Source organism: Pteropus alecto, unplaced genomic scaffold (genome assembly GCF_000325575.1).
Source record: "Pteropus alecto unplaced genomic scaffold, ASM32557v1 scaffold20, whole genome shotgun sequence".
Taxonomy (NCBI): Eukaryota; Metazoa; Chordata; class Mammalia; order Chiroptera; family Pteropodidae; genus Pteropus; species Pteropus alecto.
In genome coordinates this window covers 44,986,582-45,058,670 of record NW_006436298.1, presented here as the reverse complement: position 1 = coordinate 45,058,670, position 72,089 = coordinate 44,986,582, and the positions used below count along the sequence as shown (strand labels likewise).

At 36.3% G+C, this 72,089-nt stretch overlaps 1 protein-coding gene and 1 pseudogene across 2 annotated transcripts in view; both read left to right on the top strand.

Moving 5' to 3' along the window:
• CEP120 (centrosomal protein 120) overlaps nt 1-3,383 on the top strand; it is a 66,819-nt gene extending 63,436 nt beyond the window's left edge. For both annotated transcript variants that reach the window (XM_006913321.3, XM_006913320.3), the window contains exon 21: nt 1,512-3,383. In XM_006913321.3, coding sequence (XP_006913383.1) covers nt 1,512-1,746 — 235 coding nt within the window. In that variant the 3' untranslated portion in view covers nt 1,747-3,383. The remainder of the gene's footprint in view (nt 1-1,511) is intronic.
• A 19,745-nt stretch (nt 3,384-23,128) lies between these two features.
• On the top strand, nt 23,129-23,247 carry LOC112480933 (annotated as a pseudogene).
• Nucleotides 23,248-72,089: the final 48,842 nt, after the last annotated feature.

Genomic DNA, 72,089 nt, shown 5'->3' with positions numbered 1-72,089 from the left:
AATTTTCTGGTGCATCCTTTGGTTCCTATGTGTCATTAATTTGCCTGGAGGACGTCTTCCTCCAAGAGAACTAGAAAAATTAGGGTAGAGGAAACAGCTATTCAGAAATGTTCCCTGACGCATCCAAATGAATTGCTCAAATTGGTACCAGTATCCCAATAACCACATGATTTCTGCCCAGTCCCAAAAAATGGTGCCTGCACTACTTAGGATTCTTTTCTAAAAACAGATGGAGATATTTGATGTCCTTGGACTGCATATTTCCATTTTCATTTCTTTTGTGGGGGATCTTAAGAATCCGTTTGAGTTTCAGAGGGTCACCCAAACAAATGAACTGGGGCCCACTTCTCCTTGTCTGTCAGAGCAGGACTTAATCCTCACTGGCTCTTCCTCCCTCTTGCCTACTGCAAGTGTAAATTCAGAAGTGGATTTTGTTCTCAATGGCTTGGTTCCTCTGAAGACCATCTAGAATCAGGGGCTTAGACTCAACTGCTTTATCTTATTTAAAATAGACAAAATTTAGAAGTAGTTGCAAATTAAAACATTTTTGTAGCCAGTTACATAGAAGAATATAAAGTTATGTCTTAATTGTATGTTCTAAATTAAATTAAAACATACTCCATGCCCAAACTTGCCATACTATCCTTAAATATACTCTCCATTTTCAAGGCAATATGTATGATTAACAGTATTCCATTAGAAATACCCAAATCCTAGGCTGCCACCTGCTTTCCTTTCTTCCTTTTTTAGATGAGATTATCACAAACATCACTCGAAGATATCTATACAGTCTTAAAATGTACCTGCCCTTTGACCCAGGCATTCACATTTATAGCATTTCACTTTCTATGAGTAATTACTGAAATATGCTCCATACAGTAGGGACTTTTCTTCTTGTTTCACTGCAGTATTCCCCAAACCTAACACTGTTTGGTACAAATAAATGTTGAATGAATTTAGAAGAAAGTTTATGTTCAAAACAGCAAACACAACAAAGGTTTAACAACTTAAAGATCAGCAATAAAGGATGATTAAATAATGGCTCATCTAAATGATGGAATGTTATAAAGCCATTTAGAAGAACATTTAATGATGTTGGAAAACATTTGTTATATTAATAAGTGAAAAAATAGTATATAGCATTGCATATAATTTTTTAGAAAAATATATTTAAAATATGTGCACTAATTGAAAAATACAAAAAATTATTACTCAGATTGGTTATCTCTGAATAAGATTATGGTGATTTTACTTTTCTTTTTATATATTTCTAAAATTTCTACATTTTTCATGTATTTTATAAGAAAAACAAGTATTGCTTTTAAAACCGTTTTTCTTAAGTGTGCTAAACTCTGACCTGCCAAATGTAACACTAGTTTTTGTTTTCTTCCTGAAAATATTACTACAAATGTATTTTACCATTAAATCATTTTGTTTTTAAACAGCGTCGTTAAGAAAACCAAAACAATATTTGTTGCCTGCTAGAGTGGTTTTTGTTCTTGACTTCTCAGGTTAAGGCAACAAGAACAAAAACAGTACCAAGATTCCAGAGAGATTGCAAGTGGAAAAGTGGATAGCCCACATGGCAATGCATTGGAAGAAGGTTTGGATGATTATTTGACTCGCCTAATAGAAGAAAGGGATACTTTGATGAGGACGGGTGTGTATAATCACGAGGATCGAATAATAAGTGAACTTGACCGACAGATCAGAGAGGTTTTGGCAAAAAACAATACTGGTAATTAATAACATTTGGAAAATCTTTACAGATTCCAGGTCTAAATTTTCGTTTCATTGTAGAACCCTCAGAGGAAGGGAACATGGATGTTTTAAGATGCCATTTTCAATTTTTTATAAGCACAATTTTATATACTATTGTATAGTATTTATTTGATTTTATTTACTTTATGCTACCTCTCCCATTCTGATTTTATTTGTAATTGCATTTTATATACTCATTTTAAATGACCTTTCAGTGTTTCTCATAATTTTTAATTTCATGGCTAACTTTCGAAAACATCTTTTCACTAAATTTGTTCTAGGAGAAATGACTGTAGTGGTTTCCAGTTATATAACTTTGCATGTTGAGCCAAAAGAGTATATGTTGCACTTTAAAAATGTTGTGTCCTATTCATTTGAATATAGATATCCTAAAAGTGTAGACTAATTATAAATGTAACCAGTTTTTTAACTCATTTTAGATGTCCTGTTCTTTTAATTTATAACATTTGCAAGTGACAGGTTTGAAAACCGAAAGCAGGATCAATGCAGAGAAGCCATATGATAATATTGAATGACAAATCAGTCATTTATTTAAATAAAGTTAATACTATTAAACTTGTTTCGAGAACTATTGAATTTTCAAATTTTCAGCATACTTTTTAACTTTTAAGAATATGAACTCATAGCTTAAGGTCTTCCTTGTCCATCTCTGCTCAAGATTGCATTGTTTTCTTTTATTGAAAATAGAGATTTCTTTTTATTTTCTGGTAATAGTACGACTAGTTGTGAACTCTGTAATATAACATGGAAACAGACACTTAAAGGCTTTAGGTGAGAAAGTAGAGTGAAAATCTATTTTTTCTCTTCCTAATTTTAATCAGTCGTTTTTAAAAAGCACATGAGATTAAGTCGTTGGATTTATGTAGTGCCATGTCTCTATAAACTTTTAAGAATTCCTTTACATCATACTCTTCAGAGCCAACATTTGCCCTCAAAGCAATACTTCCTATGTCCTTTTATAGAATACTGAAAAGGTTTATTAGCAAATTTACAGATTAGGTGAGTCTTAAAATATGTAGTTTAAAATTTCTGATTCCTAAATATAATAAATTTAAGTATACACTTTGGGTAGTATATATACTACTTACTGATAACGTCCATAAAAGCACAATAGGCTCTTTGGTAACATTAAATTAATGTTCTGTTGTTTTCCAAAGAGGTATATTTCTTGCTCGGGAAATTAAAAGTCCCTACATGCATTATACTTTTATTTTTTTTTCCTTATTAACGAAGTATTAAAAACAACCCGGGAGTAAATAACAGAGAAAGAAATTACTGAATGAGAGAATAATGAATATGTGAATCATAGCAGGAATTTGAAATATTAATTATGGTTAGACATTTTCTCTCATTGATTTTTGTGCCACATGAATGGAACAGAAGTATTTTTGCTTCGAAAGGTCTCGGGTAAAATATGGTGACTGTGCCTTCAGTTGCACCGTGTGCTGCGTGTGACTGTTTTCAAACACTAGAGGGGGCCTTAGATTTAAAGAAACAAAAAAGACTTTTCTAAAATGGATGTGTGGTTTATTTTGCCTTCTGTAAAGTGATCTTTTGGCTGTGTATTTTAACAAATAAAATCACAATTGTATGTATCTTTGCATTTCTAAGCAGTTTTTTTATTCTAAATTGGGCACGTAGTTGGCACTTCCTGTATCCAGTCACTTTGTATTTTTGTTTTTTAAGCGCTTACATTGCATATACTTTTTTCTATGTCTTAAAGTCAGAAGTCTGGAATGTTAACACCTTTTTGTAGTCCTTCAGCAACAGCCATTTCATTCGTATGTGGCATTTAACATATTTACGCTGATCACCTTACTGAATTATTGTCAGTCCCTGGGAGTTGACTATGACCACAGTAAGTGAAAAAGAAGGAGCAAGTGAGTGAATACGTTTCTTCATTACTACATATAACAGCTAACCTTTTATCAACTGTTTTAATGTGGAATAAAATTCACCTTTAAAATGTTTGTGATTCGTTTTCATGGAGAAAGTCTAATTTCTCCTTCTAAGGTTGGCAAGTACTTCCTGGGAGGGATATGTGGTACCTTGTCTGTATAAACTTGAAGAGTTCCTTTATAGGTATAGCCCGGTAATTTCTATGTAGACTTGGGTTCCTGTTGCGTCCAGCAGATGTCGGAGTTTGAATATTATTTAAGGATGTTTTGGGGCACTGCACAAACATCTTAAGAGTAGAACACTCCAGTATGACCAGATGACTTTCCTGTGCACGTACTGCTCTGTCTAGATACTGCCCCAACTGAATCTGAGTTCTCAGAGCCCCCGGTACATATTGCTTGTCCTCAGCCACCTCAGAATGGACGGACCTGGTTCTTGAGGTCTATAAGAAGGGTCCCCTGGTAGCACGCATGGACTTTTAAAATTTGGCCTCTCCCTACCATTATGTCAGCTTGACTAAATACCTAACTTGATTTTTTTTATTGATATAAATCACATAACATAAAATTCACCATTTTAAAGTATACAGTTCAGTGGTTTTTAGTATATTCATACAGTTCTACAACCATCATTACTCTCTAATTCTGGAACATTGTCATCATCCCCCAAAGGTACCCCACACTCAGCATTCACTCCCCATTCTCCCCTTCCTCCCTCTCCTAGCAACCACTAAGCTACTTTCTGTCACTGTTGGATTTGCCTATTTTGGACATTTCACATAAATGAAAGCCCAGATTAATATTTAAAACTGGAAATATTAGAAAACCTGAAGTAGTTTTCTATGACCAGTTTCTATGTTATATGACATTTTATCAGATGTTGAATTAAATAATACAGAGATGCAGAAGGCCAACATAAGGGTATAACATTTGTCCATCAGTTAAGACTGTAGCTCAACTGTTCTACTGTCTATTACCTATTAAAGCAGTGACCAAAAACAGTTAAAGGTAGATAATGTTCTGCTGTAACAACTCTGAGCAATCCTGTGGTATTGCAACTGGATTACTAATAGAAGGCATGTGTCATGCCATTGGTATTTAATCAAAATGGTACACATTTCCATATGTTTTATAGAGTTTGGTGATAATGAGAAACATAGTTAACCAGAGCATAATGATCATGAGGAGAGAAATCAGGTCTATCTTACTTTCTCCTATATGCCAGGACTAAAATAGTGCCTGCTACATGTGGGCATTCAGTATTTGCTGCATTCATAAAGAAATAGATGAACAAAAGATTGTTCATTGTCTGGAAAATGGATAGTGGAAATAGTTGCATAGCACGGTGAATGTATTTAAGGCCACTCAATTGTACACTTCAAATGATTAAAATTTTATGTATATTTTACAATTAAAAACAAATATTTGCTTCAAACTCTGCCTCAAATCTGTCTACCCAGTGTTTCATGCTGAAAGTTTTCTGCACACGAGTCGCCTGTCTCCATCTTTGAAGTTACTATATTCTCAGTCCTTGATATAGGGATGGATCATACTTCATTGTTTGTATCCTCATTGTTAACAAAATCTGAAACTAGTAAAAATTAATAGCTACTTTTTCATCCTGTCTCCTAAAAATAAATATGAGGATCCTTGAAAATGTGGAATTGTAATGCCTTCAGGTTTGTAAACTTAATGTATTGTTATTCTTTAAAAAACACAACAATAAGAAAAAACACTGGTTGTTTAATTTAGCAGCTAGTCCACATCATGGCTATAAATTAGAACTTTTCACAATGAATTACTAGTTCTCTAAATTAGGCTTAAAAGCTTTTTGTTGGCTAAAGTTTTATTGTTGGCTAGTGGTCTTATTAACTGATAAAGTGATTTGTGTGGGAATGCTGAATAAAGTCTGGTTGAATAATTTTTATATGTTACGACTTGAAAATTTAAATCCGTCTTTGATATCTGTGTTTTTGGCAACTGTAGTGTAGACCAGATTTTCAGCATGCGCTTTTTCTGCCGCTACCTGCTCTAAAGCACAAATTACACTTATTCCTACCCCGTGACTCAGACAAAGAAGTAACTTTACTATCTTGGTATAAATGGGGAAATATAGAATTGTTTAAGCATCAACATTTTTCACTGAAAACAAAAAGAACTAGAGCACTCACTGATTTTGTTATATAACCTCTGTTTGGCAGCAAATTAGTATCCACTATTGTTAGGAATGTAACTGTAGAAAGGCTGCTATATACTTAAATCTCATTTTATTTGCTTCTCTAGGGGTTGTCTTTGTGTTTTCATTAGAAATGTTTTTACAGATGTAGACTCTTCAGATATAAAGTTGCTGAAGTAGAGACTCAGAAGGTTAGCTTTCGAATTGAAGGGGGATGGAAAACTGTTTAGAAAGATTAATTTATAGATAATTTACTGACTCTGATACATTAATGTACAGTAATCCCTGGAGGCTTTTAAAGATGTAGTCATATTCTGAAGGTTTCTAAGAATGTTAAGCCTGTCATTCATAATAGGAGAGAACTAAAATAGGGCCCATTTATAATTTCTTGGAAACATTTTATCTACAAATTCATAGACAAATATTTTTTCTTTTCCAAATAACATATCTAATAGTTGGACATAATAGGAGAGAACTAAAATAGGGCCCATTTATAATTTCTTGGAAACATTTTTATTACAAATTCATAGACAAATATTTTTTTCTTTTCCAAATAACATATCTAATAGTTGGACAACACAGCCCTTTTCTTGATCAACATGTTAACTAGTCAAAAGCATATAGATACACTGGATGAATGCTAGATTTTCTTCTATTTTAGAGTAAAAATTGGCTAGAACAAAAGAAATATTAAAGCAAAATCCTACTGTGACATTATTGTAAATTTTAGTGAATGCCAATCCAATACTGAGAGATTATGCCTGCTAGGTTTGCAATGCATTCATTGCTCAATTCTTTAGTAAATTCTCGTATTAGTGAATAGATTGAGCAGGATTAAGCATTAAAAAACGTTTCATTTCTACAATTTCTGTAATCTGAAAATTTGAGAAAGATTTGTTTACTAAAATTTCCACTTTTTTTGAGAGAAATTCTGAATTTCAAGCAGACTGCTATTGCATTACTTGAGTTCAGTTCAGATTGTATGCAAAATGTGATGCCCTGAAGGTGGTACGTCAAATTCCGAATTTGAGGCAGTAACATCCAGAGCATACCCTTAGTCATCCTGTTTAGATTGGATGAGAGAGTATATCAGACTGGTTATTCACCTGATTGTTGCCTTGAGGAAGGAAATTTCAATTCCTGACTTAGTTTCATTGCTGGCAGGTGAGATTAATGGTCTCATCAGTTTCTGACAGAAGTTTATTTAGCTAACTAATTGAAATTTGTAAAATTTGCACAAAGAAAAAAAAATACCAAATAGGTAATAATTTTATAGTCTTCAGAAGTAATTTAGTCTAGTCTTTTTTCACCAGTGAAAATTGTATTTCCCAGCCCACATTTGGCCTACCATCTCTTCCTCTATTATCAATGCATACTTCTTTTTCGCTTATCTCTCTGTGAATGTGTTTGCTAGAAACACATGACACCAAAAATTTGTTTTTAAAAGATCCTCTAGAAAACCCTTTTAAAAAGAAAGAAAAAATAAAAAAGAATGGACAGAAGAGCTCACATCCCAATTTTCCTTTGGTCTACCTTATCTTTTTCTTATCTGTGAAACTGTCAGGTGGTTTCACTGGTTCTGCTATTATTCTTTGCCTCTTCTATTATCACTTAAGCCTCAGTGTCATTGTCCAGATCTATCCAAACACATCTGTGACTCCAAAGTATATGTACACAAGAGAAGTAATTGTCAACCTGGTATGTTCTGGCATGAATCCAAACTTGAAATGTACCTATTTAGCAATTCCCAGTAGGGCATCCTACCAAATGAAGGAGATCAAATAAATTGAGGAATTGATCCTCATATATATATTTTTATATATATATCATATACACTTACTATATATACATATGTGTGTATACACACACACACACACTGTAATGGAGATGACATATTCCTATCACGTACTGATGAAGAGCAATGCGTTACTCTCATGGTTGTGGTGGTGCTGGTGTAAATTACTGTACTGCCAGTCAAAAAAGTATGTACAGTACACAATGCATGATGATAATAAACCTGTTACTGGTTTATATATTTATTATACTATACTTTTATCATTATTTTAGAGTGTACTCTTTCTACTAATAAAAAAATAGTTTGCTGTAAAACAGTGTGCCATCATGTTGCACCAGCGGTAGCCTCATGTCTCCTGTTTACTGCATCTCTTGATTGCATCATTTTCTCTTATATTTGATCTTGCATTGTTTTGCACAGTACCATGCTGGACAGGGTTGTAGCCTAGGAGCAATAGGCTAAACCACATAACATAGGTCTGTAGTGGGCTGTACCATCTAGGTTTGTGTAAGTGCACTCTGATATTTGCACAATGATGAAAACATCTAGCAACACCTTTCTTAGAATGTATACCTGTCATTAAGGGGTGCGTAACTGTATGTACACACACACATCCACTATGTGGAAGTACTTTGTTTAGTATAAAATTCTATGTAGTTAATATATGGTATTAATTTTGTCTTTATTATGATACATTGGAAAGAGACCATACCCTTCTTGGTTATTAGTGAACAGTGTATGTGACAGTGGGTCCCCAATTCGTTTATGTAATCAACAGCAAAGAATAAACAAAACAGCATTTCTCCATTTTCCTTCTCATCCTTTAAAGTTATTGTTCTACCTTTCCTATGATAGCCTCAGCTGCTGTGATGCCGAGTAAACAGAAGTTTCCAACCACAGCATTATGAATAAAAGCTCTAATGATACATGTTAATTATTTTATGTCAAAAAAGGCTTTTTCTCAGGCTCAGTATTTGTATACTTAATTTGATATTAAAAGTATCAAACCTGTTTGAACCAGAGAAACAATTTATGTTATAAACTACATTAGATTAGCTGCTAGTCACTCTGAAACTTTAGAGGTAAGCCTATGAGGAGAATGAAGAAATCAATCCATTTATAAGCATACGCTCCAAAATGTTGACTAGCAAAAGTAGAGTGTGTTTGTGTGTAGGCAAACTCAGTTGGAACGTAAGGTGGCTTTAAAATCCATAGGGTCCAAAGCATTCTATATGATGTGACAATAACCGATTTTGAGTAGAAGTGATAATAGCAGTCAAGTGAGAAAAAGCATTTGTCAAAATCTAACATCCATTCCAAATAAATACTCCCAGCAAACAGAGTAGAAAGGAACTTCTTTAACCTGATAAAGGACATCTACAAAAAACTTGCAGATAACATGCTTACTGATAAAAGAGTGAGTGCTTTTGGTAGCGATCAAGACCAAAATAATATCTGCTCTATTCGATAACATACAGGAGGTTCATAGCCAGTGAAATAAGGCAGAAAAGAACAAGATAGCAGGAGATATCTTTGTCCCCCAACAAAACACAAGCAGACAGCTATCCATGAATGAAAATATCCCTGGAAGGACTCAAGAGTCCAATTAAGAACCTACAGCAACATAGTGAAACAAACAAACAAAAAAAAATGGAGAATAACCGCACAAAAAAGGATCTCTGTGTAGATCGGCATAGCTGAGGCATCTAGAGACAACTAGGAACAAAAATGAAGGGCAGGGGCTACCAGTACCAGCCATGAGGTGAATGCCACCACATTCCCCATGGCCTGCTCTGTGAAGAACCCTGGAAGCCTTTGCCCCTAAAGACCCCACTATGACAGCCATAGACTACAATGTAGTGTTCATTGGTATGGCTGCCAGAGGCCTGCTCTAGGGAGGACACCAGAAGCTTTCACCACTGAGGTAAAAAATGCCCCAGACCCATCAGAGAGGATATGCTGCACCAGCAATGCTCCCTGCCAGGAGGAGCTGTTGTTGCATCACCCTGGGACCAGGACTGCCACCGCTCCCCCAGGAGCCCACACATGCCCCAGACCCCAGAGTCGCAGCTGCTCCACATGCTCCCAAACTTCAGGCCCTGACTATGTAGGGTATGTTCTGCACATACCCATGTCTCAGGCAATACCACTGAGGGCTAAGCAGTGCCCCAGACTCTAGAGCTGCTGTCTCTACAAACATGCCTTTGTTCCAGTCTCCAGCTCCATGGCTGCTTGGCATGACACTGCATCTCAGACACCAGAGCAACCACTGCCGTGAGCAAGCCAGTGCCCCAGATCCCAAAGCCACTGCTGATCTGCAAGCACCCATGCTCTAGAGCTCAACTCCATGTGCACTTGTGCATCAGAAACCAGTGCCACCTCCACCACGAGGGCGCCTGTGAGCCAGACCTGAAGCCAAGAGGGATACCCTCAGCCAGGACACAGACAATGGCAGAAAGAGAGATCAGGAGATCAGGAGATCCTCAGCAGCTTTCACTACCAAAGACGCCAAACGACCTTGCCAATACTTTAGACAACCTTGGCCACTGAGGACCCTAGCAAATCTTTGACAACGCTGACCTCAGTTGACAGTTGCATGGAGACTACACCACTGAGACTCCCTGGAACCATCACACCCCACCCAGCCAGTACCCTTGCACTCAGCCACAATAAAGGCTTTTCCCCCAACTGACCAGTCTGTAAAGTCTGGAAGAGGTGACTGCTCCATCAAATGCACAGAAATCAACATAAGGTGACAAGAAACATGAAAAAAAAAATCAAGGAAACATGATACGATCAAGGAAACAATAATTTTCCAGTAACTGACCTCAAAGAAATAACTATGAAATGACAGAGAACTCAAAATAATTGTTTTAAGGAAGCCCAATGAGCTACAAGAGAACACAGATAAACAACTCAATAAAATCAGAGAAACAATACATGAACAAAATGAGAAGTTCAACAGAGAGACAAAAATTATATTAAAAAAATAACCAAACATATTCTGGAGTTTAAGATTGTAATAATTAAAATGAAAAATAAAATGCAATAGAGAGCATCAATAACAGGTTTGATCATTGCTTCTCGGCCTTTTGACTAAGACCAAGTGTAATAACAAGTTTGATCATACTTAAAAAGGAATTTGTGGAGTTGAAGATAGGTCATTGGAAATTATTTAGTCAGTGGAGAAAAAAGAATGAAAAAGAGTGAAGGAAGCCTATGTAAGTTATGGGACACCGTCAAGTGAAACAATATCTTCATTTTAGGAGTCCAGAAAAAGAAGAGAAAGGGGTAGAAAGCTTATTTAAAGAAATAATGGCTGTAAACTTCCCAAATCCAGAAAGATGAACATCCATGTACACGATGCTCCTAGAGCCCCACACAGATTCAACGCAAAGAGAATTTCACCAAAAAACATTACAATATAACTGTCAAAAATCAAAGAGAGAGAACTTTGAAAATAGCAACAATAACAAAAAAAAATCACCACATACAGTGGAATCCCCATAGGCTATGAGCAAATTTCTCAGCGGAAAATTTGCAGACCAAGAGAAAGTGGTATAATATATTCAAAGTGCTAAAAGAAGAATAACTGCCAACCAGGAATACTTTATCTAGCAAAGTTATTCTTCAGAATGAAGGAGAGGAACTTTCCCAGGAAAATAAAAGCTATTATAACTATATTTGCCTTATAAGAAATGCTAAAGGGAGTTCTTCAAACTGAACTAAGGGGACACTAATTAGTAACATGAAAAAGTATAAAACTCACTGGTAAAGGTAAGTATATAATCAAATTCAAAAAATTCTAATATTGTAATGATGGTGTATAAGTCACTTAACTCTTATATAAAGGTTAAAAGACAAAAGTATTAAAAATAGAGCTACAATAATTGGTTAATGGACACAATATAAAAAGATACAAATCGTGACATTGAAAACAAAATGGCAGGGATAAAAGGGTGGAGTTTTTGTATGTATTCAAGTTAAGTTGTTATTAGCTTAACACAGACTGTTATAACTGTAAATGCTTCATGGTAACCACAAAGCAAAAACCTACAGTAGCTACATAAAAGATAAACTAAAAGGAATCAAGGCATACCACTATAGAAAATCATCAAGTTGCAAAGGAATAAGGGAACTACAAAACATCCAGGAAACAATTAACGAACTGGAAATAGTAAGTCCTTACCTATCGATAATTACGTTAAAAGTAAATGGATTAAATTTTCCAATCAAAAGTCATAAAATGGCTGAATGGATACAAATAAAAAAAGTAAAAAAAATACAAGACCCAACTATATGCTGCCTTCAAAAGACTCACTTCAGCTTTAAGAATACACACAGGCTGAAAATGAAGGGCTAGAAGAAGATATTCCATTCAAATGTAAACCAAAAGAGAGCAGGGGTAGCTATGCATATATCAGACAAAATAGACTTTAAGTCAAATACTGAAATAAGAGACAAAGAAGGTCATTGATCAAGAGGATATAATAGTAGTAAATATATATGCACCCAAAATTAGTACACCTAAATATATTAAGCAAATATTAACAGATATGAAGGCAACTGAATATACATTTTTTTCACAATAAGTGGAACATTATAAGTGGAACATGAAACATTCTCTAAAATAAGTCATATGTTAGGTCACAAAACAAGTCAACAAATTTTTGAAGTCTGAAATCATATCAAGTATCTTTTCTGACCCCAATGATATGAAACTAGAAATTGATATCAGGAGGAAAGCTGGACATTTCAAAAGTATGTAGATATTAACACACTTCTGAACAACCAATGGGTCAAAGAAATAAGGGAAATAAAAAAATATCATTAGGCAAACGAAAATGGAAAGAACATATCAAACTTATGGAATGCAGCAAATGCAGTTATAAAAGGGAAGTCTGCAGTGATAAATACCTAAATTAAGAAAAAAGAAAAATCTAAAATAAACAACCTAATTTACACCTCAAGAAACTAGAAAAAGAACATACTAGTCCAAAGGTAGCAGAAGGATGGAAAAAAGATTAGAGCAGAAATAAATGTAATAGAGGCTAAAAAGACTCTAGAAAAGATCAACGAAACTAAGGGCGGGGTTTTTTGTTTTTGTTTTTTTTGAAAAGATAAAACTGACAAACTCTTAGTCTAAAAAAAAAGAGAAGACACGAATAAATAAGATCAGAAATGAAAAAGAAGACATTATAATTGATACCAGATACAAAGGATCATGAGACTACTATGAACAATTATATGCCAACAAATTAAACAATCTCGAAAAAATGGATAAATTCCAGAAACATTAAATCATTTAATACTGAATCAGGAAGCAATAGAAAATCTGAACAGATGGATTCTCACTAAGGGAGATTGAGTTAGTAATGAAAAACCTCCCAGCAAACAAGGTCCAAGGCCAGATGATTTTATTGGTGAATTCTACCAAACATTTAAAGAGGAATTAACACTAATCTTTCTTTAACTCTTCCAAAAAACTAAGAAGGGAACATTTCCAATCTCATTTTATGAGTCTAGCATTACCCTGATACCAAAGCCAAATAAGGGCACTATAAGAAAAGATAGTAAATACAGGCCAATACCCCTGATGAACACAGACAAAAATAACCTCAACAAAATACCAGAAAACCAAATTAACAGCACATTAAAAGAATCATACACCGCGATCAAGTGGGATTTCTCCCTGGATGCAAGGATGGTTCAACATATGCAAGTCAATCAATGTGATATACCAGAATAACAGAATAAAGGATAAAAATTATATGACCATCTCAATGGACTTTAAAAACAGCTCTACCATATGATTTAGCAATTCCACTTCTGGGTATATATCCAAAGGGAACAAAATCAGTATCCTGAAGAGATATCTGCATTTCCACGTTCATTGCATTATTATTCACAACAGCCCAAGATATGGAAACAACCGAAGTGTCAACAGATGAATAAATTTTTTAAAAAGGGATATATATTACAATGGAATATTATTCAGAAATAGAAAGGACAAACACTGTATATCACTTATATGTGGAATCTTTAAAAAAACTGAACTCAAAGAAACAGTAGAATAGTGGTTGCCAGGGAGTAGGGGACATGGGAAGATGTTAGTCAAAGGGTAGAAAATTGCAGCTGTAAGATGAATAATTTCTGGGAATCTAAGGCACGGCGTGGTGATGATAGTTACTAATACTCTACTGAACACTTGAAATTTGCTAAGAGAGTAGATCCTAAGCATCTGACACCCCCCCGCCCACACACACAGAGTAACTCATGAGGTCATTAACTTGATTGTAGTAATGATTTCACAACGTATGTGTAGATCAAGTCATTGTATTGCACAATTTAAATATATATAATTTTGTCAGCTATATCTCAATAAAACTTGGGGAAAAAGAGAAATAAAACTCGGGGAAAACAAATTAAAGGCATCCAGATTGTAAAGACAGGAGTAAAACTATCTTTGTTCACAGATGATATATCTAAAGAAATCCAATGGAATCTACAAAAATGCTACTAGAACAAATAAGTGCATTTGGCAACATTGCAGAATGTAAGATGTCAGCATGTAAAATATGCAAAAATCAGCTGTATTTCTATATACTAGCAATAAACAATCCCAATAGCATAAAAAATATGCAATATTAGGAATAAATGTGACAAAAATATGAAAGACCTACGCACTTAAAGCTCTAAAACTTTGCTGAGAAAACAAAGTAGACACCATGTTCATAAGTGAGAAGAGTCAATATTTTTAAAGTATCACTTCTCCCCAAACTGATGTATAGATTCAATGTAATCCCTACCAAAATCCCATCCAGCTATTTTTGTAGAAATTGAAAAAGTGATCTAAAATTTACATTAAAATGTGAAGGACCTAGAACAGCCAAAACAACTTTTAAAAAGAACAAATTTGAAAAAGTAACACTATCTGACTTCAAGATTTATGAAGCTACAGTAACAAAGACCACATATAATTATGAACAATTGATTTTCAGCTAGGATTCAAAAGCAATTCAGTGAAGAAAGAGTTGTCTTTTTGACAAATGAATCTGGAAAAATTGGATGTCTGTAAGTAAAAACTAAACTGTGATCCATACTTCACATTATATATAGAAGTTAAAACGGTTCATAGAGCTAAATGTAAAATCTAAAAACTACAAAATAACTAGAAGAAAACATAGGAGAAAAAAATGAGACTTTTTTTGAGATTTGTGTTTAGAGATTTCTTCCATATTACATCAAAAGCACAATCCATAAAAATAATAAATTGATAAATAAAACTATCAAAATTAAAAACACTGCTCTTCAAATCACTAACAAATGAAAAGAAAATAAAAACAAGCTACAACTTGAGAAAATATTTTCAAATCATTTCTGATGTAAGATTTGTTACCAGAATATATTAACAACACTTGCAAGTCAAAATGAAGAAAACAAACCATTAATTTTTAGAAAGGTAAACAATATTTGAGAATAATGCTTCACTAAAAAAGATATATGGTTATCCAATAAATGCATGAAAAGATGCTCAACATCATTAGTCATTAGGAAAAATGCAGTAGTAGGAGATACTACTAAACTTGTGCTCTGTTACCTGTTGTGGGAATGGAAAATGGTAAAGTCATTATAGAAAACAATATGACACTTTCTCAAAAAGATTAGAAATACAATTCCCATATTGTATCAGTCAGAGTCTCCAGAGAAAAAACCAACAGAGTTTTTCAGAGAAACAGAACAAAAAGAGATTTATTGTGAGGAACTGGCTCATGTGATTTTGAAGGCTAAGAAGTCCCATTACCTGCTGCTGTCTGTAAGCTAGAGCCCCATGAAAGCCAGTGATGTCATTCAGTCCAAGTCTGTAGGCCTGAGAACCAGGGGAGTCAATGATAAAAACCCCAATCCGAGGGCAGGAGGAGAAAAAATGAGATGCCCCAGTTCAGTGAGGCAGGAATAAAGAAGCAAATTCCCCCCTTCCTCTGCCTTTTGTTGTATTCAGGCCCTCAAAGGATTAGATGATGACCATCCACACTGGGGAGGAAAATCTACTGAGTCTACCAATTTAAATGCTAATCTCATCTGGAAAAAGAAACTGACATGTCACAACATGGATGAATCTTGAGAACACTATTATGAATGAAATGGGCTGGGCATAAAAGGACACTGTATGATTCTACTTACCTGGGGTAGCTAGAGCAGTCAAATTCATAGAGACAGAAAGTAGAAAGCTAGTTGTCAGGGGCAGGGAGGAAGAGGAATGAGAAGTTAGTATTTAATGAGTAGGGAGTTTCAGTTTTGCAAGATGAAGAGAGTTCTGGAGATGAATGATGATGATGGTGGCACAATGAGGCGAATGTACTTCTTGCCACTTGACTGTACACTTAAAAATGGTTAAGATGGTAAATTTTATGTTGTATATTTGATGACAATTTAAAACATTTTTAAAGCAGAATTTCAGACCCCACCTGGACTTCCCAAATCTGAGTTTGCATTTGAACAAGATCACCTGATGTTTTGTACACATATTCAGATTTGGAGGGCACTAGACTAGAAAGGCATCCCACACTTTGAACAGTGTTTGGTGGCTTATAACAAAGTCAGACATATAGATATCCTATGACTCAGCAGTTCACTAGTAGGCATCTGTTTAAGACAACTGAATGCAGATGTCCACAAAAAGACTTGTACAAGTAGCTTGTGTTAGCTTTATTCATCACAACCAACAATTACAATTAACAACAACTCATCAGCAGGAGAATGGACAAACTGAATATTCACACAACCTAATAGTAATAAATCAAGAACTATTGATATATGTAACAACATAGATGAATTTCAAAACATTACGTGAATTAAAGAAGTCAGACATTACATGGTATGGAGTCCATTTATAAAAGAATGGGCAAAGCTAATCTATGATGATGAAAGTCAGAACAGTGTTTACTTTTTGTTTGGAGGAGGGCAGTGGATATGACCTCAAAAGGTACACAAGGGAACTTTTGGGGAGTGATCATGATGTTTTTTTTAATCTTGATCAAGGTGGTGGTCCCTGGGTGGATACATATGTACAAATGTATTTATACAATATTGTGTATTCTATCGCACAGTGGAATTCTTAATATTCTTAGTATTGTCCTTAATACTTATGGATCTTACTACATATGAATTATATCTTAAAGAGTACCTTAAAAATATGAGTTAAGATTTAAAAAGGGTAAAATTAGAATTTTAAACAGAATTTTTAATAACCTGAAATGACTGGAAAGTTCTGGCATCTGTTCAGGATGTGATGAAGTATAGATTTCACAGAGTAAAAAAAGTGAGTGAAAAAAATGGAAAAGATGCATGTTTATATCTTGAGTAGAGACAGATCAACCAACCAGTTACAATTTCATTATGTAATATTCAGTTTCACATAAAATGGTACTGTAAGTTGCTTTGGGGACATACATATATAATAAAAAATTTAAAAAACAAAACAGGAATGTGAATAGTAATGTTAACATTTAAGAGACTGGTCAGAAAGGGAAAGGAAGGGAGGTGTTAATGGGATTAAAAGGAATACCAAAGGGTCTTCAACTTTATTTTTTCTTAAAAGGCAAAGATTTTTTCAAAGGTTAATACTTATTAAATCTAGGTGGTGTCTTTAAGAGTATTTATCATATTTTTATCCTATAACCATTGTTTAAAGCATTTCATATTAAAAAACAAAATGTATTGATCTTTACATGTTAATAGAAAATTATCTCAAAGATTTATTGCAAAGCATCTTAATTTTAGAGCGTGCTTGCATTGGTATTAATAGCTTAAATATGTGCTTGTAAGTAGAAAAATTCTAGAAGAATACCGAAGAAACTGTTATTAGTCATTGCCCCTGTGATAGGAAAGAACCTTAACTTCATTGTGTAATCTTTAGTAATAATTAAATATTTCCTTTCAGTGTTACTAATAAATAATTAAATGAGTGGTTTAGATATGATCTTTAAGGTATTTACAAGTTCTAAAATGCTATGATATAATGAAATAGCTTTCCAGAAAGGGCTTCATTCTGAGGTTTGAGGCTATAATTTTGAGATCACACATATTTTGAGTTGTAACATTTTATTAAAATTACCTGAAGGGAAAAGCATAAATATCTTACTCCTTTAATCAGCATTATGCCTGTAGTACCAGTAAATTTCAAAGTTACTGAATATAAATGCACATGCATTTTGTTGCCAATGCACTGGATTATGTAGATAAAGTTATTCACCTTGGTATCAGAGAATCTTAAAATAGTAGAAAAGATATATTAATTTACTTACAGAAATTTCATATGTTATAACACATTCCTGTTTCTACCATAACATATATAATATTCTGTTCTTAGTTACATTTAAAAATAGGTAAATTATTCTACTTTAGAACTTTAAGGTAGGCTTGCTTTCTGACTTGGCATGCTCCATTCATTAAATATATATCTATCAAAAGTCCTTAACTTAATGTTTATTCACTATTTAAACTGTGATTACCTCTTATTCAATTTGACATTTTGTACCAGGCAATTGGCTCATACTGTTGAGAGAGAGAAGACTAAGACATGGATGCCACCCTAAAGGGAGTCGTAATGTAAATAGACATGTGCACAGACAGCCGCTGTACAAGGTATACTGTGGGGTTAGTGTGACAATGGGATGTTAAGAACTATTATAATGGAGCTCAGAGGAGAGGAATATTTCTGAATAGAAGGTCACAGAAGAGGTAGCATTTGAGTAGTCCATGAAAGATGAAAAACTTAAGAATGCCCTTATATTAATTATTCCCTATAAAATTACATTTCTTGGAAATGCTCAGAAGTTGTTGTTGTTTCAATGTCGTTCTTGAAATTTTTCTATTTTTCTACATAAAGAAAAGCCATTTTGGGGTAAATATATGCACTACCAAAAAAAATTGAAGGAAGTTATAATGAAGTATAATCAAGTTAAAAAATCATATCTGTAGTGATACATTTATTAACATCATGTAATTTCATCTATGTCTTCTCAAGAGACACATTAAATGGAAAGGTCCAAACTACATAACTCATTCATTAAAAGATGGACTAGATAAAAGAATACCTATAATATTTCATATTTAATATATGTAATAAAGTATCAGATGGCCTAGATCATTGCAGTAATGAGAATATAAAATACGGCGTATTAGTTGCTTAAAAGGTCAGAGATGGTCAAATAAAGCAGTAATAATAATGTCATAATACTCTGAGGTTTGAATCAAATAAATCCCCAAAGAGAAACCCCTAAACTTGTACTGTGGAGATCAGGGGAAGCACTGGTGGCACCATTAGAAGTCACGGTTTTAGATCTCAGCTCTGCTGCCTAACCTCTTAGCACCTCTGTTTTTTTCAGCTGTCCAACTGGTAATAATCTGGACCATGTCTCCTTCAAAGGGTTATGACATAAGCATCAACTCTGTTGGGTGAATATGCTTTATAAAATACAAATCATTATCAAATGTAGTTGTTATCAGTCAGGTCTGACTTAAATAGGCTTGTGTTTTCCAAGCATGTCTTGGAGAAGGAAAGTTGAAGACATCATATGATATATCCAGTTAGGACTTTCCCCTTATTCTTATTTTTTATTATTGCATTGACTAAATTTTGCTGAGAAAAAGTTGAGGAGTCTTCTCTACAGAATCATGTAGCTAAGTAACCATGAAAGTTTTCTTTTATTCCACTATGCTTGCATTTCCTCATCTATAAAGGAGGGATCATAATGATGGCACCCCCTTCTAGAGCATTATGAGGAGTAAATAAAATACCACATGTGAAGTGTTTGTGACAATGCCTTACCCATGGTAAACGCCCAGTTAACTATAACTCTTGTTATAGTTATAGTCCTTTTATTCTCAGAGCAATGAGAGTACTCATTGATACATTATATAAGCCTTGATGGATACCAACTTTCCACAATTTGTTAATCTAGTTTGTTCAACAATTAACTCTGAAACTATGTTTCAAAGTTCAGGGTTTTTTGTTTGTTTGTTTTTAGTTTTCTAGAATTATATATTTAGCTCGTTTTCTAACATAAATTACTAAAATTTTTAAATTATATGTACTTATTTCCTGTCCTTCAAACAACTCTTTTCCTTTCTCAATCTATCAGTTTCCTATGGCCAAGTATGTCGATACTTGGAATGTCAATAGAAGCACCCCTTTGCTCTTACATATGGTTTGAAGAAGTGTTCAAATCAGTCCTGACAGAATAACAAAATAAAGGCATATAAAAGGTTAACCAAACCATAACTATTCCAAAAGAAATAAAGTTGGTTTACTAAATGTCATAACTTAGACTAAAATAATTCCCACTAGGGAAAAAGTTTTTTTAAAAAAACAATTCAGGATGCTAAAAATATTTTAAAACATAAAGGCAAAGGAAGAAACCCTTAAGGAAAGGATTGATAGATTTAATTTCTTTAAGTCAAAAAAAAAAAAACATAAATAAAACTAAAATGAAAGCAACAAACTAGGGAAATATTTGCAACATATATGACAAATTTTTGTCTTTACCATTATAGAAGGAAATAATAAGAGTTGTGTGCAAGGATGTATGTGAAAATTTTACAATATTGATAAATTAGACAATTCAGTTTTCTAAATGGGGATAATTTATGAAATGGCTAAATATGAATAACATCACTTATTACAAAATTAGATTGTAAATACTTTTAAAAATAGCATATTTAAAATATATTTATAAATTAAATACTTAAAAAAATAAATGCTTAGAAAATGTTCCCTTCTAATTAAATGAAAATTATAACAGTATATTTAATGATGCAAACTTTATGTGTATTTTTTAACAAAATATGATTAACTCTGGATGATGTGATTATGGGTATTTTAAATTTTCTTTTGCTTTTCTGTGTTATAAAATTTCAACAATGGCTATGTATATTTTAACCAGAATATTTACCAGAAAGTTAACATTCTTACCATGGTGCTGCCTCATCTTTTCTGAGCTAATTCTTATCTTTGCAATATTTGCAATATTTGAACAGAGATACCACAAATGTTATATTAAGAATATCTATCACAGAAAAAATAAGTAGAATTGATATCCATATCTAACCATAGGGTTAAATAAAGGTATACTCATTCATAAGATAAAATGATATACATCTATTAAATAAGCATGTTTAAAAGAATAATGTTTTGATCAAAGCAGATTGCATAGTATTCAGTTCAAAATGATCCCAATTACATCTTTGTTCAAACATCACCTTTGCAATAAGTTCTCCCCTGACCACTCCATTTAAAATTGCAATCCCATCCCATCTATTTGTTGCCCACAGATGCTCATTTCAGACATAAGGACATACAGAGACTGAAAATGAAGGATAGAAAAAGATATTCCATGCAAATGGAAACCAAAAGAAACCTGGGGTAGCTATAATTATACCAGAAAAAAAATACTTTTTAAAAAAGCCCATAATAAGAGACAAAAAAGGGCATAAACATTTATAAACATTTTTGCACCCAACACAGAGCATCTAAGTGTGTAAAGCAAATAAATGTTAACAAACCTAAAGAAAGAAATAGCATTACAATAGTAGCAGGGGACTTTAATACCTCATTTTCATCAATGGACAGATCATCAGACAGAAACCAATAAGGAAACATAGGCCTTAAACAACATGGTAGAACAGATCAACAGATACATACAGAACATTATATACATTCTCAAGCTCATATAGAAAATTCTCTAGGATACATCATATATTAGGCCACAAAACAAGTCTTAAGAAGATTAAAATCATTACCAAGCATCTTTGCTTATTATAATGGTATGAAACTAAAAAGCAATTACAAGAAGCAAACTGAAAAATTCCTAAGAAAGTGAAGATTAAATGATATGCTACTAAACATGGGTCAAAGAAGAAAGCAAATAAGAAATAAAAAAAATACCTTGAGACAAATTAAAATTGAAATACAAAGAACCAAAACTTATAGAATGCAGCAAAAGCAGTTCTACGAAGAAAGTTCACAGCTCAAGAAACAAAAAATCTCAAATGATCAACCTAACTTTATACCTCAAGGAACTAGAAAAAGAATAAATGAAGGCTAAAGTTAGTAGAAGAAAGGAAGTAAAGATCAGAGCAGAAATAGATGAAACAGACTAAAAAGACAATGATAAAAATCAGTGAAACTAAGAGCTGTTCTTTTAAAAAAGATCATCGAAATTGATACACCTTAAGCTAGATTCACCTAGAAAAAAGAGGATTCAAAATCATAAATGAAAGAAGGGATGTTACAACTGATACCATACAAAAGATAAGAGACTACTCTGAGCAATTATATGCCAACAAATTGGACAACCTAGAAGAAATGGATAAATTCTTAGAAATACCCTACCAAGACTAAATCATGAAGAAAAAAAATCTGAACAGATTAATTACCAGTGAAAAGGTAATCAAAAACCTCCCAACAAACAAAAGTTCAGGACCAAACATCTTCACTGGTGAACCCTACCAAACATTCAAAGAAGAATTAATACCAATCTTTCTGAAACTTTTCCAAAACAAAAAAACAAAAAAAAGAGAATGCTTCCAAACCCATTTTATGAAGCCAGCATGACCCTGATACCAAAATCAGATAAGGATGCCACAAGAAAAGAAAATTACAGGACAAGATCCCTGATGAACACAGATGCAAAAATCCTCAACAAAATATTAGCAAAACAAATTCAACAATACATTAAAAGGATCATATACCACAATCGAGTGAGATTTATTACAGGAATACAAGGATGGTTTAACATCTGTGGATCAATGTGATATACCACAGTAACAAAAATGGATAAAAATCATACGATCATCTCAATAAATGTGGAAAAAGCATATGACAAAATTCAACATTTTTTCATTATAAAAACTCTCAACGAAGTGGATAGAGAGGTAACATACCTGAATATAATAAAGGCTATATATAAGAAGCCCTCTGCTAGCATCACACTTAATGGAAAAAAGTTGAAAGGGATGTCCACTCTCACTACTTTTATTCAACATAGTATTGAAAGTCCTAGCCAGAGCAATTAGGCAAGAAAAAAAGAGGCATCCAAATCAAAAAGAATAAGTAAAACTGTCACTATTTACAGATGACATGATATTATATATAGAAAAATCTAAAGACACCACCAAAAAACTATAAGAACTAATAAACAAATTTGGTAAGTTGCAGGATAGAAAATTAACATACAAAATCTGTTTTGTTTCTATACACTAATAAAGAACTATCAGAAACAGAAATTAAGAAAACAATCTCATTTATACTTACATCAAAAAAAAAAAATATCTAGGAATAAATTTAGCCAAGGAAGTAAAAGACCTGCACACTGAAAACTAAAAGACATCAATGCAAGAAATGGAAGACACAAGTAAATGGATAGTCCATGCTCATGAACTGGATGAATTAATATTGTTTAAATGTCCATACTAGTCTACAGCCATGCCACCCTGAACAAGCCCAATCCCATTTGATCTCAGAAGCTAAGCAGGGTCAGGCCTGGTTAGTATTTGGGTGGGAGACCGCCTAGGAAGACTAGGTGCTATACGCATGAACAAATTCCTTGCAATCTGTGAGGTCAGCTAAGGGTTACGTCTCCTAAAAAAGAAAAATAAATTTAAAAAATTTAAAAAAAATAAAAAATAAAATGTCCATACTACCCAAATCAATTTACAGATTTAATGTAATCCCTATCAAAATCCCAATGGCTTCTCTCACAGAAACAGAACAACCAATCCTAAAATTTAAATGAAACCACAAAAGACCCTAAATAGCCAAAGCGATCTTGAGGAAGAAGAACAAAGGTGGAGAAATCGTGCTCCTTGATTTCAAACTATATTACAAAACTCTGGTAATCAAACCAGTATGGTATTGGCATAAAAACAGACATAGGTCAAAGGAACAGTTTTACAGCCAACAATGCCTGACTGCAACCTGTCTGATCTGTCTTGTACTAAAATCAGTTCTAAATCACTTCCCTGTATTACACCTGTGTCAAGAGTTGGGGAGCCAGGAGGTATGCTACCACCCACTCTTGGCTCAAGCAAAGTCAAGTCCCTGTTTCTCCTAACCTGGCTCACCTGGTGATGACTCTGTTCAGGTAGAGTGGAAAAAGGCAGAAACAGAGGCATATGGAATCTACATTGTGTGAGACAAGGTAAGGACCACAAGCAGCAGTCACAGTATGGACAGCAGACATTGTCCTCAGGCGTCCTGTGCCAGGGTTGTGCCAAGACGTAAGCAGTGGTGAAGAAGTAAAGAAAAGAGAACACTTGTGCACTGTTGGTGACAATATAGATCGGTACAACCACTATTGAAAACAATATGGAGGTTCTGCAAAAATTTAAAATAGAATTACCATATTGTCCAGCAATCTCATTTCCAGGTATTTATCCTAAGAAAATGAACACATTAACTCGAAAAGATATCTGCATACCCATGTTTATTGCAGCATTATTTACAATAGCCAAGATATGCAAACAACCTTAGTGTCCACTGATGGATGAATATATTTTTTTATAATGAAATACTATTCAACCACAAAAAAATGAAATCTTGCCATTTGCAATGACATGAATGGTCCTTGAGGACACTATGCTAAGTTAAATACATCAGAGAAAATCAAATATCATATGATCTCACTTATATGTAAAAACTAAAAAAATAGAAAACCCAAATTTATAGATACAAAGAACAAATTGGTGTTTGCTGGAAGAGTGGGCAAAATAAGTGAAGGGGTCAAAAGTTACAAACTTCCAGTTATAAAAAAATAAGTCATGGGAATATAATGTACAACACATGGTAACTATAGTTAATAATACCGTATTGCATATTTGAAAGTTGCTAAGAAAGTAAATCTTAACCTCCTCATCACAAGACAAAAAAATTTTGTGATTGTGTATGGTGACAGATGTGAACTAGACTTATAGAGGATCATTTCACAATATATACAAATATCAAATATTACATTGTGCACCTGAAATATAATGTTTAATGTCAGTTATACTTCAATAAAATTTTTTAAATAAAATGAAGGATCCCATTGACAAAATAAAACTTTTTCTCTACTCATTTTTTAAAAAATATAATATCCTCTACTCTGTCCCGGAATCTCTGACCACCTTACTCACACTGCATTATTTTTTTCCATACACTTAACACCTACTATACTACATAACTTTCCTTTTATGATGATTATCATCTGTTTCTCCATATAATGTTGGCAGGTACCTAAAGAGAATTTGTGGGTTTTTTTTAATTAAGTATATTAGTGTAACATTGCTTAATACAATCATATAATTTTTAGGTGTACATTATAATTTGTATGTTATATAAGTGTATATTCTATTGTGTGTTTACCATCCAAAGTCCAGTTTCCTTCAGCTACCACGGATTTGATTCCCTTTACCCACTTCACCCTCCCCTTCTCCCCTATATTTGACCCCCTTTACCTCATCTACTTGCCCCCTCGTTCCCTACCCTCTACCCTCTGGTAACCACTAGTCTATAGTCCATGTCCATGAGTCTGTTTGTCCTGTTCATTTGTTGCTTTTAGGTTTATATCCCACATATAAGTGATATCATGTGATTTTCAACTTTTTCTGTCTGGCTTATTTCACTTAGCAAAGAATTTATTGAATGAATGATCACATATGGGTAGATTCATTTAAAAAAATAGAACAAAATACTAACTGTAGCTCTTTTTAAATGGTGTGATTATGGGTGATGATTATTTTCTTTATACTTTCCTATATTGCAAAAATTTTCTGCAAAGAACATGGATAACTTTATAATAAGGAAAAAGTGTGTGTACATATGTATATGTACAAAGAATGTTAAACTATGTATCATAGGTAGATCTTTACACCTGAATCATTCTAGACATCCTATATTTTCAAAGATCTCCCGGGAAAATAATTTCACAATCTTCCACATCAACCCATGTCAGAGTTTAACATCCCTGAGAATGAAGATATATTTCTGACTTAGTTCTGCTTGCACTAGCAAGGTTAAATGGTACCTACGGGTCTACTGTCAGATAGTAAGACATGTTAGAGACAAGAAAAAAGAGAGATATATCTTTTTCAGGGATGGGGTAATGACAATGAAAAGGTAGATAAAAAGAGAAAGAAGAAAGGGAATGATAATTACAAGTGACAAGCATTTATTGACCTCTTTTATGTGCTAACACCTGATACTGGGTACTACAATTTGCATAAAGGTGACTGTAACAGAGTCTCTTCCCTCAAGGAGTTTATAATCTAGTACGGGAGCTCTCAGTCTAATATTTATGCCTCATCTCCTCCCATAACCTCCCATAAGTAGACATTTTCAACTACAGATATCCTGCTCATTAGTAGCCACATTAAGAGGGCAGCTTCTAGGGAGGGCTGGTAAACAGCTAAATGTAATTACACTGGATATTGTCAAACGTGTCCCACTACTTTCAATTATCCTTCTATGGACTGTCCCCTGTATACATTATCTCTAGCTTTATTTTATTGGATGATGCCTTTTTGTCTCATTTTAATCCTTAACTAGCTTTTCCTGAGCACGATCATGACACATGCTTGGAAGATTTTAAAAATAACTTTTAAGATTGGATTAGGTGAAAGATAAACATGTAAATCTGGAATAGGAAAGAGAATCACGTTAGGATTTAGGAGCCAAGCATAAATGATTTATAATTTTGTTGTTTGAAGTATTTGGTCCCAGGGTGTCTCTATTTCTCCCCAGGAAATGGAGAGTAGTTTGCAAGGCTGGTGTAAAATTTTTCTGCTTTCTAGACAATGATAAAAATTAAACTGGCTATTATCCATTATATAATGTTTTTGATAAGCAACCTTTGATAGTTTTCTTCAAAAGAACCCAAAGTCTTTGATTTTACCTCCAATTTTCTGTTCTTTGCACCTTCCTGAAGCATTACGAGCTATGTTTGAGTTCTGTCAGTTTTCATACTATGTCTTGGCTCTGATTTTAAATTGTACTTCATTTTTACATCCAGATAAAATATATTTCTTCAGGCATCAGTGTTACCAGTTACTGTTGATCTACCCAAATCTTTGCCACGTGTGCCTCTCCCTTCTGCCATATTCAGCCATGCCCTCCACATGTAGCTTATTCCTTCTCTGGGCCACCGTGGTTTGTTGAAATGGATGTGGGAATTTCAATCAGGAGACATGGGTTCTGGTCGCAGACTTCCTACTTCCTATCTGTGGCCTTAGTTAAATTGTTTTAAGTCTTTAAACCTACCACAGGTGGATGTGAGCATTAAACACAAGAGCAAACATGAGAATGCTTGCAGACTGGAATCAGAAATATAAAGATACTCTTTCTGTTTCACTTTTTTTTTTTGGTGGTGAGTTTCTTGAATCTCTCCCTTGCTCCTTTCCATGAAGAGGGATTTCTTTCATTTAAAATACATCTCTAGCCCCTTTTCACGTAGTTAATGTCTACTCTGCCTTCAAGATGCCATGCTAACCATCTCTATCCCACTGAGCCTCCCCTGACCTTTTACCTGGGTAATTTCCTCTTAAAATATGCTTAATAGTGCCATGAACCACTCCTCCTTAGCTTCCAGAATAGTTACAATTTTCCTTTGTTCAATAAGATTATTTAATTATTGAAAGTCAGCATTGCTCAGGAAGCAGACAGCCTGGGTTCCGATCCTGGCTGATGCTTACCAGCTGTGTAACACTGTAATGAATCCATCTCTGTGCCCAAGATGATGCACCTATAAAGATATTTGCAGTGCTTACCTCATAGGGCTTTGGTGAGAATTAAATGAGTCAGTACATATACACCACTTCAAACTGTGCCGGGTGCATAGTCAGCACTCAGTGAATGTTGCTTGCCATTATGGAGAACGGCATTACTCTGTCTGCATCCACCACGAGCATGGAAACACCACAAGGAGTTTCTTTCAAGTGCCTGTCTTTCAAGTGCAAGCACAGGGCTTGGCCTAGAATAAGTGCTTCCTAAAGATTTGTTGAATGTAATAACGGATACTAGAGTTGATGGATCTAAATGATAAATGTTCTGATCTTAAAATGCTGGGATTATGATTTCTATTCTATTTTTCCATGTTACATGAAGTCATGTAAATGTTACAAAATAAAAGACTTAAAACCAAACCTTTAGGAAAATGCTTTCCTATAAATTGCAGGTAAATCACTGGTAACTATTTGTATAAACGGTGAACTTCCATCCAGTTGGGTACTGCCTAGTTTTCTGTGGTGTCAAAAATAATAATCATAAACATTTACCAGAACACAAAGAACTCTGCGAGGCATTTTTGATAATAGAATAATGAATGCCTATCTATTGGAGACGCTGGTTGGGAAGTTATAACATGGAAGTTATAACATAGCATCAAACCAAGCTCCTGTGATAAATAGCAAATTAGGAGGAGACAAGTTTTATCTGCTGGTGGCAGATAGTAGAGAACTTCCAGCCACAGATCAGGAAAATGGACAAACTCAAAATTATTCATGTTCGATTCTCCCCCCTCCATCAAGCCCATCATTTTGTTAATACATAAAATGATTGAGTTTATTTTTCTTATCCTGTTCTTCCTTATATTTGCTATTTTTTCCCCCTAATGGCTTGTTCTAAAGTTTTATAGATACAGACAAGTTAACTTAAATTATTTCCACAGTATCAACTTCCTTAGTCTTAAAAAAGAAAATAAAGCTCACATTGAAAAGTAAAAGTTGTGTTTTAATTAGTTCATATAAAATACATTCTCTTTTTGTTTTAAAGTAATTGGAGTCTCTCTTTCAGTGAAGGATTAAAAAGAAATGCATACTCTGCAAAAGGCCGAACTATGGAAACAATAAAACCATCAGTAGGTGCTAGCAATGGGGCTGGGAGATGAATAGGGAGAGCACAGAGGATTCTTAGGGTGGTGGAAATCCTTGATATGACATTATAACGATGGACACATGGACACATGAGTACTTTTATCCAAACCCATAGAGCATACAACACCAAGAGTGAACCCTAAGGTAAACTATGGACTTTGGGTGATTATGCTGTGTCAGTGTAGGTTCATCCCTGGTAAAAATAAATTTAAAAAATGTACTATTCTGGTGTGTGATGTTGATAATGGGGAAGGCTACGCATTTGTGGAGGCAGGGGGCACATGGGAAATCTTCCCATCCCTCAATTTTGTTGTATACCTAAAAGTACTCTAAAAAAAATGAAGTTTTTTATTTTTTCACTAAAAAAAAGAAATGTTTCAAGTTTGTGGTTTAAGTGTGAGCCACTTCATTTGGCCGGTTGTCTCCTAGGTGAGGAGCTATCTTAAAAAGTGCTAATTAGATGATGTTATATCCAATAAACGACTTTCCTTGGTTAAGCAGGTGGTTTTAGAAGATTAAAATTAGCCTAATGTGGTAGTCACTGTGTGGCCTAACCAGTGGCCTTTCAGTCTTCTGTCTTCCTGGTCAGCAGAGCTCACCACCCTCTAGAGGCCCAAATGCCAAAGAGTTAGATCCCCAGCCTTCCTTTATAGTTAGAACATGGACATAAAACCCACGGAGGTCTGAGGAGAAGTCTGCTGAAGGCTCTTCTCCCTAATTACTATATAATAAACATACTTTTTCTGTGTTGATGTTGTATGGGTGAATGTGATGCCTGGAGCTATAGCAGCCCTATTGGGATTTGAGGACAAAAACCAACATACTAAATCTATTATAGCAGAAAGATGCAAAGAAGCTGGGCTTCTGATGACACCCCTAACTGTTGCACTCACATCCAGGTGTACAAGAAAATAAATGTGCTTGTTGCTAATGACTTTTAGTTGACTAATCTGTTACAATCAGTCAAAACTATGTGATATATCAGTGTCCCTTGGCCATTACACTGCAAGACCAAAGAATATCAACTAAGAAACTTTTTTTCAAAATGGGCCCACACGAACCAGTGAAATCTTTAGAACTGGGCAATAGACTGGCCTGTGGGAGTTAGAAATTGTGGGTTCCACCATTTCAGTTCTGGCATCAACTGGTTAAGTGCTTGGTACTGAACAAGTCATATAACCTCTTTTATGTGCAATTTCATTACCATAACATGAGGGATTTGCACTGAAAAAGCACTAAGGTCCCTTTCATCAGCATTCTCTCATTCTATGTTTATAGTAGTGTCAAGAGCTGGGTTCCCCCCCAGGAGGCGGACTCTGAATCAGAGATAAGCTTGGAGGTTTATTAGGAAGTTCTCTTGGGAGCCTCAGACGTGGAGGCAGTGGGACAGATACAGGATTGGCCAGAGGGAGAAAAAGTGCTGCAGTGCAATCTCAACAGAAGCGGAAGCTGGGATATTGGAGTGAGGAGGCTGGGCCTTCTTACCCCACATCTGGCAGTCACCGGAGGAGGCCCCTTAGGAAGAGTGTGCAACCTTGGGTGAAGTCTCTCTCTCTCCTTCCCTCCAGCAAAGACAACCCATGTAAAGGGTTGGTGGCTGAGGACTTTCTGTGGGGAACACTCTTAGCAACAAGAGAATCTGCTATCATTCCTAAAGGGGACCTGAATAGAGCACCACAGCCTCCATCATGGATAGGAATCAAAGTTACTTGTGTTAACAACAAAAGGTTGATCTCTTTCTTTTCATTTTAATTACTGAATAAACAAAAATTCAATATGGGAATTGTCAAGTCTTCATAAAAGTGGAGAATGATATCATGAACTCCCATCTATCCATGCCCCAGCCTCAGTAATGACCCATAGTCTGCCATTTTTGTGTCATGTATTCCCCACATATACATTTTTTGCCCTCTGCTGGAGTATTTTAAAGCAAACGCAAAATATTATACTAATTACTTATGGTTATAAGTGCAACATAAGATAGAGTATCCATATCTGGCTCTAATCTTAGAGGTTTTCGTTTATTAAAATATTATTTTAAATCACAATATTAATAAGATACAGCATTCTCTCTCAGCTCTACACATTCATTTCAAGGGCTTTTCATATAGCCCTGAAGAGACACCTTCATCCTAGGAATTTCACCCTACCCCCTCCTTCACCATGCTTCTTGGTAGGAAACCAAGATGTGTGGACCTGGGTTTTAGGCTAGGAGCAGCTGGTCCCACTACCGGCCAAGCCAATTAGGGGTCCCTTGTGAGCAGTATGTGCTGCCACCAGTGTCGAGATGAACAATGGCAAGCTGCGAAGCATTACTTGGTAAATGATGATTTTTGGTTCCCAAGGTCAGTAGATCCCAGTTTAAAAATAGTGTTTGTTTTAGCTATGCCCTCACTTTTCAAAAATTCTTCCACATAATGGCCCCATTCAATCATTCTTATTTCCAAACAACCATGTCCACTGACACTTCTAATAAAATGGAGGGTCTCAGTCCTGTTGCCATAAAAGGGATTCCAGACCAAAAGAGATCGCTAACAAAATGAAAGGTTTGATTTCCCTTAAAAGTCAACTGGAAGGAATAGAAAGATAGACACTGGGGGCAAGTTCAGATGGAACGCATCTCCTGAACTACACGTTACCTCAGGAATTCACACGAGGGATCTGCTACTTCTTTTGTTTTCCAGAATATGCATCTTTAACCCAGTGTTGTTTTCTTCCTTGTGAGAAGCCTGCCTGAAAAGCTAGACAAATGTTTTTGAATTCTTAAGTGATCGTTGAGAAGCATGAAGGCCTGAGACATTCTGGCTTTAACCACTGCCCCTTTATCCAGAAGCATGGTCATCGGTCCCTATTTATAGAGTGCACCCTGCTCTGTGGGAAGAGCACAGAGCATGACACTAGGGCAGGACAGATGAGGACTAGGGACTGCAGTCTGTCTTAAAAAGGCTTATGGTTCAATTGTGAGGAAAACCCAGGGAAGCATGGCAATCTAATAAGAATAGTTACTTGGAAGCACAAAAATAAATTGAGTGTATCGTCCATGTGGATACAAAATCTGAAAGCTTCTTTATGGCTAAAGGTATTTAGGAACCTGATGAGAATACTACATGTCTATACATCACCTTCACACAGTCCAAGAAATATAGTATTTTCTCATGTTGCTTGAAAAGTTTCTCAAATAATGGACTTAAGGCTTAAAATCCAAAAGATGCAGAATTTACTACGGGAGTGAAATACCAGCCTTACGTGGTACTTACAGGATGCTCATGAAAGACTTATTTAGAAGCATAGGTTTCAAGGTCACAAATTGGAATATAGTTTTAATAACTCTTCTAAGATTCAATATCATTGAAACTGGGTAAAGACTGGTGAAATGATTTTGCTTTAAGAAATAAAGAGTTGAAACATTAGATGGAAAAATCCTAAGAAAAATATTAGCAGACCATATCCAACAATGTAAGATATCAAGGTGAGGGTTTTTTCTAGATTGCAAGGTTAATTTAACATTAGAAAATCGATTACAGAAATTCATCACAGTAATAGAGAAGCAATATGTGATTATCTCATTAATGAAAAAGTGACAAAACTAACTATACATTCATAATAAAAATCTCTCATCAGAGCAGAAATAGACCTATACTTTCTGAACACTGATAAAGCATATCTACCCCAAATATTATTTTATGGTGAAACGTTGAGAGCATTCCTTTTAAAAAATAAGACAAGGTTGACTGCTATTATTAATTATATTCAACGTTTCTCCAGTGAAGATAAGAAAAATACATAAAAAGTATAAGAATTGGAAAGTAACAAAACTATCCATATTCCCAGATTTAAAACCATTGTATAGGAGAAAATCTATATATAAAGAATTACAAGTTGCTGGATCCAAAATCAATGTACAAAAATCAACTGCATTTCTATACTCTAGCACTAAATAGTTAAATACAATTTAAAAAAGATTCCATTAATATATCATTGAAAGTATAAAAATTCTAGTAATAAGTTTAAGAAAAGATGTGTAAAACTTCTATGAAGAAAATTATAAAGTTTTTTTAACTACATTAAGAAATGAAAGCTTAAATCAAATCAGATACCATGTTTATAAATTGAAAAGTTCAGTATCACTGAGGTGTCAGTATTTCCTCAATTGATATTTAGATTCAGTATGCTTCCCATAAAAATCCTCAAAGGTTTTTTTTTTCCCATGAAACTGACAAGCTGATTCTAATACTTATATGGAGAATCAAGGGGTCAAGGGGGAATTTAATTTAATAGATATTACCATTAACAATGAAACTATAATAAATGATAGTAATTGACTCAGTATGGAACTGATTTAGGGATAGATATAGAGATAAAATGAACAGAATGGGGTCCCAGAAAACACACACACACACACACACACACACACACACACACACACACACTTAGTTTATGATAGTAGCCTAGTAGCCATTGCATTTTAGGGCTCTTTTCAATACATGATACTGGGACAATTGGGTATCCATACAGTAAAAAATAAAACTTGGTTTGTACCTTATGCCATGTATGAAAAACAATTCCAGATAGATCAAAGACTTAGATGTGCACGGTAAAATTATAAAATTCTTAGAAAACAATATAGGAGACTACTTTTATAACCAAGGATTAAGGGAGGGTTTCTTAAATAAGACACAAAATATTCCACAAACTATATAGGATTAAGGAAAAGTTTCTTAAATAAGACACAAAATGTTCCACAAACTATATAGACAAGATTGATGAGTTAAACTTCATTAAAACTAAGAACCTCACTCAGTTCATCAAAATTTATCATTAAGACAGAGAATATGTTTGCAAAATATGTAACTAACAAGCAGAAATGAGCAATGGAAAACAGGCCCTTCACAGAAGGCGAAATCTATTTGGCCAATGAAAGGATGTGCAATCTCATTACTAATTAGAGAAATGCAAGTAGAAATCACAATAAGGATGCATTTTGTTACCACTAAACTAGCAAAAAAAAAAAAATCTGGTAATATTAAATATGTGAAGGTGTGCATAATTTCTCTATATACAGCTAGTGAGAGAGTAAATCCAGTATGGAAAACAATTTGGCATTATCAGTAAATAAAGATCTACATACCTATTCAGTAATTCTACTCCCAGCTATCTACCCGAGCTCCAGAAATTCTAGAGTGCATACCAGGAGAAAGGTAGAAAAACTTTCACTGTAGCACTATATGTGATAGAAGAAATTAGAAACAACCCAAATGTCCACCAACATAAACAGGATAAACACAGCAGTGAAAATGAATGAATATTGTGCCATATGCAGCAGTTACACTACAGGCAGCAAAAATAGATGACCCTGAGAAACATGTTATTTGAAAACAAGCCACAAAGAATATATATGATTCTATGCATATGAAGTTCAAAAACATGCAGAAATCTAAAAAATACATTTTTAATGATGGTAAAACTACATATTAAAATAGTAAGGGACTGCTAATTGAAACTTCAAGATGAGAGGGGAGAACACTGGATCACAGAGGAGTTCAAAGATCCTATAAAGGACATAGTTACATTTTTGACTTACACTATATATTCAATATGTCATTTTCTTTAAACCTTACATATATTTTAAATATTCTTTTGTATCCACTTAAACGTCAATACATTTTTTAAAAGAGAAATACTGACCTGTAGCAATCTTTACATTGATTAAATCTCGTTTGTGGTTTTTAAGAGAATATTCTCCTATAGAAATTATTTCCTGACATTAGTATTGAAATAGAAATAAAAAACGAATCCTCATTATCCCAATAAACATGACAGAAAATCATCAAAGAAGAACTTGGGGCAGAGGAGGAGAGAGAATAAAATAACCAGCCGCCTACAGGAAGCCAAAAATCTCTCCCTTGGAAAACCAGTCAGTGAGACACACATTCCCCAGCCGACATTGCCTTTCATTCCGCGTGATAAGGCTGTAAATTCTCTTCCCCTGCCTGCAGTTCAGTGTAAACACTCCAGAGCCTGAGGGACGAGAGAGAGACAGAGAGACAGAGAGACAGAGAGACAGAGAGACAGAGAGACAGAGAGACAGAGAGACAGAGAGACAGAGAGACAGAGAGACAGAGAGACAGAGAGAGAAATGGTTTGGCTGCTTCTCCTCTAGGGGGAATGCTCACTATCAATTGTTGAATCCCAAAACCCAAACTCTCCCCATCTATCCAGGGCCGGAAGCCGCTGCTGTGGGAAGACTATCTGGTGCTGGGGAGTCATGGCTGGGGGTGACACCGAGCTGGGGCCCAGGACAGTCTGGCCCATGTGGCCTTGGGTCCTGGGATCCCAGCAGGGCCGCACAGCGTCTCCATAGACATGTCCACCCAGCCTCACCTTCCTCTTGCAGACTACACTTCATTTTGAGAGCTGGAATTGACCATGTGTCCTTCACGGCTCCCGCATCTAACTGGCCTCGGTGAATGAAACCACAGAACAAGGGGAATATTCCAGAGCTGCTCCAGAACTAACACTTAGGGAATGAAAAAGAAAGCTGCACTGAGCACGAAGTTGATGAATACTTCTTTCCATGTTCACGGGGGAGATTAACACACATCTTGCAATTCCCTTGGGTGCCTTAGGATCCATTGCTGAGAACGAAGCACATCAGCCTGTGCAGCAAGGAAAACTATGTGCAGCCTGGGAGAGAGCGGGCCGCCCGCCGCTGGCCAGAGCCAGCCTGAACCTTCTTCTCAGATAGCAGTTGGCAATAACAGCCCAACCTGTCAGCCATAGCACTTAAAGCTGATGGATATATGTTATTTTTGTTTGGAAAAAAAATTCATCCTATCATTAATGACTCCTGCAGTATTAGCTCAACTATTTTCTTTTATATTAAAATAAAAGATGACTTACAAAGGTTTCCCATGGCTTCTCAGAAACTTAGGCCAGAACATATTTTTTTAAATCAACTTCATTGAGGTATAATTTACATACGACAAAATGTGCTCATTTTAAGTGTACAGTTTTATGAGTTTAATTTGTGCAACTACTATAAATAAGATGTAGAAGATTTTCAACACCACCCCCAAAGTTACCCTGCTACTCCCCAGTCCAGGCTTTCATCTCCTTTCCCTGTGTCCCTGGCCTCAGGCAGTCTCTGATCTGCTATCTATCACTATGGATTACTTCTGCCATTTAAAGAGTTTCAAATAAATGAAATCAGCCAATGTATTGTTAAGTCAGGGTTTCTCCCATTCTGATAAACTCCTATTTTCTGAGGTGTTTCTCTTGATTCTCATTGCTCAAAATGTCAAGACTTCATTTTGTTTTGTTTTCCCCCTGCTGGTTTTCCCAGTTTTAGTATATGTGCCCCCAAAGGCAACCCTTCTGGTTTTAAACTTAAAAACCAGAAAAGTTAAAGATTTCTAAATTGAAGTGAAAATACATATGACTCACATAGTGATATTTAAAAAAATACTCCATCATATCTGTTCCATATGAGTCAACTGGACAAGTTGCCCAACCCCACAGCCATGGCTGACTGCGAGAGTCAGCTTCTGGGGAAGCGTGACAAGATCCATTTATAATATCCATGAATAGAACGAAAAAGAAAATGCCGACAAATCAGTCAATTATGCAATAGTGAAAAAATAAAAAGCTGCCAGTTGGAATTACCTATGAAAATTTCCTCTGTCTAGTCGCTGGGGACTACAGGAGAAGGTGGTTTCTCTCTCCACAGTTCTAAAATGCTTTCTAAGAGGCATGAGAGTTTGGGGTGATTTAATTATATGCCACTGATTGCCAACTGCTCAGTCCACATAGGACAGAAGTCTCTCTACAGTGGGCAACACTGAGATTCCCTCTTTTCACAGTAATGTCTTCCTAGGCACGAAGTTTTTAGGAACTCTGGAATGAACTTGTCTCCCAGTACAATTTTTACCTTGTATCCCTATCTTCCAGGCCATTAGCTTTGGAAACTTTGAGAGCCTGCAAGTCACATGATCAGAGAACTTCATCTACCATGGCAGAAACGGAGAATGCAGACCGTTTTCCTGCCTTCTATTTTTGTTACCCACCATATCCATTTTAATGGCAATTAAACTCTGGTGCCCTCGCTTATCTCTGTTGGCTAATGTATTTAATTCCACCACTCCCAAAGGGAATAATCCCAAATCTCAAGCCTGTGCTGTATTAAAGACCCATGAATGCTTAATCAGAGCAAACAGAGGATTTGGTTTGTATATACAACAAAAACTCATGTCTTTTATGTTCAGAGAGCAGGACTAAAAGAAGAAAACGACGATAAATCATTTCAAGAAACAGCATAACCTAAATGTTGTATGTTTATTTAAAGCTTCATACAATCATCTGTCTAGAGCTACAGCCCAGCTTCAGAAAGTGACTTGCCGTAATGAGGTTTGGAGGCAAGCAGTGTTCAAGAGCCAAAAGACGTATTGCCTCCTCCCCAGACTGGCTGATGGGGAAAATGATAAGTTCTTAAGTAGAACCAAAGCATCCAGGAGGGTAATGCAACAGTAACACATAGCTTTGGTTAAAAAAAAAAAAAAAGCAAAAAAAAAGTTTTTTGTTAGGATATTGAGTTACACAAAAATCTAAGACGGTTTTAAAGAGTAAAAGGATGTGACTTTTTTTTGGTCTGAGTTAAAATGAAAAATCTAAGTTGATGTCATCTTTAAGTTTGCTTCCATCCAAAATAAAAATAACAGTATGAGTTGGGAGCTGAGGTTGGGGGGTTTTGGGTTGCCTGGGAGTGCACTTACACGCTGTCAGTAGGCATGTGTGAAGTAAGAGAATGCGTTCAGAGGTTTGGAGCTGGGGCAGGCTCTGCCTTCAGCTGCCTGGGTCTGAATTCTGACTCTGCCACTTCTCAGGTGAATAGCTTGGACAAGACCTCTCTTTGCCTCGGTCTCGTCCTCTGTAAAATGGGATGATGATAAAGGGACCTGCCTCAGAATACTGTTGCATAGATTAAACACAAAGAGCACTTAAATAGTACCTGGTCACTAATAAACAAGGGCTGGCTTTTGGTGGGAGAGACATGTCTGTGAACACAGCATGAAGCAAACCTCTGTCCTGGTTTCGCTAGAATGCGGCCATGAGGTGGGATGGACCGGGAGAGAGCTACCCTGCCCTGTAGCCCTGAAGACTAGGTTTCCTGGAGAGAGGGAGTGAAAATATTCTCAAATTGTTTCTAAAGTGAAAGGTAAATACAATCTTGTTCCTACATTACTTCAAAACCATAATATATGAAGCCAAAATAAACCCTTATTTCATGTTTGCACTGTCTTTTGAGGTGTGCATTCTATTCTACTTTATCCAAAATGCCACAGAACCAGCTAGGCTATTGTGAGCTTTCTTCATATGCTGTTGGTTTTTCATGATGGTGGCACACATACAATCACACAGAAAGCCTGATATCTTTGAGACAGGACGCTGCCAACACCCATGAGTTCAGAGTCTGACCTTCGGCAATAACTTAAAAGCTGCATTAATTTGCTTACAATATCCTACTGAGAGTTGATATGGTAGGTTTTCTTATTCCCTCATTGATTCATTCGATTGTGAAGGGTGAGGGGAAACTATGATCTGATGAACTTTCCACTTTATCATAACCAAATAGACAACGTGGTGGGTGGTGGGGTGTTAGTTTTACTATGTAGACATACAGTAATCTCTGTGTTCATGCATTTCGAAGAGATACCAAGAAATTCTAAGGAATTGTCCATAGAAAAGGAGTTTATCAGTAGTTAGGAGAACTGATTCTGGAGAAAAAAATAGATCTGAAAAATGTATAAAGCAACTTCAAAAAAATCTTAAAATTCCAGTTCGTAAGAATACAAATTAACAAAATTTTCAACATAATCCATAGGGAACGTGCTGTTTCATTAGTCTCACAGCCATCAAATGTAGCCCTTCTACACCGGAAAGGTGAGGTATTATAATGCCATGCTATGGCACTTGAACTTAATGAACTTTTAATTTTCTCAAGGCATAGAATATATGTGCATGATAGTGCATTTCTTGTCCAGATACTTATATTTTCTTAAATTATGTTATTCAGTTGAAATCAGTGTGTTATTAATGATAAATATATTAATTTAATCCAGCACTTTCCAATTCTGCTTTTGAGACACTAAAGAACTAAGATAATGGGCCTGGTGTCTTGGTTTTTCTATATCCTTTAGTTTGCTTGAATTTAATGGTAAAGTTTTCTTTTAAAAACTCAATCTATATATTTTTGTTTAAAATGTTGAGGAAGCAAAATTGTGAAGCCTCTCTCTTTCCGAGACTTACAATCCAGGTGCAGAGATAAGATATAAATACGTGAACTATTTTACAACCAAATATAAGTAACTTTTTAATTGAATTTTTGAAGAACTTTCATTGTCTATATATAATTCTTTATGAAATTCACTGTGGAGATAGGCTGGAGAAATTCAGAGGATAGATTCACTTCTCAGGGAGAGAGTTGATGGGAGAGAGAAGGTAGAACTTTGCTTGAAGGATGGGAAGGCAGGAGGAGGGGAAGTAAGAGCCTGAGGCATGGTTCAAGAATCACACAGTCATCCACCCAACGAATATTTATTGAGCTTCTACTACATGCCAGCACTCATTTATAAGGTGTTAGGCATATAGGCTGAATGAACAGGTCCAGTCTTTGCCCTACAAGAGCTGTTAAAAAAACAAGACAACAGGTGAAAATGGAGTCGCTTATGCTAAGCTCCATGTCACTAAACTGAGATGTAATCATAGTTTTGGCTCTCCCAGAAATGGAATCTTAAACCAGCCAGTCAAGAATCACTTGCTCAGCACTAGTTAGGTAGACTCCTGCCAGTCCCTAATGGAAAGTAACCGTGTAATAACCAACCAGCTCTTTGCCTAGTACGACTTCCTCGTTCTTGCTCCTTCTGCCTGTGAAAGCCTTTCATTTTGTACAGCTCCCTGAAGCTTCTTTCTATCTGCTAGATTGGATACTGCCCAATTTGAATCGATTTTTGCTCAAATAAACTCTTAATTTTTAATACACCTCGGTTTACCTTCTGACAGAGCTTACAAAGGAAAGCTTTTTAATAGAAATAAGTATTTTTATTTCCTGACAAAACTACTTTGGATGTACCAAGTAGGGGGACACCTGCTGATTCATTTGCTCTCTTCTCCCCTCTTTCTGATCCCTGTACTCAGGAATGCAGGTCCTAATGTGTTCTTTACCTTTCTCTCTAGTAAAAAAAAAAAAAAAAAAAAGAATGTTTTTATGTGGATACATTTGCATAAAAAATTAAGAAGACTAAAGGGCTGTCTCTCTCAAGAGATATATTTTAACAGAAAATGAGTGATAGCTAATGGTGTAATTCCAGGTACTGGCAATCTTGCCCAGCAGGCAGTTTTGGTATGAAGACAGGGGGGTGACAGGTGCAGAGGGCCTCCCTTGCAATCACATCTCCAGGCAGATGTTCCTACAAGTACTGATTTATCAAAGAGCTAACATTTCTCTTAAATTGCTTGAGTTTTTTCAATGTGTCAACTAACTTGTCCATCTCCAAGTAGTTCTCGGAACTAATTTAAGTGAATGGGAAAAAACAAAATGAAAATCTTTGAGCAGCTTTACTCTGTTCATATACCTCGTAGATCTTTCAATTGGTTTTTGACTCCTTGCTTCTTTAAACATTTTAATATATTATCTTTTTATCTGGAAGCAATTTTAAAATGAAAAAAATCAGTGAAAGATCATTTAAAATATTTTCCAAAAATAAGGACACTGCTAGAGTTATCTTTGCTAGAGATTCTGAGGAAGAGGGTTTGGAAGGTAAAAATCTCAATGTGCATTAGCGTGTGGTGAAGAATGTAGGGGCTGTGGTTAAATCACTCTCAGCTGTAGTTAAGTTTTACCACTTAATAAACTGTATGACTTCGGACAAGTTCTTTAACCTCGCTCAGCAGCAGCTGAGGGTAATTATAGCATCTGTCTTATTAGATTGGCATAAGAATTGGATGAACAAATGCATATAAAATGCCTAGCGCTGATGAAGGGCTAATTGTTAGCTAGTAGTCATTCTTTAATCTACAAGTGTTTACTGCCTACTATGTGTCAGGTATTGTTTTAAGTGTTAGGATATAGCAGTAAAAAAAAAAAGGTGCCTGCTCTCATGAGGACTGTGTTCTAGTTGGAGTTAACATGCAATAAATACATAAATATATAACATGTCAGGTGGTGCTGAGTGCTGTGGAAAAAAAAAAGCTGGGAAAGGAAAGAATGCTGGCTAGGAAGAGGAGTTATTGCTAATAGGAGGTAAGGGTAGGTCCCTCTGATATTTAAGCAGAGACCAGCCCGAGGGGAGGTGATGAGCCAAGTGAGTATCTGTAAGAAAACTGAGAGAGGCCAAGGTCAGTGTCAAAAGATATGAGTCTAGGAGCCCCAGAATTTGTTTTCTCTTTGCCAAGCTCACTTTTGAGTTGTTCTGTGTCTTTTGGTGCGTCTATTCTCTTCTCTGCTCCTTAATTCTAAAATACAGACACTTTTTTACATGTTTCCTTGGAACCATTGAGAGGGCTAGAGAGAGAGAATCTGGGATGAGCTTGCAGGAATGAGTTCCAAAGTCACACCTCAGAGCTGTGCCTGTGCTAGGAGGAGGAGGAGGAGGAGGGGGAGGCTGCCATGGAAACCAAGAAGCTTCTGCCACAATTGCTGGCTCTAGAACCAATCCACATCTGCAGAAATCTGCACCAGCAAAATGACTATTCTGCTTCAGTTGCTTAGACATCCACCTCTTGATGACAGTCATCTTCTCCAGACCCTGAACATGGAAACCTCTGGGTCATTTTGAATCCCAGCCAGCCCCACATAAAAGCAGGTGTTCCGAGTTCCAAGGTGCCTCAGAACAGACTTGGATGTGTTCTTCAAACATGGGCAGACTATTACTGGAAAGAATTGCTAGATATAGGTCAGTCATGTCAAATCATTCCACAGCGGTAAAAACTATGATATCTAATTTATAATCTAAATTTGATGCCAGTAATGTCTTCCAAGAAAACTTATCTGTCTAAATCTTACATATGTCAAAACCAGTGTCAGCATCCAGTACAATGTGAAATATAAGTATGTTTAAGCAAGAGGATGGAGTTTTCTTAGCCAGAACATTATTCAATCTGTCACTTGAATTTCTCCAATGCACTAAAGCTGCACCTCCTGTTGTACAACCCAGGGCCTCAGAGGGGACTTGAAGAGGAGGAACCTTACAATCATGCAGTGTGGTCAGCAGAAAGTGCTCACTGTTTTAGAATAGACCTGAGGCTAGGGTTGTGGCAGGGATATCTAAGAATTGGAAAAGATGTAAGTAATTATTTTATACACAGTGGTCCTACCCACTACTGTCTATGGTCTAATCAATACTTTTTAATCTAGCATTATTCGCGATAGCCAAGACATGGAAACAATTCAGTATCTTTTGATAAATGACTAATACAATGGAATATTACTCAGCCATAAAAAGGATGAAATATTGCCATTCATGACAACATGGATGGATCGTGAGAGTATCACGCTAAGTGAAATAAGTCAGACCAGAAAGAACATGAACCATAAGATTTCACTCATCTGTGGGATGTAAAACAGAAAGTAAAATAGAAAATAACAAGCAAACAAAACAGACTCATAGACACAGACAACACTGTGGTGGTTACCAGAGGAAAATAGGTGTCGGGGGAGGATGAAGAGGATAAAGATGGTCAAATATATGGTGATGGAAAGAGACCGGACGTTGGGTGGTGAGCACCCAATGCAGTATACAGAAGGTATATTATAGATTTGTACACTTGAAACTTTTATGATGTTATTCACCAATGTTATCTCAATAAATTTAATTAAATAAAAAACCCCTACAATCTGTCTAGATTATAGTACCTCCTTTGGGGAAGAGATGAAGCAGGAGAAGGGCAGGAAGGAAAAGATCAAAAGGTGTCCTAGAATAGAGGAAGAAGGCTGAGAACTCTGCCTTGCCACCTTCACAGTGTGGCAAGCCCCGGCTAAAAGATGCATTGCATACATCACAGCCCTCCTGGAGTTACCCAGTCTCTCAAAAGTAGCAACCTAACTCAGGATGATAGATGAGTCATTGTCGCATTGTGAGCTAGGAGTACAAGCATGTTGTTTTATCTTTGAATACAATGATCTTCCCTTACTATTAGCTCAGAAAGTTTCCTCTCCTGAAGCCCTCCCCTCCCTAAGTGAGTCACCTGCTTTCTCATTTGGTCTTCTTGGGACCTAGTTCACATTTCTCTCCTGTTCTGATCATTCATGTAATTATTAGTCCACATGCCTGTCCTCCCACTGGATCTAGGAGCTCTGGAGGGGAAGGCCTGTTCTGGAGTGAGGGGTGTTCGGTGCCAGGTGACAGCATTATAGGCATACCTTGGAGGTATTGTGGGTTCCGTTCCAGACCACTGCAATGAAGTGAGTATCGCAGTAATGCGAGTTTAAATCTTTTTGCTGGCAGAGAGATTTGCCTTCAATTTGTTAAAATAAAATAAAATTTTAAAAAACCCACAACATCTGTGAAGTGCAATTAAGCACAATAAAATGAGGTTGGCCTGTAGTTTTTAATCTTCACTCTAGCCTCTGAGGTGCATTTTACAACTAACAGGTGGTGGTACTGAGGTTTACACCCATGTCCTTCTGGCTTCATAGCAGAAGCCTTTAATCATCACGCTATGCTTGTCATATCATAACATTTGGTGTATCCAGTGTCAATTCCTTAACCCAAAAGAATGAATGAGGAATTTGATCAGCTAGTAGGGAAAAGAACTGCAGGAAGGTTCCCAGGTCTCAGCACCCAGATGGTCCACATACTTGGGCTGGTATAGGATGGGTTCAGCTGTTAGGATGAAGGGCCAAACAAAGAAGAGAGCAGTCCTTCCAGAGTAATCCCAGGCCATGGCACCTACGATCATGGAGATTCCAGAGGCCTAAAAACAGGAAGCATCTCCTTCAGTGGCTACATGCCCTTGCCACCCTAATGGATGACATTTGGGGCCCTGAGAAGTTAAATCTGTGATAACTATTTTGAAGTCTACCTTTTTGTTTTTTCTGCTCTACATAATTTGTGTGTACTGACCACCTTTTTTATAGAATCACCTCCATAATGAGGCTTCCCTCCAGCATGGGAGCTTGCGTGTTAATAAAAACACTCAGTGACTATTTTCGGGTTTGTAAATATGGTTTTCTGGACCACTTTATCGAGCTTCATAGCTGGGACTTTGAGTTTTCTTGAATGGCTTTTATACTTTGTTTGAACATGTCTTTCCACACATAGCGTAATGGAAAAAAAATCCACACAAATAAGAAGTCTTGCTGGCAGGTGTCTTAACAGCTCTAAAATTATAAAGCCAAGAGCTCGTTCTCATATCTTTAAAAATGACCAGGCCCTGCAGGCCCCTATTATTGTTTTCTCAGTTCTATTAATAGACTTCCTTCGAAGCTGCCCTACAATGTATAGTACATGGCATGTTTTATGGAAATACTAACACAGACTATTTTGGAAGTTTCTTTTTCTTTCTTCCAGACTTGACATTGCATGTTTGATCAGAAGTAATCATAATTTATACTCTTTTTTTGGTACAGCTACTTGTTTTAGTTTCTCGAAGTGGGGAATGTCAGTGCAGAGAAAGGTCTATTTGTGAGTTAAAATCCTTTGAAACCCAGAACACGTTTGATACTTAAAAACTGTTCCAAAAGTCTGTTTGATTTCCCTCTTCAAAGTGGTCAAATGCAAGCTGAAAGCATTTCTAATGAAAACTCCACTGCTGTCTGTCATCCCGGGCTCGATAAACACAGACAAGATCTGAAAACTACTGGCTCAGCTCTATAGTGTCACCGACAACCACTCAGTCCATCCCAATTTCCAAGGAATTACTTAGTTTATTTTTCTAAAAAGTAATTTGTACGTATAGCTAAAAATTCAACAAGCACAAAAGGTCTACAATAAAAAGCAAATCTATCTTTTCCTGTAGCCCCCTGATCCTACATGATCCTGTTTTTATGTATTCTTACAATAGTCCATGCATATAATAAACATTGTATTACATATGTGGTAGCCTACTGTGTACGCGGTTTTAAATCTTCCTTTCTGCACTGCATGATATGTTTTGGAGATGGTGTCTTATTAGCACATGTAGCTCTACAGAAATATTCTTAAAGGCTGCGTAGTCATCCATAATGTATGTAACAAATCCCCTTTTGATGGACACAGAGGTCATTTCCAGTCTTCTGCTACTGTAAACAGAGCTTCAATGAAGCCCGATTCCCCAGGAGGGGCAGACAGACTTCTGGACACATGGGGGCAACACACTAATACAGCAGAACAGCAGCGCTGCTTCAAACAGCTCACAGGAGAAGGAGCCCCAGAAAGTTGAAGGACGGTGGACTTCATATTTGCAGCTCTGTGGCTGCCATACCAACATGGTTTTAAAATAAATGAAAAAAATAATAATTTGATTGTGACTTTAAAAGTGTATGGTAGTCATTCCTAAAGTCAGGAGGTCATTGCAGGACAAATTTTTAGTGACAATGATGACCTATGAATATTTTTCATTTATTTCTCGCATTTTGTTTTCCTTTTTTTAATCTGGTGTTCAATATGCCAAATCACTGTCTCTACTAGTTATAATTTTATGTGTTGTTCAGAGTATTTCAGATAGAATAAATCATTGAATTCTTCAGAAGTTTAAATTCAAAAGTATACCACCAATGAAATCTTGCTTGAAGTATTGAACCTGAATCTAATGAAGCCTCTAAATAAAGTTACCAAATTACAGAAAATACTGGGGAGAAAGGATCAAGTTAAACTACGCCATGAAGAAGTAACCAGCCAAATCAGAACCTGAGGTGTTCTACAAGACAAATAATTCAACTTTTCCCATAAATTTATACCAAAAATAAGGGTAAAGACTGAGGTTTGACAAAAGAAAACAAAAGAGTCTTAAGAGAAATAACAACCAAATACATGAATTAGATTTGAATTTTGATTCAAATTATCTTAAGCAAACTAATACCTTCTTTGAGACAACTGGAAAAATTTGAATATGGCCTGGGTGACAGATAATACTTATTGTTAGTTTCTTTAGGTGAAATAATAGCCTGGTATTGTACATAGTTAAATATATACATATATTAAAGTCCTTAAACAGAGATGCATACTGAAATATTTATCAGTGAAACGATATGTCTAGGATTTGTTTTAGAGTACTCCAGAAAAAAAATTGGAGGATAAAAATGAAATACAATTAGCGAACCATTGACAATTGTTGAAGCTAGGTGGTGTGTACACAGGATTCATTATACTATTCTTTTCATGTTGGGGTACTGTAATAGCTTACGAGGTCTGACATAACAAAGTATTACAGGTGGCTTAAACAACTCAGTGGCTTAAACAATGGAAATTCATTTGCTCACAGTTCTGAAGTCCAAGATCAAGGTGTCAGCAGGGTTGATTTCATTCTGAGGCTTCTTTCCACAGCTTATAGATGACTGTCTTCTCGTGGTGTTTCTTCTGGGTGTTTCTTCACATGGTGTTTCTTCTGGGTGTGTCTTCTTTCTTATGAGCCATCCTGGATCAAGGCCCACCCAGACCACCTGATTTAACCTTAATTATCTTCTTAAAGGCCCTGTTTCCAACGTTGGCCATATTCTGACGTATTGGCGGTTAGGATTTCAACACAGGGGACACAGTTCAGCTTACCTTAGATGCCTATGAACATTTCAATAACAAGAAGGTTTTATAAGTAAAAGAAATGTTAGCTGGTGTTGGAGACAGTTTGTTATGGGCAGCTTTTCTAATACACAATTTCAGCTGAGCCTGATCTCTCGCCCTGGCCCCTCCTTTCCAACAGAATTACCCAGCCACTGACCACAACCCAAATCAGCTGAGTTGTTTCAGTTACTTGATAAACACAACAGATCTCATACTCTAAGAATTCACTTTCGAAGGATTATGTGTTTTATGACAGGAGAGGATTATGTGTTTTATGTGCAAAGATCACTCCAACATTTGGAAGCACTGACTTTCTGAGTAAAGAGAAGCCACGCTGTTCCCCTAGAGCCTGGGGTTTGAGACCACTAATGTGTTAAAGGGGTTGGTTGTACCTGTTTAGCTCCCGCTTTCTTAAATAAACCTTAAGAGACTTCTTAATCTCTACCACCCACTTTGTTTTCCTTCTGCACTTTTGCCCCTTCTTTCAAAGTATCCAAAGACTATTTGTATAAATTTTATACTTCCAGGTGTCAGTCTTTTAGAAACATAGACACAGATTTCTCAGATTAGCCCCATGAACCATGGCCCATATTTCTCACCCATAGTTCCATTCCTCTAATTCTCTCTGGCCATTAACTCAGCTCTACTCTCCACATCCCCTCAAATCCTGACATGTGCTATCTAGAACTGTCCCGCTGACATAAAGCTCTCCTACACCCTGAAAATCTTTTCTCATTAACCTCATCCACTTTCCCACCATTATCAAACCTGACTGTCTTATCTCCCCATCACGGTTTTCAAGGGGTGGTTGTTTATTCCCTCGGATCCTACCTATCGGTCTTACATTTGTCTCTTAGAACTGTCACTTGCAAACCACTATGACTCAACGAAATTTGTCTTCCAGCCCACACGTCTGTTCTAAGCTCCAGATTCATGTATTCCACTGCCCTTGTAACAGATCTTCTAATGGATGTCTCACAGGCACCCAAAACACAAAACATCCCAAATCTGAACCTTTATCTTCTTTCTATAACCCAACTCCTCCGTCTCTAATGATTTCCATGCTGGTAAAAGGATCTTTGTGACAAAAACTGGGGTCTCCTCTATGCTCTCTTCTCCCTTTGCCATACATACCCGAAACAGCACCAAATTGTAGGGACTCTTATCTCCTAAATAGCTTTCGAGTCCAGCCACCACGCTCATCTTTACTCCACCACACCAGTCCGAACCACTCTCGTCTCTCACAGTGACTATTGTAATCACCTTTACCTGGTCTCCCCATAACTTCTCATGATGCTTTTCCAGCTGGTCTCCATAAAGCACTCTGATGTGTATAATATGAGATACAATAACATTCTCCTCAGGTCCCTCAGATGCATGCCTTTGCTCACAGGATGAAGCCCAAGTTCCTTAGTCAGCTCTATAAGGCTTTTTATAATCTGTCTACACTCTAGCCTCCTTCGCACCCCATATATTTAATGAGGAGACCAAGAGAGATATGGCACCTGCCCTAGGGGAATAAACAAGTAAACAAAATAACCATGACCATGACAAGTGCTATGACAGAAATGAACAGGTTCTGAGATAGAAACTAATAAAGTGGGGAGAGCTGACTTCCCTGAGCTGAGCTGCTTAGGGAAGGCCCCTTTTGAGAGAGAATAGTTAAGCTGATTCCAGAAGTATGAGGCAGATTTGGGCGCTGTGAGGGCAGAAGGAAGAGTGTTTTAGCACCTGCAGTGTGTTGAAGCTAAAATAAGTGACATGGTAGAGAAAGAGAAGGACATTGTGCTTTGAGAAGAGTGAATCACAGACAGAGTGGCATGAGGTTGGGGATTTAGGTAGAGCCTTATAGCCACGATCAGGGTAAGAGCTGGGATTTTATTCTAAGGACAATGGGAAACCACATCCCCTTCGCCAATTATACTCCAGTCCCTTTGGGGCCCTTTTATATATCTTTGAATGGTTCTATATCCTTCCGAGCTCAGGGCCATCCAAATCTGATGTTTTCTCTGCCTGCATGCTTCATCTCATGGCCATGTCTGGCCTCCCAGCTGAGGCCAGGTTCTGACACATGCTCTCATATCTCCCTGTATTTTTCATTGGTTGCACTTATCACAACAGACTAATTGATTATATGTTTGTTTGTCAACCACTCTATTTCGAACACTGGGTACAAATAGGTACTTAAAAAATATGCTTAAATAAATGACTAAGTGCACAAATTAATGAAAATTTAGGCAAGTGTAGAGTTCGTTTGACTGAGGCTGGCAATGACCATAGATACTTGAAAGTTGGAAGAGGTTTAGAATCCATTTCAGCCAAGCCAGTTGGTTTATTGATGAAAGGTGGGTCCAGAGAGGAGAAGCCACATGTCCACAGTCACTGAGCTCACCAGCAGAACCTGCTTCAGGACCCGGAGATAGGCCTCACATTTTTCTCACTGAACTCTGTGGCACTCGAATAAGGTCCTGAGGGAAGTGAATTCCTTGAGACAAACATTTTCTGGCTGCTAATAACTGACTAGGAAAGGAAAAATACTGTAGACAGCATTACTATTTCACTGATGGATTTAGTTACATAGATTAAAGTGTCAGCTTGGTAAGGTTCCAGCATGTCTCTGGTCTGACACTAGTTTTAGAATGAAGGTAAAGACGTCCAGAGCTGGCTCCTTGACGAGTTGTGTAGCAGTGTCCCATGGGTCTCTGTCTCAAAACCTTGTTTCAGTTTGTCACAGAGGGTCTGGTTGGCTCCAGGAAGGCCCACAGCTAGAAAGAATAACAGGGGCGTGCAGTTCAGGCCCGAGACCTGTTGGCACCAAAGTGTGGGAAAATTTCTCACATGGCCTGCCCACAGTCCGCCTGGTCCAGACCGAGGTTATTAATCTTTCATGTCCCCAAACACTCAAGTCACAGAGTTTTGAAAAGGAAAAATAAAGTGGGATGGCCGGGAGGCAGTGTGGTAGAACAGAAAGAACAACAGAAGGTGACTTGGGAGCCTGGATGCCTGAAGTTCCTCATCTAAAATCGAGAGAGTTGCACCAGATGATGTCCAAGCTGCCAACCAGGTTTCTGGTTGGGTTCACGGATTTTGACTCCTGTTCAAATCTGACAGATCTGTACGCATTTTCAGGCAGCGAGGGCAATGCCTACAATCATGGAGTCAGGCTGCCTAGATTCCAGTCTTGGCTTTACCGTTAACTCTGTGCTATAAACGTCTTCATGCCTCCATTTCTTCATCTGTGAAACAGGCCTCCTGGTGTTGTTCTAAGGTTTACAAGGGATACTCTAGTAAGTGGCTAGCACACGATAAGTGATCAGTTAGCTATTACTATTATCCTCTGACATCGAAAAAGCATGCCCAGAAAAGAGATGGACCGTAGAGAGGCAAAGGCTCACGGCCACTTACACAGAATGGAAGGTAATTCCTTAGCTGCCATCTATATTCTAATGGTGTCAAAGGAAATAGTGTTCAGAACATAAATAAAATAAGCAGGTTTCCAAACTGTTTACACACCTTGACTTCATTTTTACAAAATTCCATACAAAACCCATAGTACGTGTACGGATAAGGGATGGGAAAGAGGCATGCAAAAGAATATTAGCAGTGATTATCTCTGGGAGATGCTGGAACTATCTGTGTTTTTTCTGTTATTTCTTATTTGCCAATTAGTGTTTTCTAAATTTGTTCAGCAAACCTATATTACTTCTTGAAAATAATTTTATTAATGTTCAGGTCAGAGAAAGGAGAGAAAGTATTTCAAATTTTTGTCAATGGCTTTTATTATATTTAAAATACATTATTCATCATCTCAGACCCTGACCCATTCTCATCCTGTACCTTTTCATTCGGAAGTGATTCCTACAACTGTTTTTGGGCTTTTAGTTGCAAAACCAAACAAAAGAAAACCTGAAGGAGTGAAATGTCAGTAAGAAATTGCAACATGAAAAGGGCGTGCATGATAATAATTACCTGTTAAATGACTGAATGAATTAGATGATATTGTAGGTAACTGATGGTACATTGAGTAAGATCCATGCTCCTTCATATTCATAGGATGATTCCAATTTTTCAGGAAAACAAGCGTGTGCGTGCACACACACACACACACACACACACACGCACACATTGAGTTTCCCCACGCCTTAACAGCCTGTAGGTACAAATGGAGTTACTGGTAATAATTAATGGTAATAATTCGCATCTACTGGCATTTATGCCTACCCACTAAACACAGAATCCCCTGAAAAGAATAAAGTCAATGGACAATGAAAACGTAGAGACAAATGCAAAAAGAAAATTATGTTCTGTTACCTTTGAAGTGGTTTTTCTTGGTCGATTTTTTAACATATCAAACTTTTAAAATAACTTCCAAAATGTATTATTTGGAGAGGCTATTACATATGTGCTTCTTTGAACTCTAAGTGTGTGTGAACATGTATGCTCACGTGTTTCCTTTCCTAGACAGTTTATGCCCTTCAGCCAGTCCCTTCCTAGAAGGGAATGGATAGTCTTAAATGTTTTCTATCTTCCGTGGCCCTGGGTCAGCTAAATAACCCCATCACAAAATAACCCCACTTTTAATCTGGAAAAAAACTTTCAAAATCTCTCTTGCCCTTTGGCCTACTAGAGTTTCCTGAACTCTCTGAAGCCAGTAACTTCATGGTGAGGCCGGTGCTCTTTGCTCTAATACTGGGCAATTTTCATTTGTCTGCAGTAGCTGGAAATGCCCTCAAATAATTTCTCTCATGGACCCTGACTCCTTCTTTCCCTCAGTAATCCAAGAAATAGAGTGGATCACATTGAATTTAAAGATTTAATGAGTAAAGGAAGATAAATCCAACAGCACTTCTGGCTTTCAACACTTTCTTCCTTCTTAAATATTTTAAACTGTTCTGAGAAAAAGAAAAGGTGAAGATGAGTAAACAAAGAGTTGAATTAAGTTCTCTTTTCTTATTTATTCATCTCAAGCATTTTATTAGATTGCTGCAGCTTGTCTAGAAAAACCTAGAGACCTACAGGGCTCGCTTTTTGTTTGTGATGGCTTCCCCTTTGCAATCCTTCTGACCCTCCAGTGCCCACTCACCACCACTTATCCCTGGGAGAGACCTGTCTTAGTGCATTAATGAAATCACTAATGTCTGGCCATATATACCATAGTACCTCTGTTTCTAGAATGACATTTATATTATGCTCTGTCTCCTGTATCTTTCATGAGGGAGTTTTTACGTGTCACTAAAAAATACTGGATAACACTCTTTATTAGCCCCATGATACCCCAGTCCATCAATACTTGTCCAGGCCTGATGAGATCATGCTATGGTTCTTAATCAGAGTGAAAGAGAGCAAAAAATACCTTTATTAGAAAATCAATTAAAAACCAGTTGGCCTAGGTAAACAAAAAGCATCATCAGGGCATAAAAAGAGAACTAATAATGAAGTAGCAGGCGGCATTGCTCAGGAAAAGGCTAGGGATTACTTACTGGTCACTTACACACATGTAGTTTTTTGTTTAGTTTTACATACAACTCTTTCCTTCAAATACAAAAACGCAGCCACTTATCATTTTCATGTGCTCTGATAGTTCCTTCTGGGAGCAGGGATGGGTTTTTGTAGAACCATGGATAGACACACTTGGTCCTCAGCATATCCAGCTGCAGGCAGGAAGCCCCACTTTAGTAGGGTGGTACAGGCCTCGAATTTTTGCTTCGGAAACAGTTGGGGTGATGGTTTAATGTCCATATTTCAGGGTTCCATTTCAGGGTTTAGTGATGCCGAGAAGAGCCCAGAAATCTGTATTTTAGGCAAGCATTCCAGGTGGGTCTCATTAAAAAATAAAGGCTGAGGACCACTTTTGTAAGAGTCATGAACCATGGGCCTGACCTTAGGGCAGAAAGTTCACAGAAAGCCATGGTGCTCAGATCTCCCAATGAAACCACCAAAGACATGAAACATTTCCTCCTCCCCAAAAAGATCCCTTAAGCCCCATTGCAGCTCTGTCTCATTTCCTGCCCAGACAACCACTGATCTGATTCTAGCCATCGTAGGTTAGTTTTGCCTGTTCTTTTTTGTGTTTTGTTTCTTTTGCACAGTGTCATGACTATGAGATTTTGTGATATAGTGACTAGATAGCACTTAGCCCGGGGTGGGGGGGCCACATTGACCTAATGCTAGTTTCTATCATCATCATTCTCATTGTCTTCATCATCATTACCATCATCAATGTCGTTTCATCCTCTGAAGATCTATTATTTTGGTTTTCTTTGCTATTCAAAAATAATGGGAATAAATATGATGACTACACATACTGGGAAGATAATTTTTTGGAGACTGACAGTCTCCAAAATGTCTCCAAAAGTTGGAAGGTCCAACTGCCTCAGGGAAACCCTGAGACATCAGACAAGGTGGCTGATTTGCTTGCCCGCAGTATAGCTGCCACATAGACACCGATCTCCAGAGCTCCATGACTCTGACTATAGGAATTCATCATGATTTCCTAGAGAGCTGGGGCATAATTCTGTGACTATTCTTGCTTAAGAAATATGGGTTCACTGAGCTCACAAGTAATGGGGCCAGATTCCCTCAAACACAGGAAGAAACCTTTAATGTGAGATTACCTCAACCTACATCTCAACTTTTAAAAGCTGGCCGTGAAGTGGGGTGCATTCTCTTTAATTACTTACCAGCTATATTTACGACGCTTAGAATATCGTTATTTAGGAAAATAGGGAGCATATGACAGGATACAATTATTATTCTTGTGTTCACTTCAAGTTTAACTGGAGTTCTTTATATGGGAATGTAGATAGTAGAAAAACTGGCGTTAGATTTATTTTATTCTTTATGTATTTATTTTTGTCAAGAAGGCTTTCAACCTGAAGTCCCTCCAGAGCAGATTAGCAATTCTTTCCAGGAAAATTAAATCTATGTCTAAAAAATATATGGCACTAAGCTCTATTTAGTAAGGTATTCCCCTGGTAGAAAGCCCAATATTAGACAGTATGCTCTGCTTGGAAAAAATAACATTCGTATTAAATAGTTTGCATTTGGAGGAAAAAGGGGATAGCAAGAAGCAGAAACGGCTGGAGTCCCAAGTAAGGGCAACTTCTCCCTGCCACGCTGATGGTTACAGAACGAAGTGGCTCATGGGAAGGACATAATATTTCATTCTATGGCAACCAAGGTATGAGACAGTGATGGACCATGCTGATTCCATAAAAATTTTGTTTTGGCTCTATTTTTAAATTTGTAGGATTATTATTTCTTTCAAACAGATATAACTGTAGGATTTGGTTTGCGCCTAGTTCCTATATGGTTCTCACATTATGTTCTGTGTATCTTACTGTGCATCTAGTCTCCCTTGTGATTTGATTTCCTTAAAGGTAGGGACTCAGTCTTATTCATCTTCATTGCCCCAGAGCTTCACATAGGGTCCGGGATTCAGAAATGACTCAGAAAATTCTTGACTAAATGAATGAACAGAAACAGAGAAACTTTTCTATTCTTTCTCAGACAACATACAGAAATAAACACTTAATAGAATGCAATTCAATTAAGAACTTTCTGGAGAGTTCATTTTAAATGCTTATTCCCTGGCAGTTTTGGGGAAACCTTAATGAGGTCTGGGGTGGGTCTCAGGAAAGCAACTGTTTAATAAGCTTCCCATGTGGTTCTCCATCAGGCACATTGGGGAAACTCTGCTTCAAAATAAAACACAGCAATGCAGATAGAAGAGAGATTGAAAATAAGGAATAACGTTTTAGCTAGAGACCTCATTTACTTGGACAATACGCATTGGCACCTAAAACACACTTTAACAACGGATGGTAATGCTGGCTTTCATTTACATGAAAGTTCTATTTCAAAGCCAGCCTTCCTCTCCACAGTAGCACATCACTAAGTGATTTGACTCTGCCTGGTGCCCGGAGGCCCATAGCCCCACCTTCAGAGGCTGTTGGACTTTAGCAGCCTCACTGTTACTAACTCCATTTCACTGTTTCAATTTCTGATGTAAATGAGGGCCGTTCTGAGGTTGCCTGAGAGGTAAATATACTGCCCATTGATTTTCACAAATCCTGTGGGTCCTGTGAAATCCTCTTAAATGAGTATCAGATACAGGAACAAAAGTGGAAAATTGAATAGGGGACACCACAGCTCCGAGTGAAATGTGAATGCTCATCTATTCTGCTGAAAAACACAGGCCCAGTGTGATCCAGCGTGAGCCCAGGCCAACGCTGGTAAACACATATTTTAAGAAAAAGCCTCAGACATGCCCCAATTATTGTATAGATGTCCAGGTTAGAGCAGGACAAATGGGGCAGTGGTTCTAATTGGCTCCTTGGACAAATTCAAATTTTGAATAAGCCAGAGAAAGGGTGAGATTGTTTTAGCATCATTTAGTGGTAACTTCTTGCAAAAGCATTACTTCATTGACATCCTAAAACATAGTACAGCCCCTCCTATAATCAGTCACAAAGTACTTGCAAGCTTATGAAGCCACAATGATAAGCAGTGATGCCTTTGCCAGTGAATGGCTGGCTGGTAACATGAGTCAATCACCCTTCCTCTATCCCAGACTCTAAGGCAATAGGCTTTCATGCAAATTTGTCCATCTTCATTTTAGTGTTGTCGAACACATTTGGTATTTATTCTGTTAGGATCTCCTCTGCTAGGTGCTAGAAGTATAAAGCAAAATGAGTCTTGGCCTCAAACTATGCAAGATTTGTAATCTGATAGAATAATTGCCTAAGATAAATAACATCATAAGGGTAGAATATGCTAAATCCTCAATTGTGATATAGACCGAGGCTTCTCAAACTTTAATGTGCATACGAATCTGGGGATCTTGTTATAATGCAGATTCTGATTCAGTCAAAGCTGGAATCCAAAGTTCTGCATCTCTAACAAGCTTCCAGGTAATGCTATGGTGTTAAACTGAGAATCACACTTTGAGTAACCAGACATTGGACATCAGAGGATAGATGTCAAGAAGGCCATGGGGTATAGGAGAGAGATACAGATACAATTTGGGGAGTTACAGATATATGGATGGCATTCTGCCATGAGGCTGGCTGAAGTTACCAAAAGAATCACTGTGGAGAGACAAGACCAAGGAATGGCGTGTGATGGTGCATGGCAAGCAAACAGATTTGGTTAGATCAACAGGCGCCTTTCAAGGGCAGTGAAAAATAGAAGCTCAAAGTTGGAGTCTGTTTGTAAAGGGTCTCAAAAGCCACTTAAAAGAATTTGAACTTGAAGAAACAATTCTTGTTCTTGATCTTGGGGGAATCTAGCAGTTCGCGTAGCTGATGGCAGGATGACATCAGTCTCATGTAGTCACATTACCTGGTGCTTATACGAATAAAGTTACATTAAAAAGTTAGGCTAATATGCTACTCTGGTGCTCTGATAATTCCACAAAACATTTAAGAAAGCAATTTTGACTTTCTCGATGCCACAAGCAAGTTATTCCTATAAGAGGGCCGACTATACATATGACACATCTCTGTTTGATAATTGCTTTATTTTGAATTAAGACTAGCAATTTTCTTGTCAGAGAGAGGCATGTAGTGGAAAGACAGTAGGGACATTTGGACAGCTCAGGCAGTTTTTGCAATCTACGATTATTTTCTTTTAAATTAACATGACAGTTTCATCATTAATACCAAATTTATTTTCTTGTGATCTCTTCGGTTTGATATTCCTAAGAATGAAAAACTTTATTAATCCTGTTACGTACAGACCTGTTTGGTCTTTTTATTTCTCTCTAAATGGGACTGATTATTGTGGGAGTTCTTAGGGGAAGGGGATGAGAAAGTTGGAAAAACTGGAAGTTGGTAATGGGTACCCAGGTTTGCTAATTCTATCCAGCCTAGTCGCTAAACCAAACATGTACATTCATTCCCAGGACTGCATCTAGCTAGCTCTGTGCACCCAGCTAGGTTTATGTGTCTTTTATATGTTGACATGTGTGTATTAATCCGGCCTTTCAAAGGGCACCAACTGTGGAGATATGTACCCAGTGATTATATGATAAATGTGACCCATTCCATTACCTGAAGAGAGCATTCATAATTTCCCCCACAACTTATGGCTGACTCTATTCTTTTTCCAAATCATCTGGAGAGGGTGAGTAGTAGAACTTGCCAGGAGAGAAGAATAAAAGGAGCTTCACCTTTATAAAGTTCTATTTTGTTTACATAGAAAAATCTGATGCAAAAACGATAAAATGTTAACGTCTATTAATTCTGGGAGGTGACAATTCTGGTGTTAGTTATATTTCTGGTGTTTGTTATATCGCTGAGAACTCAGGGTAAACAAACCTTAAGGCACAGAGTAGTTTTCCTCTAACTTGTCTTTCCTGCCTCCACTTGCCTAGAATTAGAAACCATGTCAAGAGATTAAAAAAAAAGTAGTGACGAACTTTTCACCTTGAAATTAAAATTACTTTTGGTTTTGGTGGGGTTTTTTTAATACCAAATTTTTTGCTAATTTGCATACACTAAAATTCACTCTTCTGGATGTACAGGTCAATGAATTTTGACAGATGCAGAGTTTGCAACCAGCACCACAGTCAAGATACAAAATGGTTCCATCACCTGTTGCAGTCAACACCTTCCTTCACCTTAACCCTGGCAACCAGCCATCTGTGTCTGCCCCTACAGTTTTGTCTCTCCCAGAATATTATTCTCTCTTTAGTACAGTCTCAGATATAATTTTTAGTTTCAGATGACTTCTCTTTTTTTGGTTCTAATTGTGAGAGTTTCTTATTGTTCAATAAGCACAATATTATTTTTATTTTCCAAACCAGTTGAGAGTAAACCGTAACAGTAATACAGTTTCTTATTATAGAGCTCTCATTTCATTTTTCAGGCCAAAAATATCAAAGTATAAATCTTCTGAAACTTGCTTTTACTTTACTTACCTTTTTGTGTAAGTGGATTTCACAGGGCTTTCCCATAGAGAGCTAATTGCAGCTCACACTTAGTTGTTAGAATCTCACATGCAACTTCTGTCAACATCCTTGGGAAGGCTGCAGAATGAACCAACATCAAATTTATTTCACTCTCAAGGGCTAAACAGCACTTCCTTTCCGTTTTCCATTTTGTGTCAGAGCCCACGGTAAGCTGATCTGACATGACGGTGACAGCGTTTCTTTTCTTCTTCTGTTCCATTTAATTATTTTTAGCAGAGACATAAAGAAGGTTTAAAACTGCTTTCAGCACCTTCTTTTCAAATACTACATTCCAAGTTTAAGCTCAAACTTAAACGTAATGAGCCTCTTATCAACACTTGACAGAAAAATGCATAATGAATGAGTATATTCAAAACCCTCTTGACAAGACTGCTTATATCTTTCCTTGTGAAAGCACGGCATAGATTATTTCCACCTAATTTTTATACATATCATTTTCATAATCTACCTTGGTGCCTTAGCGATACTAGGAGTTTCTAAGAAAAACAGCTTCATTCCACAGACACTTTGGAGAAAAAGTAAAATGAGAAGCAGAAACACCCGTTTCACCTTTGTGCTCACTTTGAGAAGTAACTTCAAATTTTTACCCAAAGCAATTAAAAAACACATTTTGACTTGGGAAATACATATGTTCTATCAGTAGAAGTCAGGAAGCAAGCGTGATTATTCTTTAGAAATTTAAAGATAAGACGATTTTATAACATGCATTAGGAAGAAAACCCAGAGAATCAGAGACCATACGAGGAAGCAAATGGACAGACGAACAAAAAAGATATCTTATGGACCTTTCATAATTTTAGCATGTATTATTTCAAAGTGCTCAATGTATAAATGTACATGGTAATTTTAATAACATTATACTTTTATGATATCAAAGGAATTGTTTTCTTTCATAAGGTTCCTTATCATATATGCATGAAAATTAATTTCACAGCAAAAAAGTGCCAAAAACAATAAAGAGCTGTGTGGTCATTTTTTAATTTAATACTTACAGTTTTACATGATTTTTAAATATGACAACTTCAATATGGGAAAAGTATTTATTCATTATATAAAGTAAATATCTGTTTAATATTTCTGAAAAACTAGCAGCCAAAATAATCAGCTCCTAATTTACATTCCCATTGTAACGCTTTGGACATTTTTAATTTACGCATATGGTCAACTTGAATACACAAGCAAATATACCCCGGCAAAGAAAAGACAAATATTTATGTACAAATAAATAGTGTTTTAGCGAACAGGCACTCAGATATGAGAGCTAATGTTTTATGACTTGACTCTTAGCCTCAATATAACATGCTCACAAAGCAGCATTTTCCTTTTGGGGATAAGTCATAACTTAGCCATGGAGGGCTATTAGGGGACTATTTACTGACATGAGACTGAACCTACAATTCCCACAAAGAAATGTTATTTAAAAAGGAAGACTGATATAGAAGATTTGGGGGAAAATCCCTCCAGGGAACCTGCAGTTCTCCTAATGTCAGGCATACAATGCAATCCTCCTTATTGGGATAGAGAATATTATGCTGCAGCAATTGTTCCTATGTGAGATACGGCATGAGCACATCGCTTCCCCATGTAAGAGATGGGCAGATTCACACCGACTGAAAACTAATAACATGAAATCGCAGACTGTTTTTAGAACTGCCACTGGCTTGCATAACAGAATGTTTGTTTCATTGTCCATGTATGGAGAGATATGTTCTTTAGTTTAAGGCCTAATAATATTTCCTGGGGGAGGATTTATGCAAGGGCCTAATGAGTTTCAGTCTTAGGAGATACTAAATTGATTTCATCATAAAGCCACAACTTCAGTCCTCTGATGCCCTAGAATTATTGTAAAAAGTAGTCAGACATTACTATATCTCTATCTCTATCTCTATCTCTAACTCTGTCTCTATCTCTATCTCTATCTCTATCTCCTCCTCCACCTCCACCTCCACCTCCACCTCCACCTCCATCTCCATCTCCATCTCTCCTCTTTCTACCTGAAGGAAAGCTCCAGGTCTCATTCTTTACTGTAAACTCAGCATCTAGCAGAGGCCCTGGCATATATATATATACACACAAAATCCCTGATGAACATAGATGCAAAAATTCTCAATGAAATATTAGCAAACTGAATTCAGCAATACATTAAATAAGATCATACACCATGATCAAGTGGGATTTATTCTTGGGCTATAAGATTTGTTCGATATTCCCAAATCAATTAATGTGATACATCACATTAACAAATTGAAAGATAAGAATCATATGATCATATCAATAGATATAGAAAAAGTGTTTGACAAAATCCAGCATCCGTTTATGATTAAAACTCTCAGCTAAGTGGGAATAGAGAGAACATACCTCAACATAATAAAGGCCATACATGATAAACAGCTAACATCATACTCAATGGTGAAAAATTAAAAGTGCTTCTTTAAAATAAATAAACAAATTAATTAATTAATTAATTAATTCAAAACATCTTCCTTAAGATCAGGAACAAGACAAGGATGTCCATTTTCACCATTTTTATTCAACATAGTATTGGAAGTCCTAGCTACAGCAATCAGACAAGAAAAAGAAATAAAAGCCATCCAAATTAAAAAGGAAGAAGTACAACTGTCATTATTTGCAGAAGACAAGATACTATATATAGAGAACCCTAGAGTCTACCAAAAAACTGTTAGAAGTGATAAATAAATTCAGTAAAGTAGCAGGGTACAAAATTAATGTTCAGAATTAGTTTGCATTTTTATACATCAATAATGAACTATTAGAAATAGAAATTAAGAAAACAGTCCCATTTACGACTGCATAAACAAATAAAATAAAATACTTAGGAATAAATTTAACCAAAGAGGTAAAAGATCTGTACTTGGAAAATTATAAGACATTGAAGAAAGAAATTGAAGAAGATACAAGTAAATTGAAGCACATACTGTGCTCACGGATAGGAAGAATTAATATCGTTAAAATGTACACACTACCCAAAGCAATCTACACAATCCCTATCAAAATATCAATGGCATTTTTCACAGAACTAGAACAAATAATCCTAAAATTTATAGGGACATAAAGATCTCAAATAGCCAAAGCAATCTTGAGAAAGACAAAGCTGGAGGTATCACACTATCTGATATCAAAATAAACTACAAGGCTCTAGTAATGAAAACAGCATGGCACTGGCATGAAAACAGACACATAGATCAATGGAACAGAATAGAGAGCCCAGAAGTAAGTCCACTTCTGTATGGTCATTTAATCATATGAAGTTGTCATATTTAAAAATCATGTAAATAAGTCAGTACATGTGAAGTACTTAGACACAAAGGAAGCAAGAGTACACAATGGGATAAAGATAATCTTTTCAGTAAATGGTGTTGGACAGATACATGCAAAAAAATTAAAATGGACCACCTGCTTACACTATATACAAGAATAAATTCAAAATGGATTAAAGACTTAAATGTAAGACCTGAAACCATAAACTCCTAGAAGAAAACGCAGGCAGTAAACTCTCTGACATTGCTCTTAGTAATATTCTTTTCTGATATATCTCCTCAGGCAAGGGAAACAAAAGAAAAAATAAACAAATGGGACTTCATCATAAAAAGTTTTTTCACAGCAAAGGAAACCATCACCAAAACGAAAAGACAACCTACTGAATGGGAGAAGATATTCACCAATGATACATCTGATAAGGGATTGATACCTAAAATTTATAAAGAACTCAAGGAACTCAAAGCCAAAAAAAAAAAAACCCCTAACGATCCAATTAAAAATGGGCATAGGACCTGAATAGATATTTCTTTAAAGAGGAAATACAGATGGCCAATAGATATATGAAAAGAAGCTCAAGGTTACTAATCATCAGAGAAATGCAATTTAAAACCACAATGAGATATCACCTCATACCTGTCAGAATGGCTCGCATCGATAAATCATGAAACAACAACCACTGGCGAGGATGTGAAGGAAAGGAAACCCTTGTGTACTGTAGGTGTGATTGCAAGTTGGTACAGCCACTGTGGAAAATAGAGTGTGGAGGTTCCTCAAAAAATTAAAAATAGAACTGCCATATGACCCAGCAATCCCACTTTGGGGTATTTATCTAAAAATTTCCAAAACACTAATTCGAAAAGACATACACACCCCTATGTTCATGACAGCATTATTTACAATAGCCAAGATATGGAAGTAACCTAAGTGACTATCAATAGATGATTGGATAAAGATGTGGTACATATATGCAATGGAATGTTACTCAGCCATAAAAAAAAAAAAAAAGAATGAAATCTTATCATTTGTGAAAATATAGATGAAACTGAAAGGTGTTATAGTAAGTGAAATAAATCAGACGGAGAAAGAAAAATACCATATGATCTCACTTATATGTGAAATCTAAATAACAATAGAAACAAACGAACAAACAAAAAACAAAAAGAGACTCATAGATACAGGTTGCCAGATGGAAGGGGGTTAAGGGTTAGGATGAAAAAGGTGAAGGGATTAAAAAGTACAAATTGGTAGTTACAAAATAGTGATGGGGATGTAAAGTATAGCATAGGAAATATAGTTAATAATATACTAATAACTATGTGTGGTGCCAGGTGGGTTCTAGACTATTCAGGGAGATCATTTTGTAAATTATAGAAATGTCTAACCACTATGCTATACACCTGAAACAAATATAAAAAAATATTGAATGTCAATGGTAATCAAAAAATTAAAAAAGGGGGAAAAAGGTGAAGGAGAATAAGAGGGTCGAACTTCCAGGTATAAAACAAATAAGTCATGGGGGTGTGGTGTACAGCACAGGGAATATAGTCAATAATATTGTGATAGTATTGTATGGTGTCAGACTGTTGCTGGACTAATCATGGTGATCACTTCTTTAGATATATAAATGTTGAATAACTATGGTGTATACCTGAAACTAATACAATATTGTCTGTTAGCTATATTTTAAAAAAATCTTTTTTAAAAATTACAAATTAAGAAATTTGGGGCTCACCTATAATTCTCAAACTACTATTTTAGTGTTTTCCCACCAATTTATTTTCATATATGTACAATGTAAAAACATACAATTATGTAAACACATACATACAATTTGAGGGCTTCAAGACTATAATCTGTTAATATTTTTTACTTAATAGTAATTATTTGATGAACATTTTTATGTAACTGTTTGATGAGTGGAAGAGTTTAAAGCACAGGATCTATAGCTCGGGTTTCAATTCAAATTCTGCTTTACTTACTAGCCTCAGGTACAGTACAAATTGACGTTAATGAAATTATTTTCTTCAAAGGGTGTTTGTGGGTGAAATAAGTCAGTACATGCGAAGTACTGAGACACTCTGGCACAAAGAGAGCACTATGTGTGAGTTTAGTGTTATTTCTTCCTACTAATTTGAGAGACTACCTTTGTCATATACTGAATTCCCTCATGTATTACAGTCTGGGAACTTCTGGACCTTTGCTTTTCTTCCACTGAGAGCAATCTGTCTATTGATGTGCCAAAAATTTTTGTTTTATGTGATATCTTCACAAAGAAGCCAAACTAATTAGGCTAATTTCTTTTATTACACTTCTTTTCAGAATTTTTCTGGCTATTCTTTCTTGTCCATTTTTCTATATGAACTTTAGAATAGTTTTCTTAATTAAATTTTTTTCTTATTGTTTGTATTTATATTGTATTTGCTGAATATTTGCATATATTATACTTTACACTCCTATAATTTACCGGTCTTCATTACATGCTGCCTTATTTTTATCTTAGTATACTCTACTCATAAGGCTTTCTTCTACCACAATTTCTCCTAGTCTCGAACATTATTCACTTATTTTTAAATAATTTTATCTCAAACTTGGTATAAAAAGAGAGAAGAGAAAAGGGAAATAATATTCTGTAACTTCGAAAGCATAATCTATGTATGCATGTATCCAGGTAGCATTCTCAAAGCAAGCTTCTTGGAACACCAGTGCTATAGGATGTTAACAGGTTTTATTACACAGAAAAAAGAGTGGGCTGTGTGGTTGAATGCATTTTAAGAATTCTAAGTTAAACAGAATTAAATAAATTTTTATTCTTCAAGAACTCTCATAAACTTTAATATGTACTTTATAAATCTCCAAAAGAAGATATATTTTGCAGAAGTAACCAAACTTCTGACCACGTGCCTTTTCTAGAAGGAACATCTCTTAGGAATTAAGCTCCTAGACACACTAGTTTGGGAAACTGCCGTAAATGGGTTGCGTCCAAGATTTTGGGGCTGGTACTAAGGGAGATTTTTTTTTCTCTTTCCATAAGCACTGTTCAGGGAGGAGGATTATTCATTTTAAAATGTAGGATAATTGGTCTTGAATCTAAAGGAAATTCCTCTCAGATTTGGTCTGTGGGTTGACAGTGAGTTTTACTTTTTGGCAATGGTATGCACTTCACCTCTTCCAATATCTTCATATGTGTTTTAGTGGGAAGTTGGGATAGATTCGACCAGCCAAATGCTTCTCTAAATGAAAAGCGTGGTCCAATATTCTATTGGTTACACACTGAACTGACGCAACACTAAGTCAGAATGGTTGACTAAGGCAGAGCAAATTGTTCCTAAAATACATACTGACTTTATTTTTAAAACTCTTCAATTTGGAAGAGAATGATTTTTCTCCTTCAGGGAATTTTTATTATTTAAACAAAACAACACCCTGCACAAGTATTAGGCTATGTACCAAAATAAAGTGTTCTTTTTTTCTCTTTTTTCTTTTCCTTTTTCTTTTTCTTTTTTTGGCAGGCGGGAAATCATTTTCATGCAGTCATTTGTTGGACCTTGGGGTAAAATTATATTTCATAGTTCCCTTGTTCCCAGGCTATGGCAAAAAAGAGATTGATGTCTGAAATTTCAACTGTATTTGTCTTACAAATTTGTTTGATTCTCTTGGGAATAATTATCTCATATCATTTGAAGGTTAGTAATTTCTTAGGAATGACCTCTTGGTTATAATTAGAGTAAGGGTACTCACGTGCAGCTAGGAAAAGTAAAAGCTAATGGATTTAGTATCTGGCATTACTATTTTACTAAAATGTTGCTCCTTGAAAGAAATAGCAGGAGTCACAGGGACACGGCACAACTAAGTAATCATTTTTCTTTCATTTTCCAAAAACAGATAATGTTGAAATACATGGTAAAATAACAATGTTCAGTAAGAAATACTTCATAATACAGTACTAAACCTATGTAAACTAGGGGAAGGTGTGTCCAGTGGCTGTTGAAAGGGATTTCCAGTGATTTCTTCTTTCCCAATGTGCTATCAATAGTTTAGTTAGACTCAGATATTAGATTTAAGACTTAAAGAAAAGAAAAAGAAAGACTTAGCTTTGTACATGGCACTCAGAACTTTAGTGAATATATGAGCTAGAAACATGGAATTTAAAAGAACTTTCAAGTTCCACCCTCCCACATCCAAGGAAATGAAAGATAGGAACAACCTAGTTTGGGACTTTGAGTGAAGTGGTTCATTCTCTAGTCTTAGAAATAGAATAGTTTAATGTTAGATCTTTGCATACACTGAAGTTTCGCCATAATCACAGGTTCTACACTGTTGGGTCACAGATCAAGACACTAAGACTCTTTAACCCAGCTTCAATATAAATGAATTCTTTCTATGTGTCCTTAGATTCAAATTAAAGCTCAATTGTGAAATGTATTATTTACTGTTGTAGGACCCATAAATAATCCCAATGATCAGAACAAAACCCTGGACTTGGGAGGAACATTGGGTAGATGCCAACTCTTTCCATCTCTTACTACACATGGTCATGACAGACAGGCACTAGCCTATTGTGTTTGACCAGGTATCATGGGGACCAGGAAAAATATTGTATCTGGCCGCAGACTCTAACAGTTAGGATGAGTTTTTAAAGCCCCTATTATGGCCTGTATGAGTTGAAGAACAATTAGTGAGAACTTATTATAAAGCAGGGACCTCTAGAAGAACTGTCCCTCTATTTTTTTCTTAAATGCTCTTCCTAGCAACAAAAGGAATCAGAAAGCTCAAAGGTCTCCCACTTAAAAGACAGAAACTTGAAGCCTAGGCAACCTGCAAATGTTGTGTCTGAATTTATATCACCATGTGTTATGGAATATCAATCTGAAAATTTATTGTAAAAACTGGACTAAGGAAGCAAATTGCTTTATAAGGATTCTCCCATAATCTAGGGTACACTGGACTCCCTTTTAAAAATTCCTAATAATAATGAATCCCTCCTGAAAAAATTATAAAGCAGTGAGGAAATAACCCACAATAAGTGAAAGTCAGCAGACTTAATAGGATAATTAGAGCTCACTAATGTTAAAAGAACTACAAACATACTTTAAAATGGCTAAAGAAATAAAGAAATAGAACCCAAAATGAAATAATAGGACACAACAAATTTAACTAAAAGATGTTGAACAAAACCAAATAAAATTTCTAGGAATAAAAATGTAGGCACTGAAATTAAAAACTTAATGGCTGCATTAAAAGAAGATATGCCACTGCTAAAGAAGCATTAATGAATTAGGAGAAGGATTTGGGGAAATTATCTAGAGAAGTGCACAGAGAGATTTTAAAAAAAAAAAAGAAAGAAAGAAAAATGGAAAATACAAAGGAGAGTTTAAGAAGCACGCAGAAGAGAAATCAAAAGTCCAGCATATATACAAATACTAGAAATACAGAATAAAAAGAAAGGGGGTTTGGAAGTAAACTATTATAAGCCCTGAGTAATTTTAATAGAACATTACAATTATAGTTTAAAACATTACAATTATAGTTTAAAAAAGAGAATACATGTATCATTAAGGATTAATAATGAACATCAGGAGAATGAGAGGAGAGCTCCAATAGAACTTTCAAGAAGCCATTAGTTTTCATTTAGATACATAAGAAGATTATAAAACTGAGTTTCCTCAAACTTAGTTTACTAAGAAATGCAAAGAACTCTCCTGTGATATTCAGAGTTTCTGTTAGTATTTCCAAGGACGCCTGACTTATAATCTTGAGACTATGAATGTTTGTTTTAGGGAAGTACATATGTTAGATTGTTTATTGTAGAGAACTGTGTTTGTTTACTATAAATTTTATACTATGTCATAGGAGATTGTGACTATGGCTTCAGTGATCTTGACATTTCCCATTTTCTTGTCAAGTTAAGAGAAGAACTATATTATTTTAATAATTTCATTTTAAAGATTATTTTAAATAGCAATGAAAGTATCTCATTCTTCCACAGGAGATATGGGTAAAAAGCTGAAGAATTTTCTGAAATTGAGGAAAGACATGAATCCTTATGAAGCAAAAATTAAGAAGCAAATGAGTCCAGCAGGATAAATAAGAATCACCAGATACGTAGATAGTATATGGGAGATAGCAAAACACCAAAGATACAAAGAAAGTTTTAAAAAGAACCAGAATGAAAAAATATGTTACCTACCAAAAAACAACAATTAGAGTGACATAAAACCTACTATTCATTCATTCATGTATTCAACACATTCCTCAAATATTTATGAAACCCCTACCTTATGCTAGACACCGTTTTAGGCACTTGGGTAGTAAATCTATAAACAGAACAGACTAAAAATTAAAGAAAAAAAATAAAAGGACAGAATGTGATGAAATAATATCTTTAAATTGAAATAACCTTGTGAGAATTAACTCAATAATTATAGCCTTTGTGATCTCATATCAAACTCAATCTGCCCATTTTCCTTTTTACTATAATACAATCTATAATAGTTACATTAATTTCCTACTGCTGCTATAACTAATTACCATAAATTTAGTGGCTTAAAACAACAGAAATGTATTATCTTATAGTTTGGAAAGTCAGAAGTTTAAAATCAGTTCTCACCAGGCTAAAGTAAAGGTGTCAGCAAGGCTGGTTCCTACTGGAGGCTCCAGCGGACAATCTATTTCCTTGTTTTTTTTTAGCTTCCTTGGCTCATGGCCCCTTCTCCATCTTCAAAGCCAGCAGAGTCATCTCTCTCTCTCTCTCTCTCCTTCCCATTTTTTCCTCCCTGCCCCCTTTCCTTCCACTTAGCTCACATACATACACCTCGGCTTCCATCATCACATATCCTACCACACCTGTGCCTGTGATTCTCCTGGCTTCCTCTTATAAGGACTCCTGTGATTACATTGGGCCCACCTGGATATCTAGGATAATCTCCTCATCTCAAAATCTTAATCATATCTTCAAAATCCCTTGTGTCAGACAAGGTAACGTTCACGGGTTCTAGGAATTAGGATGTCGATGTGGACATTTTGGGGGCTGTCTGCCAACTAACTGTTTTACCTTCAATTTTGAAGAATAGTCACCCTAAAACTCTGTATCCAGCTAAATTAAACCATTTAAAGAGTGAAGGTAAAATCGTATTTCAGACAAAGGTTAAGAGTTAATAGTCACAGATCTTTTCTGAGAGAACCCATAAGAGCTATTCTTCAACAGAAGAAAATCGAATATAGAATGAAGGATTGAGAAGAAAGATGCAAAAGTTATATACAACAATGACATAAATTCTAAAAGTTTGAAAAACAAGGTGGTATACAAATGCTGGAAAGCAATCATATGAAGGATGAGGTTGAGGCCTGATAGTGATACAAATGACAGCAACCTAATGCTCTTGAGAGGTGAAGAAAGAAGGCAGTAATGTTGATTAATTCCAGAGATTACATGTTAATGTTTTGAATAACTGCTGAAAAAAAAACCCCCAGAAATATATACAAATGTAGAAGGAAAAAATCACCCAAAAGATACAACTCTGACTCAAAACACAGCATATGCTTCTAACAACACAGCCTCAGAATATATGAGACAAAAATGAACAGAACAGTAAGATGAACGTAATAAATTCACACTTCTAGAATATGGGTTTTAACACACCTTACAATCTGATAGACAATGGAGGCAAAAAATTAGTAAAGATACAGAATAGATGAACAATTCAGTTGAGTTTGATCTAATGAACATGTAGAGAGCCCTGTGCTCATCAAGAGTCTGCCATTCCTTTTAAGCACAGCTGACTGCTTACGAAAATTGACGAAACGCTAAGCCACAAAGCAAGTGCTGATATCAGTGCTGTCCAATAGAAATCTAATGTGAGCCAAATGGGTAATTTCAGAGTTTCTAGTAGCCACATTTAAAATGTGAAAGAAGCAGGTGAAATTAATTTTAATAATATATCTTATTTTACCTAATATTTCCAAATACTATTTCTTTTTTATACTCAGTCTTAGAATTACAGCACATCTCAATTTGATCTAACCCCATTTCAAGTGCTCATCACTGATGACTAACTACTGTGATGGACAGAGCAGCACCATGTCATAGAGACCACACTCTCATACCTCAGTGTAATACAATTAGAAACCAAAATGAAAAGATAGTTTAAACGATAACAAATTCTGGTGTTTGAAAATGTAAATAACAAGTTGAAACAAACTATAAATCCAGACATTTGGAAAAAAAAATTTTAACTTAATTCTAAATAATTTGTGGTCAAAAATCAAATAAAAATCTGAAACATTTAAAACTGAACAAAAATGAAAATATCAATATAAAATTGGGGGACAAAATGTATAGTTTTAACTATCCAGAGACAGGCATGTAACTTATATGGGAACATGGAGTATGACAGAAGTGGCATTTCAAGTCAGTGGGGGAAAAACAGGTTATTCATTCAATGGCACAGGACAATTAGCTTTCTACATGAGGAAAAACATATATAATTGGAATCTCGTCTCACACCATACACAGAAAATGAATTCTTGTTAAACAGTAGAAAAATCTTTCTACTTGGAAAATGGGACAATTTTATCAAAAGGCTTAAATTATAGACCAAGAATATTAAATCAGGACAAAAGAAACTACCTCTAGCCAAAAACCTGCAATGATTACATTCTTATTTTCCACACGATTATGTGAGATTAAGTAGATAGATAAAAGGGCCATAACTTATAGGCTGGTCAGGATCTAGGACTTGTAAACAGGCGAGAGAGAGGGAGGTACTCAATTCTGAAATTACCTAGAACTGAGTGTGTGGCTTTGGGCAAGAAACACCCTCAGTTATTTAGTCTTAGTTTTCTCAACTGTAAAATGGTAATAAGAATCCCTACCTCTCAAGGTACTTACAGGAATTTAAATAGATCGAGTATATTAAGGGCCTCAAAAATGTTAGTCCACTTGCTCTAAAGTGTAAGGTCCAGAGTGCATTGAAGACATCTCTCCTTGTGACTGCACCCTTCTGCAATACCACGAGGCCTGAGGAGTTAGTTCCACAGTGATGTGTAATATCCCAGGGGCTCTCTGAGGTGGACATAAAAACAAAGGCTCTGAAATCAGGCAAACTTGTGCTCGAATCTGTCTACTGCATGTTAGTTGTTAGATGTTAGGCAAGTTACTTAACATATATAGCCTCAGTATTAATATCTGTAAGCAGGGTTAAAAATAGTACCTATGTCTCAATCAAGAACCTTAGTTTCAGCAACAGACACCAACTCTGGCTAATGCAAGCAGAAAGGGATTGTGTCAAGGGCATTGAGAAGTCGTAGACTTCCCAGGCTGCAAAGCCAGGAGCCATGTCCAAAGTCATGCCTCCAACTGGTCCCAAGGAGATGCCACTGCTGACACCAGTGCTCCCTGACTGCTGACACTAGAACCGTTTCTGATATTGGACCTGCCTGTGGCTCTCTTGACCGGGACATGTTCCAGGAAGTCCCTGCCTCTTTGTATCATCAGTTCTATAGTCCAGGTCCAGAACAAATACATCTGGCTGATGGAGCCTAAGTAACTTGTGCAGTTACTTAGGTGCAGAGGCTGAGAAAGTACATTTTTAGCTTCCATAGAGGGAGGAAGTGAGTCTCTAACTCCACCCAGGCCTCAGGCTGGGAAACACTCTAGGAGAAAGGAGTTCAGAAGGACTGCTGTGAGGATAAAATGAGCTCTGAATTTGAAGCACTGGCACATGGCATAGCAGAATGCCAGTGCTCAGCCAGGAGGCTTAATGATAGAAAATGGAGCATGAGAGCATTTCTGGAAGAACATGAGAGCATATTCTAACCAGGAAATGGGGTAGATGTGTTAGAAAAAATCTTCTGTTTCTATCAGCCAAGTTATCAAATGTTTCCAGAGATTCTGAATTCTGAATTCATACATAAAATATGAAGGGCCTCGAACTAGGTTGGACTAGCGTAAGGTTAGGGAAGAAGTCACAGAAAATCCTGTGTTTGGCTTCCTATTGGAGTGGACTCATATGTGATGAACCAAGAGAGAGAAACACTGTTGCTGCCAGTTCCAGATTGTCAGGTGAATATGACAACATGGCTTTTCTGAGCATAAGAAGCAAACATTCTGTTTATTCCTTTGAGTTTTCTTTTTAAAATAGAACTTGCAAGATTTTTATGGAGATACTTTTAGCAGAAATGCAGAAATTCCTATAATTGCTTTTTTTTTTCCTGGTGAAAGAATTCACAAAAAGAGCCACTTCTTTCCAGATACTATTCTTCCTACAAATAAGCTTAAACACATATTTTAGTGACTTTCCATTGTCAGTTCTTTGAATGCTTTCCTATGTCGTAACGAGGCAACAAACGAGGTGGCTCGAAGACTTATAGTGAATGATCATTAGGATTTTTACAATTTTTATTAAAATCCTTCCTGCCAAGGTGTATTTCTTTAATTCTAGCCTCATTTTCTGCAAATTCTGGGAAACTAAGCTTTATATTAGACCACAAGTAGGTTTGAGGGAGAGGACCGTAATTTTCACTCTCCTGTTAATTCCCCCAAAAGCCGATGCAGAGTTTCACTGTGCAAGAGGAAAGTTCAGAAATATCACTTACTATGGGCAGTCTGTGTGCTGTGTCTGGCCACCGCCAGTACTCTGCTCCCTAGGGCATGCTCCACACTCTCATGCTGCAAGAGTGATCATCATTAAACAATATTTATTAAATAGCCCTATGCATGGGGCACTGGGCTGTGTAAGTAAGTAGAGCAGTCACACTCCGCACCCTTTGGGAGCTTACAATATCAAACAGGAAATTTTTCATAGCCTGGAGGCACACTGGTGAGGCATAACACTAAAAGCATCCATTCACACCACAGGGCCCAGATTTCTCCCAGCCGGTGGTTCACTCATCTGCTTTCCAGGCTCTAGGCTGTTATGTAGAGGCGGCTAACCCTCAGCTCACTTAAAAGGTCCATTATTGGGGGAATGCATTAAAAATCCCTGTGCTGTCAACCCTTGTACCAGAATCTCCACAAGCCTCGTCATTTCCCTTCCACAAGATCCAGTGAGTCCTATGCAGTTTACAAAAGTGATGCCACATTGTCTCTTCTGTCCTGAAGCTTATGGGGATCCAGTGGGGGTGTGGAATGCCCAGGTACCCTGGATTACTGTAGAGGCCAATAGGTATAATATAGCTCCTGTAACATGTGTCCTAATACACACCATAGGATATACAATGAGCCCATGGAAGAGAATATTGTTTGTTCTGACTTGTGGGGATCAGAGAAGGCTTCAAGGAAAAGAGAACATTTCAATTAGGAAGTAAAGTGAGATTCTGATGGGCAAAGACCAGGGTGGAGAAGCACTGCAAACTTTTGTATAGATCCTGGAAGAGTTGGGGGAAATGATAAATTTATATGTCGGGTTGTCAAATAATTCTTTCTCACATAGGGCCTATTTCATTTTCTTAAAAAATCCTTGAACCTGTAGGTTGGAAGCAGGACTGGAACATATTCCGTATGGGGCTAAGAGCCACCCCTGTCCCCCTTGTT